Source organism: Abramis brama (assembly GCF_963993115.1).
Source record: "Abramis brama genome assembly, chromosome: 17".
NCBI classification, from domain to species: domain Eukaryota; kingdom Metazoa; phylum Chordata; class Actinopteri; order Cypriniformes; family Leuciscidae; genus Abramis; species Abramis brama.
Window position 1 is genome coordinate 34,654,372 of NC_139979.1, and position 72,089 is coordinate 34,726,460.

A 72,089-nucleotide genomic window follows, 5' to 3' on the forward strand; every position below is an offset into this window, starting at 1 on the left:
CAGACACCATAGTCACATGTTTGCCGGGAGCCAGAGTGCCTGACATCAAAGCAAATTTAAAAGTGCTGGCTAATGCTAATTGTAAATTCTCTAAGATCATTATTCACGTCGGCACTAATGATGTTCGACTCCGCCAGTCGGAGATCACCAAAATTTATATTAAAGAGGTGTGTGAACTCGCAAGTACGATGTCAAACACTGTAATTTGCTCTGGCCCCCTTCCTGTTCGCAGGAGTGATGAGATAGTTAGTAGATTGTGTTCACTCAATGGCTGGCTGGTGGTGTCCGCTTAATAATATAGAATTCATAGACAATGGAAAAGTTTTTGGGGCAAACCTGACCTGTTGAAAAGAGATGGTATTCATCCGTCCTGGGATGGTGCTGCTCTTCTCTCTAGTAATTTGGCACATACTCTTAGAGATAAAAAATTACAAATTGGGCACCAGGTCAGGAAGCAGACAGACTGGCTTAACCGACTGTCTGCTAGCGGCCTCGCGTCACCAAGGTCAGATAAATCTCATCACATAGAGCCTCTTTCACCTAGCTATCATCATATAGAGACTGTCTGTTCCCCGAATTTGGAAATCCAAAAAACGTCCAAACCCATCTAAGGTTAAAAATTTAATTGATGATCAACAAATAAAAAACAGCTATAATACAGATGAGCAAATGCTAAAGCTTGGGTTGCTGAATATGCGATCCCTTACTCCAAAAGCACTCATTGTTAATAAGTAACCCTAACCCTAACCCTAACCTATAACCTAGATGTGCTGTCTTTGACAGAAACCTGGCTAAAACCAAACGATTACATTACTTTAAATGAGTCAACCCCACAAGATTACTGTTATAAACATGAACCTCGTCTTAAACGCAAAGGGGGAGGTGTTGCTGTAATTTATATTAATATTTTCAAAACCACTAAAAAATCAAGTTTTAAATATACTTCTTTTGAAGTGTTGGTGCTTAATGTAAATATATATAGTATAAACGATAAATCACGTTTGAGATTTGTGCTGGCTACTGTATACAGGCCACCAGGGCACCATAAAGATTTTATCAAAGAATTTGCGGACTTTCTATCAGAATTAATATTGACTGCAGATAAAGTTCTAATTGTTGGTGATTTTAATATACACATAGATAATGAAAAAGATGCATTGGGATTGGCATTTAAAGACATTGTAAACTCAATTGGAGTTAGGCAACACATGTCAGGGCCTACTCATTGTCGTAATCATACTCTAGATCTAATATTATCACACAAAATAGATGTTGATGCCGTTGAAATTCTGCAGCAGGGCGATGACATCTCAGATCATTATCTAGTCTTGTGTAAATTACACTTAGCCAAGGCTGCAAAGCCGACTCCGTGTTATAAATATGTTAGACCTATCACTTCTGCCACTAAAGATTGCTTTATCAATAATCTTCCTAATCAGTTTCATCATCTCAGCATCCCGGATAGCTTAGAAGAACTTGATATTGTAACAGAAACTTTTAACTCTCTCTTTCCCAGCACTTTAGACACAGTTGCTCCATTGCGCTTAAAGAAGATTAAAGAAAATAGTCTAACGCCGTGGTACAACAAGCACACTCAGGCCCTTAAGAGAGCAGCCAGAAAAATGGAGCGCAACTGGAAGATAACAAAACTAGAGATATTTCGGATTTCATGGAAGGAGAGCTCGATTGCATACAGAGAGGCTTTAAAAGCTGCTAGATCTGCTTATTTTTCAACCCTATTAGAAGAAAATAAACATAATCCTAGGTATTTATTTGAAACAGTGGCTAAACTAACGGAAAAAAAAGCTTCAAGCCCAGAAGTTTCCAAGCAACACAGCAGTAATGACTTTATGAACTTCTTCACTTATAAGATTGATAATATCAGGGACAAAATTATAACTATGCAACCGTCTACTACAGTATTGCATCAGGGAGAGCATTGTAGTCAACCTGAGGAAAAATTTGATTAATTTATTGCTATAGGGGAGGAATAATTTTGCAAACTCATTCATTCATCTAAATCGACAACATGTATGTTAGACCCTATTCCGACTAAGCTACTGAAAGAGATGCTCCCAGAGGTCATAGATCCTCTTCTTAATATCATTAATTCATCTTTGTCACTAGGATACATACCAAAAACTTTTAAGCTGGCTATGATTAAACCGCTTGTTAAAAAAACGCAACTTGACCCTACAGAATTAGTCAATTACAGGCCGATCTCGAATCTACCTTTTCTGTCAAAGATATTAGAAAAACCAGTATCCTCACAACTCTGTTCCTTTCTTGAAAGAAATGATATCTGCGAGGGTTTTCAGTCCGAGCAAATGATTTGCTCTTATGATCCGATTGTGGTTGTATCTCTCTATTAGTGTTACTTGATCTTAGTGCTTCATTTGACACCTATGTTGGCATTAGTGGAATTGCACTAGCATGGTTTAAATCATACTTATCTGACCGTTATCAGTTTGTAGCAGTAAATGAAGAGATGTCTTATCGATCACAAGTTCACTCTGTACATGCTACCATTAGGAGAGATCATTAGGAAACATGGAATTAGCTTTCACTGTTATGCTGACGATACTCAGCTGTATATTTCTTCAAAACCTAACGAAACTTACCAATTCACAAAATTAACGGAATGCATAGCTGATATAAAAAATTTAATGACTAGTAATTTCCTACTTCTAAATTCTGAAAAAACAGAGATTCTAATTATTGGACAAAAAACTCCCACACGTAATAACCTAGAATACTGTCTAACACTTGATGGCTGCTCTGTTAAGTCTTCGTCGTCGGTTAGGAACCTCGGTGTGCTCTTTGATACCAATCTTTCATTTGAAAGTCACGTGTCTAGTATATGTAAAACCGCATATTTTTTTTAAATATATCTAAATTACGCCATATGCTTTCATTGACAAATGCGGAACAATTAGTTCATGCGTTCATGACCTCAAGTCTATATTATTGTAATGCTCTACTGGGTGGTTGCCCTGCACGCTTAATAAACAAACTACAGCTAGTTCAAAATGCAGCAGCTTGAGTTCTTACCAGAACCAGGAAGTATGACCATATTAGCCTGGTTCTGTCAACACTGCATTGGCTGCCTATTAAACATTGCATACATTTTAAAATATTGATTACTTACAAAGCACTAAATGGTTTAGCTCCGCAGTACTTGAGCGAGCTCTTAACACATTATAGTCCTTCACGTCTATTGCGATCTCAAAATTCCGGCCAGTTAATAATACCTAGAATATCAAAATCGACTGCTGGCGGTAGATCCTTCTCCTATTTAGCACCAAAACTTTGGAACAGTCTTCCTACCATTGTCCGGGAAGCAGACACACTCTGTCAGTTCAAAGCTAGATTAAAGACACATCTCTTTGACCTAGCATTCACATAATACATTATAGACTTCTATAATTCAATGTTAGGCTGCATAGATTAGGTCAGCTGGAACCGGGAACACTTCCCATAAATCCTGATGTACTCGTTACATCATAAGAAGAATGGCATCTACGCTAATTTTAGTGTCGTTGTTTATCCTGAGGTTTTCCCGCAGCCTGCCGGATCCAGGCCGTATCCAGATCTGACGAAGGACCTTCGCCTGGACCCGATGACAACGCAGTGCTGAAGTGCCAACTAGTCTCTCCCTATGGAGGATCCCTTTACCACTCTACAGATAAAGCGTCATCGGGAAAATTGGTTTTGCGTACCTACCCCGAAGTAACAAAATAAAATAAAATTCTGTATCAAAATTTATAAGGAAAGACCAGTACTTTGTTTAGGCTTGGTTTGTAGGGAATTACAAACCTGCGCACATATATTCAAACGCACATAACTATAGAACCCATTCTTAATGCGCATGTGAACGCCATCAGCGTTTATCACAGGTTCGCGTTTAAAGTCTGTGTAGAGAGAATGGTGTCGTCTTAGCGGCCCCTAATTTAATAACAAATGATCGTTGCGACGGAAGCGAATGAATCAAAACTAACTTTAGCTGGAAAATAACTTTATTAAAGAACCGCTATAAAGCCAAAACAATCTCTGTTACCTTAAATTATACGTTTATCTCTGTAAAGCTGCTTTGAAACAATCTACATTGTTAAAAGCGCTATATAAATGAAGATGACTTGACTTGACTTAAGTGCTGTTTATTTACAGTGCTCGAGAGGTGAAACAGTCCCAGAAAGAAAAAAAAATGACCAAAGCTATATACAAAAGTAACAAAGAAAAGAAAAATGGCAAACAAAACTGCACAAAAAGAACTAAATAAATAAATATCTATATACACACAAACTTCGTCAAGGGTGAGGATTTGCTCACGGCACTACAGCTGCACGCTCGATCGCCAGGTTCACTGACACCATACATTAGTTTGGGGCCTCTTTAGTTAAAACCATTACAAACATTGCTGAGTAAGTATATAGTTAAGTATGTAAATTTTTCCAATATCCCATATATATACACACATAAAATAATGAAATCAGAAACAAAATGCACACAAAATATTTTTGAAATATTAAATTAGCTCTTTTAGAGATCGCCGGAAAGATCAGTCAGTCTTGATCCGCTGCGAGGCTCTTCAACAAAACCAGTCGTCAGAAGTATTTCTTCTGTCTCAGAGTCCATGACGATTATCTTCGTCACTGAAGGAGAATTAATCTGAGATCCTATGGTGATGTGCACTCTTATATAGACGGGTGCCCCCCCATTTCGGCAGGCTTCATCTCCATAGGTTCCTGCAGTTTCAGGTTAGGTTAGGTAGACTTTATTAATCCCACACCGGGGAAATTCACTTATTACAGCAGCTCAAAAACAAATATATGGAAAAAGACGTTGAATAAAAATACTAGATAGAAGTAATAGATATAATAAGTGCTACATAGTGTTGTTACTGCGATTAAAGAGTCATTGATCATGATTGTCGTCCCCTTAATGAAACAGTTCGAGCTCTTGTGAGTACTCACAGCTCAGGATTAATTCATCCCCGCTGTTATAAAGAGCGTTTTAGGAAGTCTTTTTTTTTGTATTAAAGTTTAAAGTTTTCTATTTAGTCAGAGGACAATCCAGGATAGAGCTGGCCCTCTTTACCAGTTTATTAAAGGGGTCATATAATGGTACATGCACTTTTACAAGTTGATTGTACTAAAAAGTGTGTTGGCAGTGCCTGTACACAACCATCATATAATGATAAAAATCCATCCAGTGGTCTTTTTTTTAATCTTCTTATATGTTTTCCCCTGTCTCAAATCGAGCCGTCTGACCGTGTGACGTCACATGGTCGGACGCCCCTCCCACGATTTTTAATTGACAGCAGCGTTTCAACACAGACCCGCCCTAAGCGAGCTGTCATCATAGTCCGCCATTGTTGATGCCCTGGAGCAGAATGGCGTCTAAGCGATTGTGGTGTTCTTTTCTTGGGTGTAATAAGGAACACAGCAGTCATTTTGATGTCCCTAAATCCGAACCGCTGAAGATGCAGTGGCTGAGTTTTGTTTTCGAAGGGAATATTCCCCACGATCAACGTCAATGCTTTCATGTTTGCGCAAATCATTTCACACACCAGACTGCTTTACAAATGAGAACATTGAAAAAGGTATTAGCTCCTGTCTGAGTATGTGTTGTTTATGTGCCTAATGACTGTCATAGTCTCACAGACTGGTTATTTTTTAAACAGATCAGTAAAATGTTAGTGCTTCAGCCCTGACAGTTGTACCTAACACTGCATAGATAACGTTACGCATCACTGACAAGCCTACATTTACCGAAAAAAAGTTTTTCATGACCATTAGCTGTAACATCAATCTATCAATAAACTAACGTATCAGTAAACACATAGCATTCGTATCTCGGCACATGACCGACCTTCAACGTTGAAAAATGGTTGAAATAATGTCAGTTGTTGTTTTAACGTTGAAATAACGTTTAATGCTAAATGGTTGAAAAAGGTTAACAAAACGCTTCTAAATCAACGTTGAAATATGGTTGAATAATGTCAGTTGTTATTTCAACGTTGAAACAACGTTGAAATAACGTTTAATGCTAAATGGTTGAAAAAGGTTAACAAAAACACTTATAAATCAACGTTTAAATTTTTACAAGATCTGTATGTTGAAACAACGTAATGTTTTCGACAACATACTACAAAAATATCTGCCTTTTAACATATTATTATGATAATTAATTAGCATTTAATTACTTTTTATCATAACAGCTCTTCAATGTATATGTTAAAATACAATTATTATCATTATTAACAATAGTTTCACCCTCAAGAGAGCAGTGCAGCAGAAACCTTTTGCCTTATGTGATTTTGTGTGAATTTACCATTTTGTCTGCTTGCCTAACAGTTTACATTGAATTATTACATTTGTATTCACACTGTCATGTCATTTGACCAATTAATTAAATATTAATACAGACTGCACTCAATAGCCTACAACACTATGTTAACTCTGTAAAAATACTGGCGATATCAGGTAAGAAAACATTTTTCAGTCCTTAACAAGTCTAACGTTTAGGGACACGGTTAAGTTAACGGTCATAGGTTTACTGCAACCTCATAAAATAAATAAGTTATCTCTGTCTGTGTGTGTGTGTGTGTGTGTGTGTGTGTGTGTGTGTGTGTGTGTGTTTGTACTGCTTCACCATTAGCGTAGCGATATTAGCATGTATTTCAATGTAAGTTTTAGTACCATCTGACATTGCTGTGTTTTGCTGTTGGTAACGTACTTATGTGTTTAATATTGTCAGCTAACATTAGTTTAAAAACGCATGAGAGGTGAAAAAAAAGTGTGGGAATGAGTAAAGTGGTAAAACCGTCATTTATTCAGTTTACATAACCTCTTCAAACACTGATAACGATATTGAAAATATATTTGTTTACATTTTTTTTTAGATCAAGCAGCATTGGAATAAAATTATTTATCGGGAGAGAACACCCAACAGAAAGATCCATTCACCAACTACAGTAAGTCAATGTTACCCACTGTTCGAAAACCTACACTGGGATTAATAGTATTAAGTATGATTTTCATCTTTAAAGTAAGACATTTAACGTTACTGATAGAAAGTCTGAGTAACTTTTTGTCCTTTTGTCTTCTGCTGAAGTGGCTTACTGAAAGTGGATTCATGTCACCTTCATCAGTCCTTTCTTTAATCACTGGAAACCATCAAGGGAAAGACCCTCAAAAATAGGATAAATGCAGCTGCAGGTAAAATTATTTGATGGTTTGATTTTGGTGTACCATTTGGCTTTTTTGTGTGTGCTTCCCTTGCTATGATACACATTTCTGATGGGATTGCCATGCTTTAAGTGTATGTTTACATTTTTAATTATGTAGGCTAATACTAACAGTCTCAAAGATGACAACTCAGTTCATGTTGTGTGAATGTTATAATGGCAAACGTTTTTACATTTTAAATCAATTTTTAAGATTGTTTAAAGGAATGGTAAAAAACATAAACAAAAAAACCCCTGCTTTTTATGGACTTTTCATTGAATAATTTCTTCTTTCCCCCCTTCAGATTCGCAAAGGATCCAGATGATTACTGGCAATTTGGTGGAGGATTATTCTTTAGCTGCTACATTGCACTATCACTTCTGGTACAGATTCATTGGCCTTTTGTGTTTTTTTTTTTATTTTACTTGATTTAATAAATTACTTTTAATTAGTACAATGTATGGTTAGGATTCTGAATTAAAACAGTGTAATGTTCTCCACAAATATTATCAGAAATATATAATTGTTGAAACAATATAAACCTGCATTGAAAGATATAAAGAACAGCAGACCTCAACCCTCTCAGCTCAACACCACAATTTGTTGATTTCTTCATCTGGTTTAAGGATGAAATCATGACCTTATGATTATAGTAACCGTAACTGACACATGGAGTAATAGTAATTTTTTTACAATTCCACCTTGGGGCTCTGAAGAATTTCTTGTGTAAATGTACATCTGAATACATTAAAATAAGTGTTTTAGAATGGATAGTGTTGTATACTTTGTTTTCTACCCGACAAATTGAACTGTAAAGTGAAAATCTTATACATGATTTATTTTGTATTCAGTGTTTTTGCTTTTATTTATAGGATAGTAGCAGACAGCGGGCACGAAGTGAAGAGGAAGTGATGGCATCGGAATGGACCTCGAGCTGGGACTCTGTCGGAGCACTGCACAAGGCTGTCACATTTTATTGAGAATTTAAAAACTTTTTTTTTTACACTTTAAATATTAAATGTTTAATTTAAGGGTTACTGTAATTGAACAAAAACTGTCTTTAAATATTCCATTTAGATGTTTACTTCTACAGGTTTTTAACATTACTTTGAAAACGCTGCAATTTAAAGTTTGAGATGTTTTTCTTTTTTTTCTTTTTTGTATTTTTAGACTTGTTTTTTCATAATGAAACTTTTTACAATCTTGAGCATGTGTTAACTCATTATTTAATGTGTTTAATTAAGCCATTGCCGCCAGTCATTTAACAGTTAACATTTTTTATTGTACAGTATGGACAGTTAATCACAAATTCAGTCAGCATTGTCATGACTCATGTTCCAACTGCAAACTAGTTTGTAATTGAATGTACAATTTTCCCATTAGATACTGTGTCTAGGGTAGTACTGCAAATTATGCATAGCAAGTTACATAATTACAGTTGCTTTGATTTTCTGTACAAATGTAATGTCTTCAGAGAGTACAGTGAACAGGAAACTCAATCTATAGTTTATTCAATGTTGAAAAATAAGATATAAGGTATTATTTTTCAACGTTGTTTCGTTTTGCAAAATCAATTCAACCTCAACGTTGCTGCAAGACGGTGAAACAACGTCACGGAATCAACGGTGAAACAACGTCACGAAATCAACGGTGAAACAAGGTCACGATTTCAACGTTGAATCGTTTTGCAAAATCGAATCATAATCCAACGTTGATTCAACGTTGAATCAACGTTGAAATGCCGGCTGGGTTAATTGTCGAACTTCTTCGGTGCCGTCATCTTGTTTCGGGTCCGACTCCGGTTCAAATTGATACGGTTGCACAGTGTCCTCAGAGACTCCCGCTGCCATTCTTTCTCCAAAATATACCCTTCAACTGTTGTCAAGGCAACACTCCACGTGTGTTGTGTCAAAATGCCCCACAGAACAGAGGGGCGGGGTGAGCAAAGCTCATTATCATTTAAAGACACATGCACTTAAACGGCGTGCTGAAAACAGAGCTGTTTTTGACCAGGTAAAATTAGTGTTTTCTTACAATACTAATGAGAATTTTTAATTAAAGTATATTACAAACTTTTCATTTAGACCCTAAAGAATCATATTAACTTGTACAAAAATGGCATTATATGACCCCTTTAAGTCTCTTTCTGTCCCTCTCAGTGCTTCCATCTCCCCAACACACTACCCCATAAAAGAGCGCAGAAGCCACCACAGTGTCATAGAAAGACTTCAGCAATGACCTGCACACACACCAAAGCACTTCCGTCTCCTCAACAAGTGAAGAACACTTTGGCTCTTCTTGTACAGAACCTCTGTATTGTTAGACCAGTCCAGTTTATTGTTGAGGTGAACACCCAAGAAATTGTATGTTGTCACCATCTCAAAGTCCAAACCCTGGATTTTCACCAGAGTAATCTGGGGCGCCTTCCTTGAAAAGAAAAGGAGCGAGCACTGAGCCCTGTGGGACCCCCGTGCTGCAAACCAACACATCACACACACAGTTCTGGAGCCTCACACACTGTGGTCTGTCAGTGAGAGAGTTGATGGCAGTCGACTCCGGCTCCTAATAGCTGATCCCTGAGCAGTGACGGCTGTACTGAAAAAAATAAAATAAAATTCTGTATTATGAATTTTTAAGGCCAGACAGGTAGTTTGCAGTTTGTTGAGGTCAATTTGTAGAGAACGACTACACGCCTGCGCACATATATATTCAAATACGCATACCTATAGACTAAACACATAATACATATGCGCTGAGATAACGTTTTTTTTTTTCTTCTGCACTTTGGAACCTGTTTCAAGGTTTGCGTTCTCTGGCCTCTATACATTGTTGTCGTGTGGATGAGCGGCCGGAGCGCATTAAGGGTTTTCTGTTGGAATGGTGTCGTGTTAGCGGCCCCTAAGTTAATAACTAATGATCTTTGCAATTTGTAGTAAATCAATCAAAACTAACTTTAGCTGGACAAAAACTTTATTCTAGAGATGCTGTAAAACCCCAAAAATCTGTTACTTTAATTTCCTATTATCACTGTAAAGCTGCTTTGAAACAATCTATATTGTTAAAAGCGCTGTATAAATGAAGGTGACTTGACTTGACTATTGTGTTGAAAGCTGGAGAAATCAAAGAGCATTTTTTTTTTCACTGGTGATTCTATAAGGCTTCAGTAATCAGAGGAAACAGGAGTTTTCCCATTGCTTCTAGTGAGGCAGTACGAGTGAACCGTATCGATATAGGGAACAGAAGAGATCACTTTACAACATCAGGAACCGTTCTGCAGAAAGATGAAAGACAAAACCGAACAAATGAAGGCAAGGATGAACAAATAAAATAATGAACGAGTGAAACAACAAAAGAATAAACAAAACAGAAATAATGAAGAAAAACTGATGAACAAACAAAAACTAACGTTAGTTAAAGAAAGCAGAAATTAACAAACTAAATAGAAGAGAGAGAAAAATAATATAAAATTAACCAAAGAATATAAAAAAATAATAATAAAGTAACACAAATAAAAACAAACTGAAAAGACGCGGGTGCTTTTGCGAAAACAACCCCACATAATTTACCACCTAAATATTAATCTCCAACACGAGTTCAACAACGTCTGCGTCGTGGTGCTCTCGTGAACGCGCGTCTCCCCCCATAGAAAGTGAAAGTAGGTTTTCCTGTCGCCATTTTAAGCAGGAAAAATGCGAAATACGCCACGGAAAAAAACTGAGCATCAAAGTGTTTATCAACGTTTAAGAATGAATTTACGTGTAGTTTTATGATGTTAAAGTTGGAGGATTTGAGATCCTGATCTTGTAAAAATTTGATCAAGGTGAGTGTTCATGTGTGACTTTCTTATATTAATATGAATCTCTGGAGGACATTTTACGTGATTGTTTGATATGAAATCTTTAATAAAGGGTTTCTTTCACTTCAATGTTTCTTTTGTGTTTGGTGATGTTTGTGATTCTCCAGAAGTTTAACATTTTATGTGTAAACATAATGCCAATTCACGCCTCGCAGACAAACGTCAACACACACGTTGTTTTATTTATTTATCGGATCAGTGTGTGTCAAGGTTTGTTTTCTTTTTCACCTGAACATGTTCAATCAGCATTTCTTGGTGTCAGTTATTTTTCATCAAATTCTAAATCCAACTGTCGACTTGTGTGTGAAAAGGCCCAATGAGCTTGAGTTAACGCAGTCACATGATCCTTTTCTCCCACACTCCAGATATGTTCAGCTAAATTATGAATGTTGTTTAATTCAATCATTTAATTTAGTGTCTGAATGTTTCTTCATTCAGAGTCAGTGGAGGAGATCAAACTCATCATATTCTCCTGCAGCTTCATCATGGGTAATTCACAAGGATCCAGAGATGGAGATTGTTCTCCAGGATGGTACTTTCAACAAACATTGTATATTGTGTTACATCACAGAACCTAGAGAAAGTTTACACAAAAAAATATATATTTTTGCCTGTTTTTATTTTGAAACTAACATAAATGTTAGATAAAAAGATTATAAAGTGTTTATGTTAATATGGTTCCTCTCATAATGAATGAACACAGTAATCTAAAGGATTAAACTGAATCTGTTCTCTGTTCCAGTTCAGTCCAGAAGAGCTCAAACCCAGAGTCCAGCTGTGTGTCTATGAAGAGTAACTGCTCTATGGAGCCGCCAATTAAGTTTAAGAGTGGAGACAAACGGCCTCCTGATCTCAGGTATATCACGTCTATAAAAGTTATTCTTAAAGTATTTGATTTTTATGAAATTGTTATTAACCCATTTAATCCCAAATTTTTCCCAGACACAAAAATATCCAAATCATGTGTCATTAGTATCCCTTTGAAACAATCAGTCATCATTTTTTGAAATTTTTATGGAAAAGTGTGTGAAAAAGTGTGTTTTATGATCGGTCACAATTGTGACCGGTGGGATACTGTGTTGTATCAACCATTGTATTGATTTAATATAGGTCTGTTTGACCTATGCAGTGTGTTTGTGTGTGTTTTTGTGCGTGTGTGTGTGTTTTTTTTTCTGTGTTTTTTTTGTGTCTGTGTGTGTGCGAGTGTGTGTGTGTGGGGAGATCAGACATCAGAGGAGACGTGACCATGTCTGAGTGTGTGTCTGTGTGTGTTTGTGTATGTGTGTTTGTGTATGTGTGTTTGTGTGTGTGTGTGTTTCTGTGTGTGTTTCTCTGTGTGTGTCTGTGTGTGTGTGGAGATCAGACATCAGAGAAGACGTGACCATGTGTGTGTGTGTGTGTGTGTGTGTTTGTGTGTGTGTGTGTGTGTGTGGGTGGGTGTGTGTGTTTCTGTGTATGTGTGTGTGTGTGTGTGTGTGTGTCTGTGTGTGTGTGGAGATCAGACATCAGAGGAGACGTGACCGTGTGTGTGTGTGTGTGTGTGTGTCTGTGTGTGTGTGTGTGTGTGTGTGTGTCTGTGTGTGTCTGTGTGTGTGTGTGTGTGTGTCTGTGTCTGTGTGTGTGTGTGTGTGGAGATCAGACGTGACCGTGTGTGTGTGTGTGTGTGTGTGTGTGTGTGTAAAATTAGGTAGAAAGTAAGGTAGAACAGTTAGCCTATGTGTATTAGTATGTAGATACAATGGGTTATCCCACCGGTCACTATTGTTGCCGTTGACATGTTTGTGAGTGCTATGACCACATTAAACAAAGTTGAGTAATTGCAAATGCATATATCAATACTAGACACCTTAAACATGATATGTACCAAAAATCTATGTCCTATCTTTATGTTAACATACTTTACCACCCTTTTCTTTGGGAGCTTTCTTGCTGCCATCCTTTTCTCTTGGCGCAAACAGGAAATAAACAGCTCTGGTCATGTGACAATTTACAGTAAACATGCGACACTGCACATATTTCATTGAGACCCTTTATTATTTCAATATCTGCTGGAAATGCATTGATAGATCATTCAGTAACATTTTTATAGCCTTAGAAATGAAACATTTTTTTACGGTCACTATTGTGACCGGTGGGATTAAATGGGTATACAGCAGTTAATGATCTAGATTGGAACCGAATAATTCTAAGTTCAAATCCTGTAAGTTTCAGTCTATTAATGATTATCATTGTGCTCTTGCCAATCAGAATCCATTCTAATTAAAAGGGCTTGCGCATTTAAAAAGGACAGACGACATTGTGGAGAAGTTAATCGCAGAGGTACAGAAAAATCCACCACTGTTTGACAAGTCAAGCTCCTTTCCGAGGATACGTTAAAAAATGGATATATGGAAAGCAATCAGTCATACCCTTGGAATAAATGGCGAGAAGTATTAACGATGAGATCATTATGCAGGCTAGCAGCAAATAGTGTAACAAAATTACCTCAGGTATTGAGTTTCGACAACATTGTATTGCTTCCTTTTAAAGTTTCAGTGAAAAAGGCATTGTGTGTGTGTGTATATATATAAGGTGTTGACTAGGTGTTGTTTTTATTCCACTATTGACTTTGTCAGCTAAATTCACTGTTAGATTAGTCCTCACTAGACTAGCTAGATTCAATGTTTAGATGCGCTCGGGACGTAGCATGCTGAGGACATCTGCTGGTAAAAGACGTGTAAATGCAACAAACTGATATTGATTCATTCCAAAGTATGAATAAAATTTGTCTTCAAAAGACGACAAACTCCTCTCGTCTTTTAAAGGTATAGTGGAGGATTTTCTTTTTCCGGGTGGATCATCAAGACTATTGGTCCTCCTAGTTGTCAATCATTCTGGTGATATGTTTACGTAAGGCCGTCGTATGTGCTCATCCCTAGGTAGTTTTCGCTTTCTGTGCATGCGCACTTTCAGGTGTATATGTGTGGTGAGCTATGGTTTCAGCCAGGCACGTGCACACATAGACATCAAAGGGGGCTTGAGCACCTGCCCTTTTTATTCCTGGAGAGAAAGTGCCCTTTTTTCTGGGGTGCTTTTTATTTTATTTTTGAAAAATAATATATATTCCTGTTTGCGCACAGCTTCCCTGTCAAACAAATATATTTATTGAAGAATAGTATATCTAAATATCAGGTCAGGAGTTCTGAAGCGCTCCCTCTCTCTCTCTCTCTCTCCCCCCCTGCGTCTGTCTCTGCGCAGCGGCGCACATCGGCACACACACACACACACACACCTGCAGGCAGCAGTAGCCCCTCCCAGCAGTGTTTTTCTTGGCTTGTGCTGAGGTGAGTGGCGCTGGCGATGAAAAAAAGATTAAACTACCAGTGCCTCGAAATTCCAGGCACTGGTCGAGGCTCGAATTTACTGCTGATTAGCCAAAGACAAATATAGTTAACCTGTGTTTTGCTAGCATGCATGCCTCATGAGCTACTAGACTAGCTAATGTGTAAGGGATAATCGCTATACATTATCCCGCTTATTACATGGCTACCTACCAAATAAATAATTAATTTGACACAAAATATTGATTTAAAAAGGAGTTTATTGATTTAAACCCGAGTGTATTGCTTCCGCTAAAGAAAATAGTACGCTCCGTCTCTATGGTTAGAATCCTGTGAGTCCATAGCAACGGTCTGTTATACTCTGCACAGCGGAGTTAGTTAGTTTATTTTGAAGTAGAAGACCTTTTTTTGTAATAATTTTATTAAGTTGCTGTATTTTTGTATTTTGTCAATCATTTTTGCAGTGATTTTTTCAGTAAAGTTAACAAAATAGCAGCAACAGCCCTCTTCAGTTTAGAGTGAATATTTGTGTTGATTTTAAAGTGTTATGTATTCTGATAACACCAAAATAATTAAAATAATGTAGTGCCTTGTGCAAAAATAAACAAATTATTAGTAAAACACGCCCCTCTGCTTGATGCAGTTATTTAGGTTATTCTAAATATATACTTGAAACTAGTAGCATAGAAAATGTTTTCAAAACATGCACATTGTGGAATGGTTTCCTTTGCTGCTCTATAAACCTAGTGAATACTAAGGAGACCATGGTTTCTGTGTGAACTGATTATTTTGTAGACATCTTTTGAAAATGAAACAATTGCGTGAGTTTGAGGAAGATGAAATTAATTAACTTTTTAAATTATTTTTTTTTAAAGGAAGTCAGAGTTGCGTTAATATATATACTTTTTTGTTTAAAAAAAAAAAAAAAACGTAATTATGAGAAGTGCCCTTTATTTCACTTGAGCCCCTGCCCCTCAAAATGTCTGTGCACGTCCCTGGTTTCAGCCATTCATTGAAGCTTGCCGTTCTCACCGGGTTTTTTCAAAATGTCCGAGGGTCGCAAGAGAAAAAGTGTCTACGAATTGTATGACAAGAAGAGAAAGGCCTCTGAAGAAAGAAACAAGACCAGAGTGTTTTTGTGAGAATATTTCACACGCTGGCGCGAAGTTTCTACTCGACAGGTAAAGTTTGGCATGCTATTTGGAGAAATCCATTTAAAATCACTGCTAGTAAAAGTTAATGTAAGCTATGATTAGCGATGCTAGCCCTGGCACAAGTCACGCACCGCACAGACACGGTAAACATCTCAATTTGTCTAAAGTAGCCTTATGACCAAATTGTAAAAGGTATCACGCTGAAATGTTCTAAAACCTTGTGCGTTCATTTTTGATAATTCCAATGTTCACCATAGTATTTATTACACAAATACAAGTGCAAATATTCTTTTGGAAAGTAGGCTTGTATGAGCTATGCCGACAGCAACTTGTAAACAGAGCGTGCATGAGGAGAACTAGGCTCGTGCATGCTCTCTCGTGCACACGTTTAATAGGCATTCCCTCTCGGGAGCAGGTAGAGTGTTGCGCATGTACATTTTTTCAAAAAGTGGAGAGGGCGGTTCTTTTCTAAAATTCGGGAAAATCCTCCACTATACCTTTAAGGATATATTGTACCCAAAAGTGCCTGTTTTTCTTTTTCAGTTTATGTGTGACGTAAATCAGAAGCTGGTCATCCATTTTCGCTACTTTGAAACTGCAGCGCGAGTGCTTAGAGTGAAAAGACCGTTATCGTTCGTTGGTGTGGACGCGAATATAGTTATCGTTATAGTTATCTTTATAGTTATTGTTCTTGTTGTGAACGGGCCTTAATACTAACAGTGACATCAAGTAAGTGTAAGCTGAGATTATTTCCACCTTTATATAGTGGAGTAGGAGTAAAATTTAGTGGATTTTTCTAACCGCTGGTTCAGATTTGTTGAAAGCTTCACAGTGTCTGGTCAGAACAGTGATGTTTCACAGCAAGAGTACCTTTACTAGAGTACAGTAAGGGGGTTTATCTTTAAAGGTCAGCTAAACATTGGTCTCTTTAGTCGGTTGAGCCTTTGTCCTCCATTGTGCCTTTGAGAAGAGTCATGTGACTCTGTCAATGAGTTGAATCATTCTATAATTCTATAGTTGTTTTCAATTTGTTTGTTTTGAATTCATAATTCCTAATATTATCGGTCACTTTAATAAAAAAAAATATGCGTAGCATTTTAAAAACCAGTGAGTTAATTTCTCAAAATAATTGTAATCAAAGTTTGAAACACAGTGCAAAACCCCACTGAGTTACAGACATTAAAGCAAAAGTGTTACAGCACTCCCTGGTCTTTCCTAAGACAGAAGATTCCAGTAAAAGTGCACAACATTTATAAATCTGAATGCTTTTTATTTTACTTAGTTTTGAATCCAGTTCAGTCCAGCAGAAGAGATCAAAACCAGAGTCCAGCTGTGTGTCTATGAAGAGTAACTGCTCTATGGATCCGCCAGACATGTTTAAGAGTGGAGACAAACGGCCTGATCTCAGGTATATCATTTCTATAAAAGTTAATCTAGTATTTGATTTTTTATGAAATTGTTATTAATATACAACAGTTTAATGAGTTACAATCTTTCTGGTTTCAGTCTATTAGTGATTATCATTGTGCTCTTGTGTAAAGCTCTATGTATTGTATTGTTAATACATTCACACACTGTAAAAGCTGTTGGTCTGTTACTCAGTTAATCCACCTTTATTTATAAAGCACCTTAAAAACAACACTATTGACCAAAGTGCTGAACACAGTCTAAAAAATAAACAATAACATACAACAGAGGCGCCACAAAAAATAATAAAACAATAAATAACAATAAGAATAAATGCAACAGTAATACAAAACTAAAAGTCAACCCTCAAACTGAGTTAAAAGCCAAAGAAAATAAATGAGTTTTAAGACGGGATTTAAAAACAGGAAGAGACTCAGTCAGTCTGATGTGCAAAGGCAGCTCATTCCAGAGTCTCAGAGCTGCCACGGCAAACGCACGGTCACCTCTGGATTTACGTTTGGTCTTGGGGACGACCAGCAATGCCTGGTCAGCCGACCGGAGCGAACGAAAAGGGGTGTAGGGCACGAGCAGATCAGACAGGTACTGGGGGGCCAGGCCATGCAGACATTTAAAAACAAATAAAAGAATTTTAAAATCAGTGCGAAAGTGCACAGGGAGCCAGTGGAGGTATTGGAGGATGGGTGAGATATGGTCAAATTTTCGAGTTCCAGTTAACCCTCTGGGGTCTGAGCTGTTTTCTGGCCCTGGAGGTGTTCTGACATGCTCTGACATTTGTGCTTATTTCTGTTACTTGTGACATTTTCATGGCTAAAGTCTGATTACACTGTATTCAGCACAAACTCTGTTACAATAATATATCAGCAGCATGTATGTAAAAGTTTGTAGTTTTGAGATAATGACATTTATGCGTGGTTTGTGAAAATACAAAAATAAATTGTCATTGAAATAAGGTCATGAAACCCATACTGATTATTTCTTCACAAGACTTTTGAAAATTGTATCACGTAGCCTAGAATATTTGCTCCAAAACTATGTGAAAATCACCCTGACTGCTCATTCAGATAAGACAATATATTGATTTAAAATTTGTAAAACGTGTTTTGTGTAAGAAAGCTTTTTTCGAGGAGGCGTGATCACATCATTAATATGTATTGTTTTCACACCTGAGAAAGACAAAGACACTCCCCTAATGGCCCTATTAGGAGCTATCAGGCCCTGTCATTCTGAGCAACCTTGCACAAAGAATGAGGAGATTTAAAAAAAGAATGGCTGTTTGATTGTTTGGATTTATTTACAACACAACATAATCCAAAGATACACAACAAATGACAAAAAGCACATTTTTGAAAAAATGACCCAAAGACAGAGACCTTTGTGCCATTCCTAAAAACATTGTACATACCTTTCATTTCCAAGGTGTTTGATTTTCACTTTACCATGTTCATATACAGAGACTCATGTGAATGTTGAAGTCAGCAGGACTCAGTGGTATCTGGTCACTGAAAAAAAAACAAAAAACATTTCATACAAAACATACTGATATCAAGAGAAACTATAGGCCTGAACGATTTTGGGAATAATTTTTAGATTTTTCTGGTTAAAATTGCTTTTTAAAATTCACAGAATACACACACACACACACACAAATGTTTCCAACAATATATAATATAATGAACACCAGGTTTGTTGTGCCTTGTAGGCATAGGCTACGCGCAGTGCTGCATAAAATAATAATAACAATAACCTATAGCAGCCTATAAATCTTCCAAAAGATTTCAGTAACAACTACGCTAGAGAAAAATATATTGATTATCATATGTTACTTCAAATGTTTCCATTCGTTATGATGATATGAAATGAGATAATAGTAAAAACATGAAGCCTAATGTTTGGTGCGTTTTGCTTTTCAAACGCGATCGCGCTCCAAAATATGATACATTCAAACGCACAGCATGCTCCAAAATATGATACATTCAAACGCGATCGCGCTCCAAAATATGATACATTCAAATGCGATCGCGCTCCAAAATATGAAACATTCAAACGCACAGCATGCTCCAAAATATGATACATTCAAACGCGATCGCGCTCCAAAATATGATGCATTCAAACGCGATCGCGCTCCAAAATATGAAACATTCAAACGCGATCGCGCTCCAAAATATGATACATTCTAACGCACAGGACACTCCAAAATATGAAACATTATGGTTACCATATTATACATATCTACTTTTGAGCAGATATCCAGAAACACAGTAACAGTAAACATGGGTCTAAATATTATAATATTCACCATATATCTAGCAACAGTTCAACTGCAATGTGAAGTTTATGCAACAATAACATAAACTAATAAGTAAGAATTTCTTACCTTACATCTTTCTTGTCTTCAAATCGCGTTCTTCTTCTTCTGAGGTAAATCCAATGTAAGCTCACGGCGCGTCTTTCAAACTCAACGAAAAGCAGAGACTTGTGTAGTGTTTTGGTGCTTTGTGTTTGAAAGTAATGAGCGCGATCGCGTTCCATGTGGAGATTTGCATGTCAATCTCTTTTGCGCGTGTGGGCGTGGTCAAATTAAAAATATTGAGCAAGCGTTTGAGATACTGGACATCTTGTTGGTTTTATACAAATTACTTAAACAGAGAATATTTGTTTTCAGTTTGAATCCGATCATTTAAAAGTACACACTTAAATGTTTATAAAGCTATATGGCTCATAAATGTGTGACAAGTATTCGCTGAGTTTTGTTTCAGTTTACAGACGTGCTCAAGAAAAAAAAGTTCACCGCGACGGAGAGGCATAAAGCACACCCTGTTTATTTTCTTTATTTTACAAAAGCACAATGTTTTGATTTGATTGTAAGTGGACACATACAAAAGTAGAAATATCACAGATTGTTTTTTCATATTTCTTTTTTCTGTATGACCATAAATGACTGAGTAATTTAAGTTTATTGTGCTACAATGTGAAGAAAATCCAGCAAAGCGCGCTGGCGCGTTTGCCGACCTCAGAGGGTTAAAAGACGAGCAGCTGCATTTTGGACTAGTTGTAATCGTGCCATAAGTGATTTGCTAAGACCAGTGTAAAGTGCATTGCAATATTCTAAACGAGTGGTGACAAAAGCATGGATTAACCCCCAGAGGTCGGCGGTATCGTCGCTTTTTTTTAATCAGTGTAAAAGAAACTCATAAATACTCTGTTGACTTTGATTTTCCATAGGAGTTTCATACATCAATCGATTCTGTTAAATGTGTATTATTTTTGTGTATACTCACAATAAAAACAAAGTGTTGTGCTTTTTGCCAAATAAAGAAAAATAAACACGAAGCGAGTTCTGCCTTCTCTGTCAGTGTAGTCCATTCTGAAACGCGTCCGAAAATGAACTGTAACTCAGCGAATACTCAGTCAAACAGACATACAGACACACAGGCATGAAGCTTGAATTCTCTTCTTTTAAATGAAGTAATTTATATAAAAAACAAATATTCTCAGTTCATGTAATCTGTAAGAAAAGAGCGAGATGTCAGTCGTTCTCATCTCATCTAATTACTTGTAATGTGACTCCGCCCTCAGAGCGCGCGCTATTCAAACGCAAATGACTGAGCAATCCGTGCAAACTGTGAACGCCCCCATATCAGCTTGAGAAAACAAGTTGAATCATATCATTGTAGCCTACTTCTTTACACCGTCTCGCAGCGCTGTGAGGAATAATAATAATGGAAAATGTACCTCAGAAGTGCGGGTATATCGAGGAGCGAGCTGAGGAATGCTGTAGTAAGTTTTTTTCCTTCTCACGTGAATCGGGTTTCTGTTTATGAATGAATGAACGGCAGAGATGCGCGCTGTTTACCACAGCTCGCAAAAAGACAGTTTAAATTTAAATCGCGTGTGTGAATGAATGATGATGTTTTAGCAAACTGTATTGCTATACTGAGATGAGTAAAAATCGACTGAAATATGTTGAAATAAAGTGTCTAGGTTTTGACATAAATGCAAATATAAATGTAATTTTACAAAATATTACCGATTTTCAAATACTGCTGTATTGAATGAACAGCTTTTAGCAAACTCTATTGCTATACTGAGATGAGGAAAAATATAAAAAATTATCAAAAATAAAGTCATCAAATAATACGTTTTGTATACTTTAGTTTTTAAAAAGAAAGATTACACTTGAATTGTTGTTGTAATTGTAACCTTTTTAATAAAAAAATATATATTTATAAGGTAGATGTAAACAAGTAAATATAATTTTTTTCTTTAAATAATTTGTATTGTGTTTTATTAGTGACAAATTTGGGGAGAGGATAAATATTCCAAAACTGAAAATACAGTATGAGAATTAACTGCACAATTACTAGACATGTTTACCTTGGATATTATACAATTTGCAAGCACAATTTGTGAAAAAAAAAAAAAAAAATTGCGATGCCTCCAACTGTGAACCAATTTGGTAGTGTGTATATATATATATATATATATATATATATATATATATATATATATATATATATATATATATATGTGTGTATATATATGAAGAGTTCAGATGCAAAAGCCTCTAAATGCCATCTGAAATTTTCTTCTAGAATGATCATTTTTATGAAGCTTGTATATTCAAGTTAGCTATAGGTGACACACCTGAATGAATGGCTCATTAAGTATGCAGGGGCATTGTTTCATCAGGTGTGAACTACTAAATATGCATGATCGTTTACGCCCCATTCGCATATTGGCTTTCCAAACTAAAAGTGTTTCGCAAAACTTAAATCAATGTATCGTTTTATGTGAATGATTAGGCAGGATGATTTTCACATCATTTTGAAGAAAAAATGATGTGAAAATCATCCTTTTGCTCTAGGCGACGACATCCGATGATATATTTAGTATGTGTTTTGTGGCCTTATTTCAGAAACTTTCATTTTTAGTTTTTTCAATAACCATGCATAAACATTATTCTCTCAAAAATGAAAACATGTACATACATGTGGCTCAAATATTATGGTAGTCCTGTTTGTGCTAAATAGAGTGTAATTTTTTTTTTGCCATTGATATGTTTATAAGCAACTGAAAAAAGCACAAATGTCAGGGCATGTCAGAACATCTCAAGGACCCCCAAAACACCCCAGACCCCAGAGGGTTAAAATTTCAAAATCATGTCGAGATAAAACCGGTTTTACTTTGGCTAGTTGCCTCAGCTGGAAGAAGCTGGTCTTCACCACTGCACTAATCTGGGCATCAAGTTTTAAACGACCGTCCAACTTGACACCCAGGTTTGTAACCACAGGGCTAATGTCTCGGGTTAGACAACCCAGGTCAACAGGAACCGCAGCAGCTGAGTCACTAGGAGCAAATAACACAAACTCAGTTTTGCTCTCATTTAAATACAAAACATTCATAGCCATCCATGCTTTCACTTCATTCAGACACGCTAAAAGGGTTTTTGACTGACTTAGCGGCACAATATATTTGGCAGTCATCAGCATAAAAATGGAACGAAACATTGTGACTTCTGAGGACTGACCCAAGAGGCAGCAGGTACATTGAAAAAAGTAGCGGCCCAAGGACAGACCCTTGAGGAACTCCGCATGACAGAGGAGCCGAAGAGGACACAGCATCACTGACCTGAACTGAAAAACTTCTGCCTTCCAAATAGGACATAATCCATGCTAAGGCCAACACAGTTAAGGCCAACACAGACTGGAGAACTTAATGCCCACACAGTTCTCCAGTCGAGACAATAAAATTTGGTGGTCGACTGTATCGAACGCAGCCGTAAGGTCCAATAGCAGCAGAGCAACAGTATCACCAGAGTCTGAAGCCAGAAGAATGTCGTTGAAAAATCACAGCAGAGCTGTCTCAGTGCTGTGGGCTGACTTAAACCCAGACTGGAAAATTTCAGTTATACAATTGTCATTCAAAAATGTGCTCAGCCTCAGGTAAACAACTTTCTCCATAATTTTGGAAAGCAAAGGGAGCTTAGAGACACAATTACATCAATATCAGTGTGTCTGATTCTTTACCCTCTTCATTCTGATTTAAGGTCAAACCTTCTATCCAGACCAGTTCAAAACAAAACTGTGTACAAGCCTGTGATTCAACCACAAGACTTTAATGAAAGCATGTATCCTGGTTTCAGGTAAAATGCAGGACTTTTTTGTTGTTGTTGTTTAATTTTAGGTGCTGCAATTCACATCTCACATCACACTCAAACACACTTAATGATTAATGATTTACACATTTCAGAAACCTAATGATGTTCTGTGTCCCAAAAATAGTTTTGTAATGTATGGCTATTTACTCCTCTGACTTGTGTAATAATGTGGTATTTTAATCTTACAGCAATGACTCTAAACCTGCTGAAGTCCTCTACACATTGAGATCAAATCTGAGACAGAAGTTTGAGTGTTTGTGTGAGGGAATATCAAAGCAGGGAATCCCAACACTCCTGAATGAGATCTACACAGAGCTCTACATCACAGAGAGTGGAAGTGGAGAGATCAATAATGAGCATGAGGTGAGACAGATTGAGACACAGTCCAGGAGAGCAGAAACAGAGGACACACCGATCAAATGCAGTGACATCTTTAGACCTTTACCTGGACAAGACAAACCCATCAGAACTGTGCTGACAAAGGGAGTAGCTGGCATTGGGAAAACAGTCTCTGTGCAGAAGCTCATCCTGGACTGGGCTGAAGGGAAAGAGAATCAGGACGTCCAGCTCATATTTCCACTCGCTTTCAGAGAGCTCAACTTGATGAAGGACAAAACACTCAGTCTTTCAGATCTTCTTCATGTCTTTTTCCCTGAAACAAAAGAAATGGAAATATCCAGTGATGAGTATAAAGTGTTGTTCATCTTCGATGGTCTGGATGAGTGTCGTCTGTCTCTGGATTTTCAGAGCGATGTGAGGTTGTGTGATGTGACTGAATCAGCCTCAGTGGACGAGCTGCTGATGAACCTCATTGTGGGGAATCTGCTTCCCTCTGCTCTCATCTGGATCACTTCCAGACCAGCAGCAGCGGATCTCGTCCCCTCTGAGTGTGTCCATCGAGTGACAGAGGTACGAGGCTTCAGTGACACACAGAAGCAGGAATACTTCAGGAAGAGAATCAGTGATCAGAGTCTGGCCCACAGGATCATCTCACACCTGAAGTCCTCAAGGAGCCTCTTTATAATGTGCCACATCCCAGTGTTCTGCTGGATCTCAGCCACTGTTCTAGAGAAGATGTTGAGGAAATCACGGAAAGGAAAGTTTCCCAAGACTCTCACTCAGATGTACACACACTTCCTGCTCATTCAGACCAACATCAAACATGAGAAGGACTATGAGAAGAAAGTGACAGATGAAGACATGATTGTCAAACTGGGGAAACTGGCTTATCGGCAGCTTGTGAAAGGCAACCTGATCTTCTATGAGGAAGACCTGAGCGAGTGTGGCATTGATGAGACAGAAGCATCAGTTTACTCAGGATTGTGCACTCAGATCTTCAGAGAGGAGTTGGGCTTGTGTCAGGGGAAAGTCTTCAGCTTTGTTCATCTGAGCATTCAGGAACATCTAGCAGCTCTATATGTGCATCTCTCCCTTATCAACAATAACATCAATGTGTTTGACCAGATTACCAAACCAACTAATGGAGACAAAGTTTCTCTATCTGACCTCCATCAGAGCGCTGTGGATGAGGCTTTACACAGTAAAAATGGACATCTGGACCTTTTCCTTCGTTTCCTTCTGGGTCTGTCAGTGGAGTCTAATCAGAGTCTCTTACAAGAACTAAAGACTCAGACAGCAAACAGCTCTCACAACAATGAGAGAACAGTTGACTATATTAAAGAAAAGATCAGTGAGAATCCCTCTCCAGATAAATACATCAATCTGTTTCACTGTCTGAATGAACTGGGTGATCTTTCTCTAGTGAACGAAGCTGAACCTCATATGAGTTCTGGAGGATTACGTGCTGTGAAACTCTCCTCGTCTCAGTGGTCAGCTTTAGTGTTTGTGTTGTTGTCCTCAGAGGAGACACTGCAGAAGTTTGACCTGAAGAGATTTATTGGAGACAGAAATGATCAGTAAGTATTAACACTGAGGGCAATCGTTACAGTCTAAAACATTATGAACAAAGAGAAACTAAGAGATCAGAAGTGTTTAAATCACGGGGCACAGATTGATTTCTGGGATATTGTACATAATTTGCGGGTATTTCTCAAACCGTGGCTGTGTCCTAGTAAGACTGCATATCTCGACTGCCACGTCATCAAGCGCGTCTGAAGGCCGTCTCAGTTTGAAGGATGTTTTGAAGACAGACTTCATTTTGTGTCTTTAATTCAGCTCATTTTGAAGGATGCATCAAGTATATCCTTTGTGTTCTTCAATCTCCCACAATTCTTTGCACACATTCTAATTCATGTAAAAGAACTGATGGAAAACGAGTCTGCACTGAGTTTATCTGAGTTCATTATGAAATGTAAGACACAGATAATGTATTCGGAGATGAAGGCATACATGTTATCTTTTGTTTCTGTGTAAATTAATCACTGAACACTAAACTGACAATAATGTAAGACACTGGGAGACACAGACGGCTGTCATTCACTGTATTGCATTAATAAAAAAGCCAGTTAATATAAAGATATTTAATAGGAAGTATTTCTACTAAATAAAGTTTTAATAGTATTTTTGCGCCATCACTAAAATTGGGCTGCAAGCGGATCCTCCTGATGATGAGAATCACGTCACGCGGACGCCAAAGTAAACTTGATAAAACAGTTAATGGCCTTGATGCCGTTCCTGGTGGCGTTTAGCTCTTCACAGTGGCGTAGCGGACGGGCACGCAGCGCATATTACATTACTGTTGTTATTGTTATTAGGCTACTTTTATCATTAATATTACAGTTTATTTGCCCCGCAATAATTTCTTAGTGCATCGCTGAATAACTGACGCGCTGTAAGGATAAAATATTAGATTAGCTTACTTCTCATTTCAAAGACAACTTGTTGAACACAGAACACTTCTTTATTCATGAAAATATGCATTTTTTCACTAGGGGCCACAAGAGAAGTATTAAGAAAATAAACTAGATTAATGTCTCATCATCATTTTTCTTTATCACCAGTTGCTTGCAAAATGAAGGACAATGATTCACATTTTGTGCGCATCATTTCCTGAGACAATAAAACGAAGTAAATTATTAAATAAACAAGTAAGTAAATAAACAAGTAACAAGCCAACAAACTCGTGTGCTTAATTTCTATGAATAATTTGCTGATGCAGGTACAAAAATACTTTTTTATGATTAAGGTATAATCATAATGTATTATTTACTTATGATATTAATTATTATTAATATTATTATTATTATTTTTAGCATGAATAATTAACTTTTTTATTTTTTATTTTCAATTAGTGTACAAAACACTGCAGATGAAGTTCTCCAGAAGCTGATGCCTGTTTTTACAGCAACTAGATCAGCTGGGCAAGTAACACTGAGAACAAACATCACTGTTAAAACATAATAGCAGTTCTTACTTAAACATTATAAATGAATGGTTTAACAAAAATATGAGTCACACTTCAGCTTTTAAACCATCCACCTATCTGACCTGATTTGTAATCTACTCAACTCTACTTATATTTGTGTGAGAAATGTATATTAAAATATATGCATTTGTAATTTATGTATATAAACATTTATATTTAATGTATGTAATATATTCAATGTATTCCATTTGATCAGTTTCATATAATCTTTCTCCCTCACATAGAGAAATAATCTCTTAGAATAACAGTTAAATTTACTGATATATTGACTTCATTGTTTAAAAAAGAGATATTGTGCAAATTATAAACACAATTTAAAAAAGCAAAGATTTCTGTTTTGATCTGAGAGAGTGAAGAGTGTGTCATTGTTCTCTACAGGTTGGTTGATTGTGGTGTGACAGATGAAGGTTGTGCTGCTCTGGCTTCAGCTCTGAGATCAAACCCCTCACACCTGAGAGAACTGAGTCTGTCTGTGAATAAACTAGGAGACTCAGGAGTGAAGCTGTTCTCTCTTGTACTGGAGAATCCTCACTGTAAACTGGAGAAACTGTGGTAAGATCATACGTTACTCTCACATGAAACTGTCACTAGGCGCGTTTCTATTACAGATTTGCACAAAACTTTTGCGATTTATTTATTTTTTTTTCTAAATGTCGACAAAAAGCTATTGCGAAATAGATAAAAATTGTGGCGATGGACGTTGGTAGGTTTATTTATATCCCAGCCACTGCACTAGCCATTATTATTAATCGAAGGAGATGTATGTGTGTTTTCCAAGCATTAATGGTAAGGAACGACCCTTATTATATTTGTGAGCGGCACATATGAGGTGTTTCTGGGTGTTTCTCCCTCATTTCTGCTTCGAGGTCTTGATTGTGGCATTTATTTGAGGTTTAGAATCCATTATTCCTGTAATTCTTTTGCCTTATATGAATTTAATAAAGAACTCTGTCTCGTATTCTGTCCAGACATACTGCGTCGTCTACGTCAGGTGACCTGAAAATGCGCAAAAACTGTTTCCATTGCAGTTTTGCAAAATATTTATTTCTTTGAATTGTCTGAAAAACCACCTCATGCGAGCGTAAATACTTTTTTCCGATAAATGGAAGTTTTTGCGAAATTGACGCGTTTCCATTGGGCGTATTTTCAATTCGCAATTTCAATTTGCGCAATTTGAAGTGTAATGGAAACGCGGCTACTGTGAATTCATTGTTAGGTTAACAGTTTAGGACCCAAGGACCAGATGTTTGAAAGAAGACCCGGAGTCAGAGTTATAATATATTGAAGAAAAGTTTTACTGAAGATAGTTTGCAGTTTCAGCAGCAGAAGTTCAGCTTCAAGACTCACACAGGAGTTCGTAGGCCACCCCGCTTATAGTTACAAAGATCACAGCAGTTATACCATTTCTAAGGTCTAAGCTACGTCATTGCTTACAGGTTCCTTAACCTGTAACCAAGATGACTAACACACACAGGAAGTGATTTGAATGACTTCTCTGGAGATTTTACTTTGTTATAGAAGTTCAGCTTCAAGACTCACACAGGAGTTCGTAGGCCGCCCCGCTTACAGTTACAAAGATCACAGCAGTTATACCATTTCTAAGGTCTAAGCTACGTCATTGCTTACAGGTTCCTTAACCTGTAACCAAGATGACTAACACACACACCGACACTGGATATGGCCAGGCTCTATCTATAAACAGGAGGCTTGTCTCAAAACATCAAGATAATGCGTTCTTTCTCTCAAGGATAGGAAACTTTAGTCTAAATGGAAAGCAAGGCTGTAACTGAGAAATGGTCTCATAATTTATAGACTTCAATGACCCCTATATGTTTTAACACGTTGAAGACCTTTCTCTTTGTGTTTGAGAAAGGTCTTCAACGTGTTAAAACATATAGGGGTCATTGAAGTCTATAAATTATGAGACCATTTCTCAGTTAAAGCCTTGCTTTCCATTTAGACTAAAGTTTCCTATCCTTGAGAGAAAGAACGCATTATCTTGATGTTTTGAGACAAGCCTCCTGTTTATAGATAGAGCCTGGCCATATCCAACCTTGGAAAAGTTGTGTGTCGGTGTGTGTGTTAGTCATCTTGGTTACAGGTTAAGGAACCTGTAAGCAATGACGTAGCTTAGACCTTAGAAATGGTATAACTGCTGTGATCTTTGTAACTGTAAGCGGGGCGGCCTATGAACTCCTGTGTGAGTCTTGAAGCTGAACTTCTATAACAAAGTAAAATCTCCAGAGAAGTCATTCAAATCATTTGATATTTAGAAGGAAAAATATTGATTAATACCTTGATTATAATCACTTATTTCAAATACATTGAAGCAGCAGTGGATTCCAATCCACCCCCTTCATCATAAAGTATAATCAAAATGGAATAAAATGCAGGGAAATAACTATTATTTCATTCATTACAAGCAAAGCTATTAAAACAACATGATCAAATTCATCAAATTATTTTTACGTCTGTTCATATGAAGTGAGAGAATTAATATTTTTAAAGCGTTTGCTGTATTTCTCCTGCTGCTGTGAGTTCATGTGTTTGATCTGTAAATGATTGAACACATGAGCTGCTCCTCATTAAGGTGATTCTGCAGTGCTGATACTCACACTCACACTTTGCAGAGATGGCAAAAGCACTCACTTCCCGTACTCAAGTAGAAGTACAGACACTTGTGTAAAAAAATACTCTTGTAAAAGTAGAAGTACTGTTTTAACTTCTTTACTCAAGTAAAAGTAACTAAGTACAGGCACATTTTGGAAATTTACTTAAAGTATAAAAGTAAAAGTAGCCTTGTGAATGACAACCATTTAGGGACCGTTCGGTATTTATGGAATGGACCACCGGAGGAAAATAGGGGATGGTCTTATTCTATGTTGAGGGGAGGGTCATCCAAATTTGTTTAGTCTGGGGGGGAGGGTCACCCAACTTTTGTATTCATGAAAACTGCAAAATTTCAAAGTGTCTTGTTTGGTGCATATTTTTCTATGTATCTCCATGTAGCTCTCTCAGTCTTGCCCCTCCATCGCTAGCAGATGGGTCTGACCCAACAAAAGTCAGATGCAAAAGATAAAGTCCAGTTTGGTGCTGTTTGACAGTGCCTGCGCGCTTCGGGCGTACACGCTCAGTGCATCATGTCAGAACAGAACGCCAATTAAATGTTTACCCGGCAAAGCTTTAAAGCACGAGCAAATAATGAACTTTTGTGATTGTGAATAAGTGCAGAGTCCTGTGAGTGTAACTCTACCGCTGCGTTAACATGTGATGTGAATGTACGTCGAGTTTTACAGTATTGGGACTGAGGCGCCAGAACTTCAGCTGATAGAATGTGCGCTGTAGCGCGATACTACCATATTTCTTCAAAAGCAGATCGTGGGCTGTTTACACCTGGCCTCTTCATGCGTTGTCTCAGATCGGATTGCTATCTGATTTATTGAAACGATTCCATTTACACCTGGTCACATTAATGTGTTTTTGCCAAATGGATTTAAATCCGATCTTCAATTCCTGCGCTATATGCAGATTTAATGGAGTGCACGTCACCGAAAGCAACAGATATGAGCTGCATTTTATTGATCATCAGCTAAAATTTCTAAATCAAAGACCGCAATAAGAGAGAGCGGCAACAGCCCTGGTAAGATCATTTCATTTCTTTACTTTTAATGATGATGATTGTGTATTAAGCATCTGCGACTTACTTTCACTTTGATTTGCGATAGTTTGAACGTTGGCTTGATGAATAGATGCTCAGCTGCTCGTCTGCGGTGATGCCTGTTGCAGTAGCGTCGTCATATCTGGCTATAACATGACATATAGCCTATAACATGCTCTCACACGTTTATTTTTGTTAGCATTTTTGGGAGAAGTAAAATTCCCATATGTGGTTTCAACAACCAGATGCATTTACACTTGTCCAGTTTCGTCTGAAATGTGGCCCAGACCTCCTCCTGAAGTGATTTGAGCGATCGGATTCAAATCCGTCTCGAATGTGTTTCGGAGGGCATTTACACCTGGTCTTTTCACAGAAAACGCATGAAGTGGCCAGGTGTAAACAGCCCCTAAATCATCCACGATCAAAAATCGTAATATCGCATAAGCACAAGTATGAAACAATTGTTATCATGTCTGAAAACAAACACAAGTAACAGAGTTTACAAAACTGTATCGCACACATGCTACAGTGGTACATTTATTTATCGCACAGACCAGAATTCACAGATCCAGTTTATCTTTTTTAATCTTCCCCTTAACATTTAAAGGAATCTACAAGTATGTGTGTGTGTGCTCAAATATGGCTTTTGGAAAGCAAATAAAGGATCAAATATAGCTGAGAGCAGCGATGACGGGCCCAAGCCGGTGGCACCGCCACCCCGGTGCCTTTAGTTACCCTAAAGGCACCGAGGTGGCGGTGCCACCGGCTTGGGCCCGTCATCGCTGCTCACAGCTATATATATATATGTGTATATATATATATAAATTTTAAGGGACAAGACACAGAGAATTTTACTTGCTTGACCTAATTAGAACAATGAAAAAAATAAAATAAAAAGATAACTAGGGAATCACTAAAACAAAATAATTATTCTGATTTTATGATACACTCAAAATATTCCACAACAAATTCTTTAAATTTAATGATATTCAGAACGTAACAAGAATAAAAAAATAACTACAAACAAGCCAAAACGAAATAAAATAAAAATGAAAACAAAAGTAAGCAGTGTTGGGCTCACGTAACTCTCTCATTAGAATCAAAATGTTTCAACATTTGCAATGTATTTGGATGCTAAACTATTCTTTATCATAGGCTTTGTACTTCACTCACGTTCCAATATCGACAGAAAAAATCATCCTCTTCACACGCGCAAAAATGTACTTGGAAACATCACAGTGGAACGGTGCTTATCGTTAATGTTACGAATTGTACTACTGACTATTTAAACAGAGCAGTGTAATTTTTATATGTTAGGTTGACTATTTCATTATTATATTTTATTAAGGCTATAATGAACAGGCTGCGATGTCAAGATTACAATGCTGGAATGTGTGTGTGTTTGTGTGGCGCGGGCGCGATTGAACAGTGGACACATAAAAACATACTCTGTCATTTTGTTCATACAGGACATAATTCAAACTGCAAAGTATTTACTTATATTTGTGTACATTCGCAATAAAACACAACATTGTGCTTTTGTAAAATAAATTCAAGCAATCCGCCCCCCAAAATGGCACTAATTTTTAAATTAAACTGAAATGCTCATGGCTGCACAGGCATTCATAACTGTGCGTGCCCACGGCGAGGAACGAACAGGACAGAGTGAACGTTTTTTTTAGTTCATTCCTACTTCCATAGGAATTGAAAACGCTCGCTCTACTCCGCACCATTATCAATGTCTGGACGTCCGTATTTTACTATCGCTTTAAAGTTAGCGATTTAAAAGCCCCCAGCAGTGTCACACGTTGATTAACCGGTGGGGAAATATTCCCACAGTCACATCCCTAATATATTTATATATAAATACAATAGGCCTACCCGATTTTGAACACAAGAGGGCAGTATAGCACTATGTATGACTTGATTTATTTATTTTTTGGACTAAACAACCATTCTGTCTGTTTTTAAACTTAAACTTAATTCTTTAATTGAAAAAAAAAAAGAATAAAATGGGTTTAGTTCTGATATTTGTATACTTTTATATAGAAATAAATGGTGTATAATTACATTTTTAGAAGACATGAGGCTTTTAGTGTTTCCTTTTTTGACATTACTTTAATCCCTCGCCATAGCAAAACCGTTTGACATATTTATTATCCGTTCACAATTTAGCATCTTTAATGTATTTTCATCATGTTTAAAAAGTTTGGTGTGAATAAAATAAACCACTTAAGAGGAGTGGGTAAAAATGATTTTGATTTTGCAAATAAATTCACATTTAAACCAAAATATCTGACTTCCTTTTGGTCGGGGCTAATGACTGTAAATTAGAAAGTTGTCCGGCTCGATGAGTCCAATATAACTAGAGATTTTTGTAAGTGTAGGTAAAACTAACCCCCCCACTTCTGTCAAAAGCACCCTGGTGCCTTTAGTTACCCTAAACTATGGTATACTAGCTTGCAGCTATATATATACACTCACCTAAAGGATTATTAGGAACACCTGTTCAATTTCTCATTAATGCAATTATCTAATCAACCAATCACATGGCAGTTGCTTCAATGCATTTAGGGGTGTGGTCCTGGTCAAGACAATCTCCTGAACTCCAAACTGAATGTCAGAATGGGAAAGAAAGGTGATTTAAGCAATTTGGAGCGTGGCATGGTTGTTGGTGCCAGACGGGCCGGTCTGAGTATTTCACAATCTGCTCAGTTACTGGGATTTTCACGCACAACCATTTCTAGGGTTTACAAAGAATGGTGTGAAAAGGGAAAAACATCCAGTATGCGGCAGTCCTGTGGGCGAAAATGCCTTGTTGATGCTAGAGGTCAGAGGAGAATGGGCCGACTGATTCAAGCTGATAGAAGAGCAACTTTGACTGAAATAATCACTCGTTACAACCAAGGTATGCAGCAAAGCATTTGTGAAGCCACAACACGCACAACCTTGAGGCGGATGGGCTACAACAGCAGAAGACCCCACCGGGTACCACTCATCTCCACTACAAATAGGAAAAAGAGGCTACAATTTGCACGAGCTCACCAAAATTGGACAGTTGAAGACTGGAAAAATGTTGCCTGGTCTGCTGAGTCTCGATTTCTGTTGAGACATTCAGATGGTAGAGTCAGAATTTGGCGTAAACAGAATGAGAACATGGATCCATCATGCCTTGTTACCACTGTGCAGGCTGGTGGTGGTGGTGTAATGGTGTGGGGGATGTTTTCTTGGCACACTTTAGGCCCCTTAGTGCCAGTTGGGCATTGTTTAAATGCCACGGCCTACCTGAGCATTGTTTCTGACCATGTCCATGCCTTTATGACCACCATGTACCCATCCTCTGATGGCTACTTCCAGCAGGATAATGCACCATGTCACAAAGCTCGAATCATTTCAAATTGGTTTCTTGAACATGACAATGAGTTCACTGTACTAAAATGGCCCCCACAGTCACCAGATCTCAACCCAATAGAGCATCTTTGGGATGTGGTGGAACGGGAGCTTCGTGCCCTGGATGTGCATCCCACAAATCTCCATCAACTGCAAGATGCTATCCTATCAATATGGGCCAACATTTCTAAAGAATGCTTTCAGCACCTTGTTGAATCAATGCCACGTAGAATTAAGGCAGTTCTGAAGGCGAAAGGGGGTCAAACACAGTATTAGTATGGTGTTCCTAATAATCCTTTAGGTGAGTGTGTGTATATATATATATATATATATATATATATATATATATATATATATATTAGGGCTGTCAATCGATTAAAATTTTTTATCGATTAATCGCATGATTGTCATGAGTTAACTCGTGATTAATCGCACATTTTTTTATTTGTTCTAAATGTACCTTAAATTAATACTTTTCAAGTTTGTAATACTCTAATCAACGTGGGCATGGATAAATATGGATGCTTTATGAAAATGTATGTTTATTATTGAAACCATAGTCAACATAGAGCATGAAGACGAGACATGTTTCAAAGGTCATAGATGTTTTTCAAAGAACTTGTTCATGTCTATTAGACACATGTAGAAAGAACAAAGAAATACCAGGTTCCCATTACTTCTCTTTCTTTGCACTGAGCAATTAACACAAACATGTTTAGATTTTTGCATGACAGGGCAGCTCTTCTGAAAATGCTAAATGTACATTTATTATTTATTATTAGGCTACATTATAGTTTGTCTCTCTCTGTGCCCATTTTGATGAAGCTAAATTCTCAATAAAACTGTTTTCATTGGTATATTTTACTGTTTCTGTTGTCAAACAACGGAATGAATATGAAATGGTGACTGAAACGCGACCCATTAAGACATAACCAGCTCTCCCTTCCAAGATGTTAATCTGCACAAAAATCCTGATAATCGAGCCGTCGTCTGATGAAATCAAATACACATAAGATAAACACAATATCTGTTTTGCGATTTCGGCTATACTTGCATGTAAAATTAGAGAAGCAACATCATATCTGTGTTTAACTGAATTAAAGCGCTGCTCCTCTCTCCAGCGCGAGACGCAGAGAGAGAGCGAGAGAGAGAGAGGCGCGCGCGCACGCGTGCTGGGAGAGCAGTACCAGCGGTACCGGTAGATTCTCAGAAACTAAATAAGGTTTGGGCGCTTTGTTGAAGGGAAAAAATCGCTAAATGGGTCTGCAATGTCGCTAAGTTGGCAACACTGTGTATCTCCATTTCTCCAACTAGGTTTTGGGCCACGGGTCAAACAGAAAATACGCGCTGCGTTGATCGAGCGTTAAAAAAAATAGTGCCGTTAATATGATTTTGCGTTAACGCGTTATTAACGCGCTAACTTTGACAGCCCTAATATATATATATATTTATTTATTTTATTTTTTCATAGAAATGATTTTTATACTGTCAAACTGTATATTGAATCCCCTAATCATAACTGATGTATTTTCACAATGTGAACTAATGAGTATTTGTATATATTTCATATTGACAGCATTATGTTATTTATTTTTTAAGTGTCATGTTAATCTCTGGATATAGGCTTAATGTGTGTCATTGTTCTCTACAGGTTGAGTGAGTGTGGCGTGACAGATGAAGGTTGTGCTGCTCTGGCTTCAGCTCTGAGATCAAACCCCTCACACCTGCGAACACTGGATCTGTCTGAGAATAAACTAGGAGACTCAGGAGTGAAGTTGTTCTCTGCTGTACTGGCGAATCCTCACTGTAAACTGGAGATACTGTGGTAAGATCATACATTACTCTCACATGAAACTGTCACTGTGAATTCATAAAGTATAATCAAAATGGAATAAAATGCAGGAAAATAAATATTTCATTAATTACAAGCAAAGCTTTTAAAACAACATGATCAAATTCATTAAATTATTTTACGTCTGTTCATATGAAGTAAGAGAATTAATATTTTAAAGCTTTTGCTCTATTTCTCTTGCTGCTGTGAGCTCGTGTTTGATCTGTAAATGATTGAACACATGAGCTGCTCCTCATTAAGGTGATTTTGCAGGACTGATAGTCACACTGAAAAACACACTTTGACATCATGATATACATTTAACACCCTTTACTTTAAACACCCTCAATCTCAGCACAGTCAGGATTAACACAGTCCATTCATTTTAGGGGGAAACTGGATACTGTAGAGATTTTTCTCCAGGTTTAAAGTCTACACCATGTCAATGTCACAGATTATGACATGGAGAAACACTATAATACATCGATGACACGTCAGTGTCTGTATTATTAATGAGACTGCGTGTTCTTATCCTATGAGAAGACATTTCTCTTATTCATGACAGCACATGGTGTTTTTCTATGACAGACGCTTCAAACTGTAAAATCAGGCAGTAGTTTAGAGAGGCGTTAAAAGTTAAAAGCAAGAGTTGAGTGTGTTGCAGGCTTCCCCCGTGATGCTGTCAGGCTGAGACTCGCTGCGGGCATTAGGTTGGCCAGAAACTACCAACACAACCAAACTGTGTGTGTGTGTAACAAGCGTTTTTCTGAGGAGAGCTACGAGAATTTCTATCTTCTCTGTCACTATCCATCTTTATTGTCAGTGTCCTGAAGGTACGTAGATTTGTGATCTACTCCACCGTTTTTTATGACATTTTTATGAGAAAAGTCTTATCATATATATGTAAGGGATAATGTAGAGCGAGGCGGTTGTTATAGCGAATACAACCCCGACAGGCTGATCTGGACCCCGACGCGAAGCAGAGGGGTCTTGAATCAGCCTGAAGGGGTTGTATCCTCATCCGCCACAGGTCTTCTGCCTCCTGTTCCTCCATCAGCCTCCGCTGCTCTCCGCTATATTGCGGCTCGTAAAAAAACACCAACATCTGATTCGAGCATCAGACTTTCGAAATCCTCTTCTTCCATATCATATTGAGGAGCTTCCGCTATTGTCATACCTTCACATCTGGCTCCACAGTGCCTGTTAGCTTAGCTTCCAAACAAGATGGAGGATATTGCTTTTAGTTTCAGAAAGTGAAGTCCCACCCACTGATCTGTGATAGGTCTGTAGCGTGAGTGGGTCCCTCCCCCTGGGAAAGATGAGGAACGAGTGTTTAATGTCTCAACCCCTATACAAAGATATGGGAATTCCTGCTTAGAATGATGCAAAATGACGATTTTTACATCATTATAAGCAGGAACTGCAACACTGAAAATCTTATTCTCCCGTCTCAGGAGAAAATGAGGGAATAATGCACGACCATTCAAAAATAAGGGAATAATGCACGACCATTCAAAAATAAGACTGAGTTTCTAACAATACAAAGCTTAATGTAAATGGGTGAAGGGTCCCATTAAGCACACTCACACACACACGTTCCTTAAAATGTTTACAAATACATTAAGCACACTCACACACACACACACACACACACACATTCCTTAAAATGTTTACAAATACATTAAGCACACTCTCACACACATGCAGAATGTTCCTTAAAATGCTTACAAATACATTAAGCACACACACACACACACACAATGTTCCTTAAAATGTTTACAAATACATTAAGCACACTCACACACACACACACACACACACACCACACATTCCTTAAAATGTTTACAAATACAATAAGCACACACACAAACACACACACGTTGGGTTTCCATGTTTTATGGGGACTTTCCATAGAAATAATGATTTTATACTGTACAAACTCTATAATCAATCCCCTAATCCTAACTGATGTATTTTCACAATGTGAACTAATGAGTATTTGTATATATTTCATTTTGACAGCATTATATTCATTATGGATATAATTTATCTCTGGATATAGGCTTAATGTGTGTCATTGTTCTCTACAGTTTGAGTAAGTGTGGTGTCACAGATGAAGGTTGTGCTGCTCTGGCTTCAGCTCTGAGATCAAATCCCTCACACCTGAGAACACTGAATCTGTCTGATAATAAACTAGGAGATTCAGGAGTGAAGCTGTTGAAGGATCTGAGGGATGATCCACATTATAAACTGAAGACACTACGGTAAGAATAATTTTGAACTATTTTCATCATCATATTTTCATTTAAAAATCAAATGGCTGATTTACTCACTAGAAGTAAATTGTACCAGTTTCAGTAACACCACGTGTGTGTGTGTGTGAATATTTTGTCTGAGATCATCAGATAATGAGTCTTAAATTCAGCTTTAGTTTCTGTAGGTCTCTGAGCTTTAAACTGTGTTTAATATGAGTTTAATTCTGCTCATACTGATGTGACTGTTTGTGAAAATAATATTAATGTTATTTTCAGCTTTTCCCCTTTAACTGTCTCTATAGGCATCTTTACACAGCCGAGTTAAGGCTGCTCTAAAGCGGCTCTGTGTCTGCTCAAAGTTCTGTGTAAAGACACAATGCCGCATAAAAGCAGACTTAAAATATGACGGGTCTGACCCACCTCAGCCCCTAGTATCAAAGATGACTCTGATATTGTTTTGGTTCAGTGTAAATGAACGCGATCTTGTGCTGCTCTAAACTACGTCATTGTCATGACAACCAAACGCGCGTCGCGAGAATCAAGAATCGGAAGACTAAACATATCGGCCTAGCTCTATATTGTTTTAGCCAAATTAAAAAATGTCAGCCAACAAGGGACAATAAAGTAAAAGTGTCCTGTACTCACATCGTGAAGCAAATCACCAAAATAAGAGTCGTCGATGTGTGTAATCAAATGGCTTTCGCCGTTTGTAATCTTCCGTTGAAGAGACTGGCAGATCAACGCGCCGCTACATTTCTCTCAGATACGCTAAATGCTTATTCAGCGTCACTGTGTTATATTATATTCCAGAAATCATCTTCTTGAGGACGATATTTCACCCACACACGTCCTGCCTGAAACACTGACGACAGCAGAATTGTTCTTTCTGGCTTTTTTATTTTTTATTTTTTTTTAATCCTGCAGTGATCGACCCGGTGTAATAATTCATAATATATTTGTAGCATTTGTTCCATCTGGAACAATTTTATTAAGAAATAGAAAATCTTATATCACTCTAAAATTCTGTATTTTTATTTATCTCGAGTTTTATTTCTTTGTTTACTATTTAATTACTTTTAAATTCATTTTATAACACTTTGTTAAAACTGTAGTTTTAAAATAGTAATGCTCAAAGTATTATTTCCCGCAATTTTAATAATTAATTGTTCTCCGCGTCAGAGAAGCAATAAACATTCTGTGTAAATGCACATTTTGTGATTTTATGCCGCTTCAGATTTGGTTTCTGTGTAAAGACGCCTTATGTGTGTGATAATCTGAGATTTGGGTTGTTATTAACTGATATTAAATGTGTAGTGAGTGTAATGATCATTTCTGCTGGTTCTGTATCAGCTGTCCGTTGTGTGAAAATGACCTTTCATGTGCTTTTGATTTTGTAAAGTGACTTTGAGCATCAGATAGAAGCTATATGATCATGTTTGAGAATGAATTAATATAGATTATCTAGTTAGTTTTCTTATGAAAAGATGTGACAGATGTAATATCTCATACTGCATATGTGACTGTTTGTGTGTTTTATTTTAGGTATTAGATGACAGTCTGATCTTCTGATGATCATCTGATGGTGAATAAGGATCCACTACAGAGACTCACAGTCAACAGAATCAACAGAGACTGAAGATACATTGACTTCACTGTTACAAATTAAAGGGGTCATATAATGGTACATGCACTTTTACAAGTTGATTGTACTGAAATGTGTGTTGGCAGTGCCTGTACACAACCATCATAAAATGATAAAAATCCACCCAGTGTTTTTTTTTTATCTCATATGTTTTCCCCCCCATCTCAAATCAAGCCGTTCGATTTTGTGACGTCACACGGTCAGATGCCCCTCCCACGATTGTTGATTGACAGCAGCGTTTCAACACAGACCCGTCCTCGCTCGTGAGCGAGCTGTCAATCATAGTCCACGCGGACCGGTGCGGTCATTGTTGATGCGCTGCTGGAGCACTGTCTATGAGCAGAATGGCGTCTAAGCGATTGTGGTGTTCTGTTCTTGGGTGTAATAAGGAACACAGCAGTCATTTTGATGTTCCTAAATCCGAACCGCTGAAGACAGTTGTGAACTTTTTATTCCTTCATCGAAGCAAAAACCAGGAGACTTGAGATGGATCTTATAAGCAGAAGAGATTTATTCTTCCAAGTCTGTAGTCTGTAGTTCATCATCAAGACTAACCATAATACAGTATTCAGTGTAATTATACTTCTCAACGAGGGGAGGGATTACATAGAGGTGGAGACTCTGAACAAAGCATGCAAATTAAGTATACAGGTAGACTCCAGCGTGTTACCAGTCTCAATCCAATCAGCATAACCATTCATACGCATATGTGCTAATCTAATCAGCCTAACGATACAACGTCTGGAGCTCGGACTTTGGCTCCAAGAGCCATTTGCAGAACAAAAGGTGAGATTCTCAGTGAATCATTCGTGTGCTAATCCCATCAGTCTGAGTGAAACTGGGACTCCAAGAACCCTTAAAGAATTGCAACTTTGCTGAGCAGAATCATTATCTCAACCTTAAACGCTAAATACAATATTCTTTACCGTGATGTTATGTATGGAAGCATATTTGAAATAGATTTAAAATTTGTAACCCTTCAGTCCCCCGTTTGAGAGTTCTTAAAAACTCTCACAAAAATACAAATTTAGACACTTAAAAGTTCATTCTTGTAACTTGAAAAAGTTACAGGCACATAGCAAGTTCGTTCTTGTAACGTGTGATAGTTACAGGCACATAGCATGTTAATTATTGTAACTTGTGTAAGTTACAGGCACATAGCATGTTCTGTGTTGTTCATCTGTAATTGCATGCTGACACAGAAACATAACATGCAATTAGGGTCTGTGAAGTCCTTACGGGTAATAGTCTTTTCTGGTTGGAACTGTTATTTCCTTGTGAGAGGCAGGAGTCATTTGTTGGTTGACACACTCCATACTAACAGGTTTCCGAACCATGAAGAATTATCTTCAGTCACCTGGTGAAATTCTGTTGAAAGATCAAGAATGTCTTGTTGGATTTTGTTCAAGTTCTCTGATGGATGACTGAAGTTCCCGTAGGTCTCTGCGTTGTGTATTTTATTTTTTTTTATTTTGGGATAGTTCGTTCAGCAATGGGTCTAGTTGTCTTCTTGAGGTTGTGGCTTCATATGCAGGTGAGACGTCGTTGCATATGGATTTTTGGAACAGCCATCAAGTGTTTATCTGCACAGAGTAAGAAAGAAAACAAAAGACGACAGAGCAGTATTTGTTCAAACACTAGGGTTGTATCGTTTTCAGAGTCTGCTGTTGTTGTTTCATTCTTTCCCTATTTCTTAATTGATTCGACACCTATGGACCAGTGAGGTGGGGATAAGAGGGGGGATGAGGAAATCTTCACCACAAGGTTTTGCCCCCGAGGCCTGTTGCACTTCGGTTCTTCCCTGGGCTCCGCACTGGTCTGTGTGTCCTATTCTGTCCCTGTTGTGTGCACACTGTACAGTGTGAGAAAAATTGGCACATTTCCATTCTCCAGTGAAACATCAGTCATAGTAGACATTAGTGATCGACCGATATATCGGCCGGCCGATATATTGGGCCGATATTTGCGTTTTTTACGTGTATCGGCATCGGCCGATACACGGCTGCTGCGCTCGCCGATAGTTTTTTCCCGGCATTATTTACAGACAGGCGTCCACAGGCAGCTGCACTGCACTGAAGACGCTGCACTGCCCCTCCCCCACTAACAGAGTGCTGGAATCTGCTCTTCAAGACAACGATAAGTTTTAAACTTCCAAAGCATCTTCTAACTGTTTGACTTAGCTGAAATATTGCCATACACTTTGAAAGTGGAAACGGGTAGCTCTATATGTACTAGCAACTATAGCTAAGCAAGTGTGTGGGTCCAAATGGAAAACGCGAATGCTTCTATAAAACTGCTTGTCATTGTATTTAGGGAGCTGCAAATAGCTAAGTTGTAGGCTATTCGTATGCATACGGTAGCTGTTACGAACACTGGTCATAGGATTAAGTAATGCCGACGTTGTTCCGTGGTGTTTGTGGGAGTTTTATTCAGCGACCACCTGGCAGAGGTTTGGACGCGTGTGGTGTGTGTGTCTCTCCAGTGTTTCCCACACATACGGTGGAAGTGCGCCACAGAATCAACACCGCCACATATTGCGTTTTTTGCGGTCAAATTCTCAAGCAGAATTTTTATCCCGCCAAAGCCTTATTTGATCGCTGAGTGATGTTGATGACTGAAAACTGCGCTGTGACAGGTCGCATGTTGCTGAAAGAACGAGCAGAGAGAGAGAGCGCGCGCGCACACTCTCACCGTCTTCAAACTGTCTTGCTCTCCCTCCCTCGCGCATATTAATCAAAATCAATTGAGAATTGACATGATGGTAAAAGTTTGGAAGAGCGAAGTTTCATGTGGAGGATTGGGATTTTTTTTTCCTGAATTACCCCTGGATGTGATTTGTGCTAAAAAAAAAAAAATTCCTTATCTTCTCTGAAAAGCGTACGTTCCGCACATTCAGCTGACACAAACCACACTTTCAATAAACCCAAAAACCTATCCAGTGATGAAATGTTTTCTGTGTTGACACAAATCTTGTGCGATGTCCTAAACTGCCAGGATAATCACACAAACACGTACACGTCCGCTAATGACACCTCTGATTCACGCACTAATGACTCCTTTGAACCGATTCTATTTAATGTATGGCAATACATTATAACAACTGATCTATCCAACACTGAACTCACCAGACGTCTGAATTGGTGTATAACAAATCAGTAACACTTTATAATAAAGTTCAGTTTATTAAACTCTAGTTAACTTCATTAGTTAACATTAACTATTAATAAACTGCACTTCTACAGCATTTGTTAATCTTTGATAATGTTAATTTAACCATTTATAGTAGCCTTATTGAAATCAAAAGTTGTATTTGTTAACATTAGTTAGCCTAATGCACTGTGAATAACATGAACAAATGAACAGCTGAATGAACAGCTGTATTTTTATTAACTAAGATTAACAAAGATTAATAAATACAGTAACAAATGTACCTTTTGCTCATTTTTAATTATGCTTAAATAATTATTTTCAGTATTTTCAGCACTGAACTCTTTTTTTTTTTTTTACTTGTTCTACCTCACCTGTTTTTACTATTTGTTAAATATATATATTTTTAAGTTCAATAAATGATTTGAGACTTGCAACATTTGTTATCATCATGATCACTGTGTCATTTTTATGATGTAAATTGAGGGAGCAAAAGCAGTATCGGCTCCAAATATCGGCTCAAGAAAATCGGCAGCCCGTATCGGTCATCGGCTAAGGCTGATGAAAAAAAATCGGTACCGGCATCGGCACTAAAAAATCCATATCGGTCGATCCCTAGTAGACATCATAATAGAGCATGGGGGTCTGACTGGAATATTCTGTGGTATAAAATTTAAGGCTGTGAGTCTTACTTAATATCTCCCAAAGAAAGGCTGAGACAGTCACTTTCCTTTTGTTCTATTAAACAAAAATAAGTTTCATCTTTGTTGTTGTTTCTGGGGAAATTAAGCACTCACAGCCTAAATGGTTAACACATTATCAGGTTGCCCCACGAGTTTAATGAGGAGGGGAGGGGCTGCTTCAGAGTAGCAAGCAGGCTGAGCAGAAGCTGAGTAACCTTGTTAACTTCTTTCAAATTCTTTGTTTTTCCTACACTCATTCATCCAATGGCCATGTTTACCACAGTAATTACAGCTGCCCTCTCTCTTAGGACGTTTGCGTTTCTGTTCATTCTCTGTGTTGCCCTTAAAGGATGCTGCTGCAATTTTTACTCTTGCCTTGACATCAGAGTCTCTTTCCCAAGTAGCTAACCTGTCCAAGTTGTTTTGCAGGGTTCTACTGGACCATGTTAATTCTAAGTAAGGCAATGCATTTTTATGTTCTGACAGAAGACCCTGAAACCATGCGCGAACTAGGGGACCATTATCATCTAGAACCTTCTCTGAAGTGTCAGCAATTCCGCTGTAAGCTGCAGTGGTCTGGCAAAATCTTTCTGTGTACTCACATACATTTTCACCCTTCTTCTGTACCAAACTAGTGATCTTTGACCAGTCCACGTTCGGTCCAACAATGTCCGTTAACACTCTCAGAACTCCCTCTCTCAATTCATCTTTTCTGGCATTTTGAAACTCAGAATTGTTTACAGCACTTTCAAAATCATTGAATTCTGACTCAGTCAAGATCTGTGATATTAGCTGGGTGACTTCAGCTAGAGACATATCGTAGAGCCGCATCTTTTTGGACAACTCTCTCCTAAACTCAGAAAAATTTCTTTGCACTGATGGCAAACTTTCAGCAATTCTCTCAATATCTTTAGGACCTAAAGCTGTGTTGACTGCTTGTATGGGGGTTGCAGATGGAACTGGATTAACCCCTTTTCTCCTATTCTGAGCCTTTTGTCTTGCTCCACACACTTCAACTGCATTTCCATCTTTCATCATTGCATTGACATTGTCCTCTATTCTATCAAAAGACTGTAAATCAGGATAGCTTTCATCTGACTGTTGGTTTTCTGAGTCACATTTGGTTGAGGCTTTGTTACAGCCCACCTTTTTAAGACAGGACACTTGAGTCTGCAATTGTTTGTTCTTTTAACTTATCAATACACTGAGCTTGTTCTTGTGCAATGGATAAGCTAAATTCTCTGTGACAGAAGATGATACCTTTCACATTTTTCTTCCTGATACATGCACCCAATAATTTCTTATAATCTTCAATTGAGCATACTTTGTCTGCATCAATGCCAAATTTCTTTGTCAAATTCAATCTGACTTCCTCAGTCACGACTGAGTCCATGTGCTCTCATAACAAAGACTTAAACTCATTGTCTGTCCATAACGGGCTAGCTAATCCACCTTTCTCTGTCGTGGGAATCAGCCTAGCATTCCTTCTAACCATTTTGTGACTTCTTTGTTACCACACAAACAAAAACAAAAACTTCTCTCTTCAACAGAGGGTACACTTGTAAACTTTCCAATTTACCAACACTTCACACTTACAGTAACTTCCCTGCCGACAAGAACAGAGGATAAACAAAATATTAGCAATTTACGCTAATCCTTCTTTGCCTAAAGCAAAGGATACAAAATATTAGCACATGCTGCTAACCGTCCCTGATAAAGCAGAGGATAAAATCTTCACTAACTTTACAGAGGATAACACTTCTCTAGCAAGAGGATAAAACAATATTAACATGTAATGCTAATCTTCCCTGCCTGGCAGAGGATATCTTTAGTTAACCCTCTGAGGTCGACAAACGCGCCGGCGCGTTTTGCTGGATTTTCTTCACATAGTAGTACAATAAACTTAAATTTCTCCGTCATTTATGGTCATACAGAAAAAAGAAATATGAAAAAAGAATTTGTGATATTTCTACTTTTGTATGTGTCCACTTACAATCGAATCAAAACATTGTGCTTTTGTAAAATAAAGAAAATAAACAGGGTGTGTTTTCTGCTTCCCGTCGCGGTGAACTTTTTTTTCTTGAGCACGTCTATAAACTGAAACAAAACTCAGCGAATACTTGTCACACATTTATGAGCCATATATCTTTATAATCATTTAAGTGTGTACTTTTAGATGATCGGATTCAAACTGAAAACAAATATTCTCTGTTTAAGTAATTTGTATAAAACCAACAAGATGTCCAGCTTCTCACGCGCTTGCTAATTATTTTTAATTTGACCACGCCCACACGCGCAAAAGAGATTCACATGCAAATCTCCACATGGAACGCGAACGCGCTCATTAGCCTACCTCAAAATCAAAGCACGAAAAAACTTCAAGTCTCTGCTTTTCGTCGAGTTTGAAAGACATGCCGTGAGCTTACATTGGCTTTACCTCAGAAGAAGAAGAACGCGATTTGAAGACAAGAAAGATGTAAGGTAAGAAATTCTTACTTATTAGATTATGTTATTGTTGCATAAACTTCACATTGCAGTTGAACTGTTGCTAGATATATGGTGAATATTATAATATTTGGACCCGTGTTTACTGTTACTGTGTTTGTGGATATCTATTCAAACGTAGATATGTATAATATGGTAACCATAATGTTTCATATTTTGGAGCGAGCTCTGGTTTTGAATGTATCATATTTGGAGCGCGATCGCGTTTGAATGTATCATATTTGGAGCGCGATCGCATTTGAATGTATCATATTTGGAGCGCGATCGCGCTTGAAAAGCAAAACGCACCAAACAAAGGCTTCATGTTTTTACTATTATCTCATTTCATATCATCATAACGAATGGAAACATTTGAAGTAACATATGATAATCAATATATTTTTCTCTAGCGTAGTTGTTACTGAAATCTTTTGGAAGATTTATATGCTGCTATAGGTTGTTGTTATTATTATTTTATGCAGCACTGTGCATAGCCTACTGCTTACAAGGCACAACAAACCTGGTGTTCATTATATTATATATTGTTGGAAACATTTGTGTGTGTGTGTATTCTGTGAATTTTAAAAAGCAATTTTAACCAGAAAAATCTAAAATTTATTCCCAATAAATTTTAGAACTATATTCCCTATTTCTCTTGATATCAGTATGTTCACTTTTTTTTTCTTTCAGGGACCAGATGCCACTGACATGAGTCTCTGTACATGAACATGGTAAAGTGAAAATCAAACACCTTGGAAATGAAAGGTATGTACAATGTTTTTAGGAATGGCAGAAATGTCTCTGTCTTTGGATCATTGTTTTCAATAAGTGCTTTTTTGTCATTTGTTGTGTATATTTGGATTATGTTGTGTTGTAAATAAATCCAAACAATCAAAAAGCCATTCTTTTTTAAATCTCCTCATTCTTTGTGCAAGGTTGCTCAGAATGATAGGGCCTGATAGCTCCTAAAATAGGGCCATTAGGGAGTGTCTTTGTCTTTCTCAGGTGTGAAAAGCTTGCATATTAATGAGGTGATCCGCCCCTTCGCATATTGCTTTCTCACACAAAACACGTCTTAGACATTTTAAATCAATATATTGTCTTCTCTGAATGAGCAGTCAGGATGATTTTCACATAGTTTTGGAGCAAATATTCTAGGCTACGTGATACAATTTTCAAAAGTCTTGTGAATAAATAATCAGTAGGGGTTTCATGGCCTTATTTCAGTGACAATTTTTTTTGTATTTTCACAAACCATACATAAATGTCATTATCTCAAAACTACAAACTTTTACATACATGCTGCTGATATATTATTGTAGCAGAGTTTGTGCTGAATACAGTGTAATCAGACTTTAGCCATGAAAATGTCACAAGTAACAGAAATAAGCACAAATGTCAGAGCATGTCAGAACACCTCCAGGCCTAGAAAACAGCTCAGACCCCAGAGGGTTAACCAAACTCTACAGCTGTTTGTTAACTACTTCTCTGAACGGCGCAGAGGATATCAAACTTGTACTGGTTTGCAGCGGTTCTTTGAATGGAGTGAAACTCACCAAATCGTTGGTTGTACAGAAAACATTCGTCTGGAACTCAGTCAGCTTTGTTGAGATCTTTGAGCTTGAAGTTTCAATCTTCAGATCTGGAAAAGTTCGTTCTTTGTTTCTTGAAGTTTCAAGGTTCCGTCTGGAAAGTTCATTCTTTGTTGAGTTTCAGTTTCTCCATCCGGGTCACAGGACACCAAAACTGTTGTGAACTTTTTATTTCTTCATCGAAGCAAAAACCAGGAGACTTGAGATGGATCTTATAAGCAGAAGAGATTTATTCTTCCAAGTCTGTAGTCTGTAGTTCATCATCATCATCAAGACTAACCATAATACAGTATTCAGTGTAATTATACTTCTCAATGAGGGGAGGGATTACATAGAGGTGGAGACTCTGAACAAAGCATGCAAATTAAGTATACAGGTAGACTCCAGCATGTTACCAGTCTCAATCCAATCAGCATAACCATTCAAACGCATATGTGCTAATCTAATCAGCCTAATGATACAACGTCTGGAGCTGGGACTTTGGCTCCAAGAGCCATTTGCAGAACAAAAGGTGAGATTCTCAGTGAATCATTCGTGTGCTAATCCCATCAGTCTGAGTGAAACTGGGACTCCAAGAGCCCTTAAAGAATTGCAACTTTGCTGAGCAGAATCATTATCTCAACCTTAAATGCTAAATACAATATTCTTTACCGTGATGTTATGTATGGAAGCATATTTGAAATAGATTTAAAATTTGTAACCCTTCAAGACGCAGTGGCTGAGTTTGTTTTCGAAGGGAATATTCCCCACAATCAACAGCAATGCTTTCATGTGTGCAAATCATTTCACACACCAGACTGCTTTACAAACGAGGGTCAATATAAAGCTGGTTTTGCTAAGAAGATGCTCCTGAAAAAAGGATCGGTACCAACTATTCGTGTTCCTGCTGCACCTCCAGAAGAAGAAGTGAGTGTACCGTTTTATTAACCTTTATATTAATATTTATATTAATCTTTGCAAATCGTTAGCACGCTTCACGATGAATGCGGCTGTTTCAGGGTACTCAGGGTACATTACAGCATGTTTTCTATATATGACGTTCTCAATATAATTCATAATCCCATGTTTATAATGAACAACGCGTTATGGTTATTTCGTTATTAAAACTGTGTACGCAGTACGCACAGAACAGAGGGGCGGGGTGAGGAAAGCTCATTATCATTTAAAGACACATGCACTTAAACGGCGTGCTGAAAACAGAGCTGTTTTTGACCAGGTAAAATGAGTGTTTTCTTACAATACTAATGAGAATTTTTGATTAAAGTATATTACAAACTTTTAATTTAGACCCTAAAGAATCATATTAGCTTGTACAAAAATGGCATTATATGACCCCTTTAAGCGATCCTCTGACAGACCTGATGAGGCGGCAGTGAAACACCTTATATTTCACAGCAAATTACAGTTTCTCATTCATAGATTAATCATTTTATTTGTATAAACGCACAGTAACTCAAAAAGCTCGGAGTTTTGTTATAGAGTAAAGAAAGAGCCTGAATATCTCTGTGTTTGTGTTGTACCAGCAGAGGGAGACAAAGACTGATGAAATTTTTTCATTTTTCATAATTATGAGAAGCAGTGATGGGAAGTTCGGTTCTTTTCCGTGAACCGGTTCTTTCGGACAGTTCGTTTCAATGAACCGGTTCAAAAAACCGGTTCACCAGTTCTTTTACGTCATCACGTAATGACGTCAATTCTATCATCCCGGCGGATAAATATACATTCAAATAAAGGCATTTGTAATCATAACTTCAGTTAAATAATAGTACTCATCGTCATAATCATCTTGGATAAGTTTCTTACATTTACGTTTTGAAAATGAACCCTGTAGTAGGTCTAAAGCGATGCGCAAACGTGGATGTTTTAGATGTCTTAAAGATCTAAAGTGAATAAACTGGTCTTCATCAATTTTATTTTATTTGTAATTAAATAAACTTACATTTCGCTGAATTCCACCCCTCATTGAAGACTTTGGTTCACCCGTGCTCATGTATCAGCACAGCATCAGTTGGCCAAAAGAAAGTTCGGTTCAGAGACGGTGCTATCACGCATGCGCAGTCTCTCCAGCTCATCGGTTCTCCGTATCGAACGTGTCAGAAAGAAACAGTTCTCGGTTCTGTACTGGTGATCCAGATCCTGCAACAACCAGTTCTTGACTCGAGAACCGTAGCATAGGCCTGTGTGTGCTGAGCTGAGAACTGCTGAAACCTTACTATAGCCTACAGTCGACAAAACTAAAAAGTCGATGCATGTCTCCAGTATGTTTAATACGTTATGTTTTGATTAACACATTATAAACATTTACTTTGCACAATTAAAACCTTGGCAAGAGTTTACATCAAAAATGTATATCAACTTACTTAGAAATTAAATTATCTGTTCCTGAAAATAATGTTTTAGTATAATAATGAATGTTTAGTTTTACAATCCATTCATTGTGTTTCCAATCTTTAAAATAATACAGTGAAAAGACAGTATGTGATAAACATGTTTCTAACATGTTTTATTTTGTTACACTTATTGATGTTCAACAAAATACTTAAGAAACATGCATTTCGTCCCTCTGAAAAAATTGCACGCATGCTCAGCTCATCAGCTCATCGGTTCTCCGTATCGAACGTGTCCGAAAGAAACAGTTCTCAGTTCTGTACTGGTGATCCGAGAACCGCTGAGCCTGTACGTTCGGTAGTGCGCTCATGCTCAGTATCAAGTTCTCGTGCTCATCACTTCTCTCAGCACAACATGTCTCAGTTCAGTGAACTGTTGGATTTACTGGAGTAACATATAGGCCTACTCCGGGATATTGGTTTATTTCGAGTCGAAAGGACTGTCAGGACTCAGGCATGTCTGAAAGTGAGTAACTTTAGTAACTTGTGGATCAGTGCTGATGCTAGACGCGAACTGTTTCGAACGATTCAGTCCGATTTAGTGTACTGGTTCAACCAGTTCACTAAAAAGAACCGGTTCAAAAGAACAATTCGTTCACGAACCGGACATCACTAATGAGAAGAAGAAAAAAACAGTTCAAGCTCACTTTTAGAAAACAATGGAAGCTTGAGTTTATACGTCATGTTTTTAATAATAGTTGCATTGCATTTGTATTAATGTATTAAAGGGGTCATATGATGCGTTTTCATGTTTTGTTTTTCTTTAGTGTGTTATGTTGCTGTTTTTGCATGTATAAGATCTACAAACTTACAAAGCTCAAAGTCTCCTACAAAAAGATTTTGGTGCTCGAGCCCCTTTTTCAAAATAAGTCAAAACTCAAACAAATATCAATGATAATATTGTGGTCAATAAAACAAAATGCATTTGATTATAGTTAACATGATAATGTGAACAAAACTAAAGGCGGGCGTACACTGTGTGATTTTTGCTGTTTTACGAGCTCGCAGAGGATCGTGTGGTCGTGGCTCGCAGCGTGTGAGAGGAATTACGAGCCGAGCACGTCAATGGTACCTACTCACACTGAACGAGTAGACTGCATGCAATGTAAAGCCAAAGCTCAGGATTTATGTGCTCACACTATACGGTCCGAACGTCGAGCTGCGACTTCACTGCTCACACTATACGTGTTGAAGGATTCCAAATTTAAGAATCTATTTCAAATATGCTTCCTTACATAACATCACGGTAAAGAATATTGTATTTAGCGTTTAAGGGTAAGATAATGATTCTGTTTTCTCCTTATTGTCTTTAATGAGTCTTTAATGGCTCAAGCCAGTAGCCCCAAGACGCCTGTTTTGTCTTTAATGGCTCTGTGATGGCCCTTGGAACCAGAGTTCCTGGCCAGTATTAGCATTTGAATAGGTATGCTGATTAAATTGAGACTGGTAACACGCTGGGGTCTGGGGCGGGTTTCTTAACCTGTATACCCATTTACATGCTTTGTTTGAATTTGTCTCCACCCCCAAAAGTCCCTCCTCCTAAAATGCCTATAAGATACCATGTAAAGTTATGTTAGATTAGACGATTTTGGTGACTGCAGCCACATCAACGCGAGTCCTCAATAAAGAATTACTTCTTGAACGTGATCCCAAACGTCTCCTGGTTTTCTGCTTCGACGAAGAATAACTTTCCAACAGTGTGAAATATGTGCGAATCAGCGCAATAAACCCTTGTGCCGGGTTGCGCCTATAGATGATATCATGTATCCAGAGATATTGTCAAAACAAGCATCAGCTATCAATATCAAGATGATTTAGCATTTCCAATTTATGTTTTCAATTATTATTAGTATTATTGTATTAGGGGAGAGGTGGGACGATTGAAACGCGGGACGGATGAAACACTGAGATTTCCTTGAAAACCACTCACGTCAAATTTCGTCAGCACGTACAGCACGCAATGCCTACCAGACCCGCGAAAACATTTCTTCTTTACGTCGTGCCGTTTTGGAGTTAAAGGCGCAAAGCTGTTTTTGAGTGCGGTGAGTTAATAATTTCGTGCGGTACTTTTTTTTGACTGACAAGTTGGATTTATTGTTTCATGTGCCATTGTATTGATAATACGGCAGGTGTATTAGTACTGCAACACACCCTTAAGTGTGCATTATCAGAGTTTTTTAGTTTAAGGGCAAAAGAGGTTTAAATAACAGGATGCGCTGTTTTAATGCAAATAAATTTTCAATTACGCAACACATGCTATCTCTGTAATAATCATCAATTGTCCAATCTTCAATCTTCAATAAATTTAATTTATCGTCTTCTGGTTGACCTCGTTTTCTTCATAATAACAGGCTATTCAACTAGCAAACACTCAATATGACTCAAGGAAGAAATGTAAGATAATTAATTGTAAACGGATTTGTCTGTCTTCGTCAAAATAGCCCATTAGAAAGATTACAAAATGCGCATAGGTTTATCGCCTATTGTTTATTGGGCGACAGAACAAAAATGGTTAATATGAACCTTTAAATTAAAATAAATTACAAAATATGTTTGTAACAATATGTACATAAGTTACTTGTCAGGTATTGTTCACAAAAATAAGCATTAGATGAATAGTTGCCATTTAAACTGTTATGTTTCATCCGTCCCACCCCTGTTTCAATCGTCCCGCCTGTGCGTATATATATATATATATATATATATATAAAATGCGATATGGAATTAGACCATATCGCATATATCGATATAGTTCAAATTTGCGCTGTGATCCTTGCTCCAAGCAAGCTGACCCGGAGCTCTCTGCACTGCTCCCCGCGCCCCCGCCCCTCCTTTTCCACTTTGCGTGCGTGTTTAGAGCATGTTATGTTATAACATGAAAAAAAGTCTTTCACCTCAGAAAAACGGACTTTCTTGTCCTGTCAGCCGTTACACTGTAGTTGTAGCGCACAGTCAATTGCACGCGCAAATGCGGCGGCGCGCGCTGTGTATCGCCCCACTGTATATAAAGTGCAAAAGAAACTACTGAAAAACTGTAAATTACACAAAATAAAAGTAATGCAGGTATGATTTTCATTCTATTCACCAGGAGCAGTTTCATTAACAGTTCTTGTTAGTATTGTGTATTCACCATGGTAACTGTCGTTTCCATATTAACCCCAAAATGCCACTTTTTTAAATGACTGTGGTGGCTCATACCAACATTGTATTAACAAAAACTAGTTTGGGACTGCTATTTAATACCTTTAGCATAGGCCTAATGTTTATTAGTACTAGTCTTTACTATTAGTCATATTCTTACAATTTATGTTAAGTAAAGGGGGACAGTACTTGTGTGTGTAACAAATTTTGAAAAAAATAAAACATGAAAAATAAAAAATATCGGGATATATATATCGTATATCGAAATTCAGCCTAAATATATCGGGATATGACTTTTGGTCCATATCACCCAGCCCTAGTTGAGATGAAAACTCTTGTTCATTACATTTTACTTCATAATTGCAACCGCATGTGTTGTATTCATTGTTGCAAAACTTGTTCTGTAGTTCGTTTGTTATCGTGATCAAAACCATTGATCTGAAGCTCAATGCTGATGCTGTCATGTAAATAGTTTTCTAATCAGCTATAAATATAACAATTTCTGATCAACCCATATCAATTACATGCTTAAAATAACATACCGGTTAAAGCCCCGCCCATTTCAAGACAACCCGACCCACTTCCGGGTTAAATCCCGCCCACTTCCGGGTTAGGCCCCGCCCAGTCCGAGTACAGATACAGATACAGATAATTCATATGGTTAACAGATACAGATACAGATAATGTTGTACTCGCTCATCCCTAATAGGCTGTCCCATATTGCCAAATCACACACAACCACGTCACAGGCTAGATCGATGGGGCTATCTCAGACGCCTCCTAGGAATATACTGGCCCATCATCATCTCTAACGCCAACCTGTGGGAACTCACCAAACAAGACCCAATAGAAATGCAAATCCGGAGGAGGAAATGGAAGTGGATAGGGCACACACTCGGGAGAAAGAAATCAATCATTAAACAGGCGCTGACATGGAACCCACAGGGCAGGAGGAAGAGAGGCAGACCGAGAACCACTTGGAGAAGAACCACAGAACAGGAGATGAAGAAAGAATGGCTGACGTGGCAACATTTGGAGCGGAGGGCCCAAGACCGGAGAGGATGGAAGAGCTTCGTCGATGGCCTATGTTCCTATGGGAATCTAAGCTGCTAATCATTTATGAATGTTCTGTAAATGTTCTGTAAATTAACTAACCACTTATAAATGACTTACAACTGAATGTTATTATAAAGTGTTACCATCTATTTTACATGTTATCTTGTTTTTACAGAGTTGTTACAGAGAAGCGCTCTCCCGTGGCGTCTGTTGTTGCTATGCAACCATGAAGACAGGCGCGCGCCGCTTCTATTATGAGCGCGCTTGCCGTGCGCCTGCCGGTACATTTGAAATAACCTAAAAAACGCGCTGTGAACAGCCCCTTATGACAACGTGACATTAGCCTAATCGAAAATATTTCCATATGTGGATCTTTCCTCCTTTCTTGTCAACAAGTGTTTTTAGGTGTGTAAGTGAATGAAGTGAATGTAGTGATATTACTGATCAGGGCCGTGCAGAGACCTCTGGAGTTGTCCCAACCTGATGGCTTTTCCTTCTCTGTTATACAGAATAATAAAGAACAGCTGTTATAGTAAACTGTGTAGGACAAAATCAACGTGACCCATGTTTCGTACAGTATAGTATAGTTTTAATTAATGCCATGTCAGCATCTGTGGCTATTTTCATGGCATAAACTGATTTACAAAAATACAAGAGTTACATTTATACAATGAAAATAAAAACAAAGCAAACAGAAAAAAATACAGCAATTAATACTTTACAATATTTTTAACATTAATGTGATACCTGTTCTGGTAATGTCTTACTGAGTTTGCTGCCTTTGCTGTTGTTGTTGTTACTACTGCTGATACTGCTGGAGCTGATCTGAGACTGTAGACATTAAAACAAACATATAGGAGATATATTAGTTGATTAAACAATTTTTATGTGACCATGACAAGATGTAAAGATTGCTGACAGTGTTTGGAACTGGCTCACTAGCTCACTGACCTGCTGTAAAGCTGCAGATTCTGCCCAGGCTGCTAGGGGAGATGTTCACAGAGGCTGCTGCACACAAAACATAAGATACTGGTAAGCCTTACCAGTGTTGTGATCATTTTTAAGGCACTTAAAAAAAATATATATATATATATATTAATAATAATAATAATAATAGTTTAAAGTATAAATAATAGTTTTTAGTCAAATAACATAAAAAGACCAGACCCCTCGACGCCCGTGAAACTTTTCTCCCTCAAACAGCAAGCTAAAGTTACTTCTACAGCCTACACACAGCAATATAAACAACATTTCTGCATGCTCTCTTCACGTCGTTCTTGTAAAATAATAATAATAAGTAAACAAACATCAAAAGCACTTCGCTGAGAATGAAACACCACTTACCAGCAGCCCAGAGTTAAAGATATCCTCTGGTAGTGGGCGTAACCGTGCGAAATTAAAAAATGCGCGTGCAGCATGAGGAATCGTCCCGGTTGAGTTCGTCAGGTGAAAGGTCATCATGTGGGTCATTTTATTTACGGCTTAATTATTATTCATTAATTTTACTAATAGTTAGATTGGGCAGGCATCCACAAAAGGGCCTTTAATTACAAAAAAAGGAGAGAAAATTTTGCCTTGACAAAAGGGCACTTTGGGCACCAAGGGGCAAAAGGGCAGGTGCTCGAGCACCCAACGCCCCAACGCCCCCCTCTGCACGTGCCTGTTACTGATCATGTGAAGATTTTGCAGCGGCTCTAAATACATTGTAGGGGAAACACTAAGGCCCCGTCCACACTACTGCGTTTTCGTTTAGAAACGGAGAATTAAAACGAATACGATCTCCGTCCACACCAGCGTTTTAGCTGCGTATCAGAACTGATCTCCGTCCACATTAAAACGACTGAAAATGCGGATCACGTGACCATTCACCAACACTGGCCTGTGCATGTGCCGGTGTAAACACAACTTCATTGATAAAATTATCCCACCATGCGCTGGTTCTTCCCGGGTTATCCCAAAACCGACGCTCCATGTACGGTCGATAACGCCGCTGCACACGGGAATTGTCACAGATCGCTCGAATAATAGCTTGCCTCCGGCGCATGTAGGCAGTTATAACATTGTAAAATGCAGAATTTACTTGGACAACAGCTGATAGCAAAGATATACGTCATGACTGATGACACCCAATCATAGAGCCGAGCGTGAGCCTCTACTACGTCATCGTTTCTAAAGTCCTCCGTTTTGACCCGTCCAGACTAAAACGCCCTCCGGAGATTCAAAACGAAAAACGGGTCGGCAGCGTTTCTAAACTTCTCCGTTTTGGGTCGCCGCTTTTGCCGTTTTAGTGTGGACGGGAGGTGCAAACGTAGCAAAAGGTCTCAGTTTTTAAACGAAAACGCAGTAGTGTGGACGGGGCCTAAGTTTGCCACTTCTTTATTTGTGATTTTTCCATTTATGGCTTGAAATCCAAACACATCGCTTCTCAAATTGTCAGGAGTGGTGATCTCCATTTCCGTGGAGACATTGCTCTCCGCCATTTCTGACAGTATTGCAGCATGGATAACGTGCACAATTGTGTTACGATTCAAACACTTTATTGTTCATCAGACGAAACATAAAAGCATGAATTTTTCACGTGTGTAAGCCAAGGCGGCGAGAAAGGTAAGATTGCATATAATATTTTTTTTTATGTACATAAAAAAGCCATTTTCGAATAGTAACTTCAGCATTCGAATAGTATTGATTTTTTTAATATTCGAATTATATTCGAATTTCGGAATTCGTTCCAACAGCCCTACTGAGGGCACATGGGCAGGCACAGGACCTTAGCCCTGAGATGAGGGATGCCCAAATTAAAATGCACCTTATTGATGTTGCTTTGAATGTGGTGATGAGTGTGATTTCAGCTAACTGGCTTGACTTCCAGAATATTTGTGTTTTTCCTTTGGTAGATGGAGGTAATTTGTGCCGTGTCTGCCTGCGACCATTTTGATGACAAGAAGAAGAACGCAAGAAAGAAGTGGCGTTCATGGTCACAGTGCACAGTGTGCCAATCATGATCACACACTGCATGTGGTCTTAAAATGAACGTGTCTTCACTGCCAGTGTCAAAACACCATGCAAACACCCTGAACCAGGGCCGTCGCTAGTGGGGTGAAAGGTGGTGACAATTATAGGGGCCCCGCTGCCCAGGGGGCCCCACAAAATCCAGCAGTTATACTATATAGGCCCCTGTTGTATGAACAATTCAAATATTTATATTAGTTGTATGCCTGAGATTTAAATGAAAACCACCAAAACATACAATTTGGTTAAATATTTTTTCCAAATATCTGCTTCTCTTACCTCCCTAAAAATGGTTTAGTCCGATCTAAAGTATTTATTAATTATTCAGTCAGTGACAAACATCAGATGGACCCAATACAATTGTAAGTCCCGCCCCAGCTCGTGAACAGAACCAATCAGAGTTGAGGCGGCAGCTGCCTGAAGTTAACGATGAACTTGGTGGAAGAGCAGGCGACTGACTGACTGAAAATTTCGGGGAAAAGAAAACATAAATCAGGGTACCAGAAACGCCATGAAAAGGAGAGGGAGGCCAGGAGAGTTGTTGTATCCCAGTCGATAAAGACGTTAAAGACAGGTTGTTTTGTTATTTCGCTGGGAATAAGAAAACTACCGTTTTAGATGCTTCACATAACTTTAACATGTTCACAGTCCTGCTGTCACTGGGAGATGTTTGGCTAAATGGATATTGATGAGATGGATATGTCAGAGCAGTGATACTTGTGGAAATCACATTCACCGTGTTATGCTTTTCTTTTAATGATTAACATTTAAGAGAAAATGTGAAGGGTATCCTTTTATCTGTGTTAAGGATATCAATTGTTTCTCCTTGGATTCTGAGACATAAAGTTTATTATCAGTTTATGCGAAGGAGGACCAGGTGTGCTCCACTACTGTGTGGAGTTGTCTGCCGTGGATACACTACACTTCAGTTCAAAGTGCTGCCGGTCACTATTATATTTTAGTAACAAATATCAATTATTTGAACAAATAATCAACCATTTCTTAAAAAAAAAAAAAAAACACTTTCTTGAGGTGAATACAAAGAAATGAATTGACATGCTTTTAAAAAATGCTTTTTAAATGGCACATGAGTTTTGGTAACATGGACTGAGGAAACATGCATCCATCTTCTGCTTAGAAACTTTGTAATAACTTAAAGTTGCCTGAGATTGACCAATACACATTTTGAATTGTTAAATATGTGTAGTATTAGATTCAGTGTTGAAAAAAGATGCTTCATTTTGAAGAGAAACAACAAGCAAATGTCACCCATTGGGTGGAAGGGCCCATGTATAATGTACTCTTGGTTTTCACTACCAATAGGCCTAAAATAGTCCACAAGTAGCCTAAGGCCCCGTTCACACCGCAAGTCTTAATGCTCAATTCTGATTTTTTGCTCAGATCCGATTTTTTGATTGGCTGTTCACATTACCTTTTAAAATGTGACCTATATCTGATTGCAGTGTGAACTGTTTGAGGTTTCAAACTAACCCGCATGCGCAAAAGAACAATAACAATGACATCAGACACAGCACGCGGTTGCACTAAAGTTCGGGAGGTTATGGAGGAAGTAAGCATATTCACATCACATTTATTTAAAAATGTTTGTGTAATGGAAGCCGTAACATTAATGAGCAGGTGCTGAGGAGGAGAAGAACGAAGAGAAAGATTGGCTATTTTTGCCTTTTGTGGGTTTATGGCTGCAAATTCACTACAGAGGTCTGTATGGATGCGTAGTTTGACACTGCAGCCATGTTCTCCTGTGTCCCCGTTCTTCCATTTCGTGTGCAATTCTTTCAAAAACGGAGCGGTTACGGTAGGATCCTTCTAGTTTAGCTTGAATTAAATTATCTTCCCATATACTAATTAGGTCTAACACCTCACTCTCAAGTTTTTAATGTTAGACTACTGTCTATGTCTGTTGTGTCTAGGGCTTCATCGCCGATGCATAATTGTGACAAATGTCGACGTAGATTGACATAAAAGTCGCATCAAATCTGCCTTGGCTGTTCACACTGCGGCCGCATTGAAAAAAATCAGATCTGGATCTGATTCAGTACCACATATGTATGTGGTCTAAATCTGATGTGAAAAAATCAGATCTGGGCTAGATTTGAGTGTTCACACTACCTCTGAAGAAGTCTGACCTGGACACTTGACCACAAAAAAATCAGATTTGGGCCACTTTTGCCTGCAGTGTGAACGGGGCCTAAGAGGAGACGACTACCCATCATGTAGACCAGGGGTGCCCAACCCTGCTCCTGCCGATCCACGGTCCTGCACAGTTCATCTCCAACCCTAATCAAACACAGCTGAAGCAACCAATTAACGTCTTCAGGATCGCTTGAAAATTAAAGGCAGGTGTGTTTGATTAGGGTTGGAGATGAACTGTGCAGGACAGTCGATCGGCAGGAGCAGGGTTGGGCATCCCTGATGTAGACGATGGTCTTATTCATTAATGATATTTTAACCATCATAACAGCATTAACATAAATAGATGGCCTATGTATATAAGCCATGTGTGTCCCAAACAGAAATGCAGTGTGTGTGTGTGTGTGTGTGTGTGTGTGTGTGTACCAGGTATTCCTCATGTTGTGGGGTTGTAAATCTGTTTACAGAGTCAGGAAACAAGCACACAAACACAAAGCTTCATTATATATAGGCTACGTCTATTGAGCCTTCAAAGTGCTGAAACCATACCCAGGATTGTGTATGTGAAATGAGAAAATTAAAACTTTGTTGTAGAGCTAAACCAAATACATTGTTAGAAAGGTCTTGACCTGGAGAGTAACATTTGTAAGTATTAAGATTCTACATGGCTCCTGTTACGAACCGCTCTGAGACACGAGGGTAGAGGATCCAAATGCAGCTTTTAATAAAGGGGTTATCCAGAATCATAATCCAACAAGCAGAGGGTCAAGCACAGGAAGACAGTCCAAACAAATCAACAAACAAACAAAACAAAACAGGCAGGGGTCAGAGGCACAAGAGTAATCCAAAAAACTAAGAGACAAGAAAACCAGGAAAACGCTCAGAAGTGCAGTGCAACAACATACAAAACTTTGCAGTGAGTAAAGGGGTGAACCAGGCTATATGGGGTGAACTAAACAAGAAGATGAGCTACAGGTGAATGTGATAATGAGTCCAGGCAGAGAATGATGGGAGATGTAGTCTGATGAGTGAACGTGAGAGTCTGGTGTGGAGTGCCCTCTGGTGGTTCTCAAGGGCACTCCAGCTGGTGACCGTTACAGCTCCTGTTTTGAAATACGGACCTTTGAAACATCACCTTGGCGCATGTTTGAAGGCTTATAATTAAGCAATAAAGGGGCGACAGACATGGGACCAACTGTTATAGAGAGCTCTTGTCCTTAGTTATCATGTGAATATAGTCAACAATTTGGGACTAGACATTAATAAGCAGTTTATAAATACATCTATAAATGCCTTATTCTTGATTTATAAGCATATCTATAATGTGTTTAATAATTGTATTTTCATACTTTGTTAATGATCAGGGCCGTCCATAAGGGGGGATAAAGGGGAATGTTTTCTGGGGCCCAGCCGCTAGAGGGGGCCCATGCAGTCCAGCTATAATTATGTTCATCCAAAATATAAGCAAAAGTTACCATATTTTATTTTGAACCAAAATAGCACCATTAATTGTTGAAAGTGAGAAAAAAATGCATTTTATTTAATGTTGCTTGAGTAAAATGTAGCCTGTGTCATAATGAAACACCCCTTTCCTGAAAATGGTCTGAGCTATTTTTTGTTGTAGGCTACTTAATATCGCGAGCGGGCGCGGGCGCCGTGAGTGCTGAGCGAGCAGCAGGTACGAGTAGTGAGTTGTCGTCGAAAAAGATGGATAAAGCAAAAAAGCTGGCGGGGGCTAAACATAGAAAAAGAAAGAGGGAAAAGGAGATGGCATGTCAATTGATGAGACAGCAGCTAAATAAGTGGATGAAAGGAAACAGGTAGGATTTAAAGTGTGACGTCCAGGCATGTAGATCCATCTGGCCATCGGGACTACCGGGAGATTCCCAGTGGGCCGACGTGTTTTTTGGGCCGATGCATCCCATACTTTTTTTCTTTTTTTGTCTTAACGGCCCATGAAACTACATTCGTTTTGTTTTGTTTTGCTTAATCGGCGGCGCTGGGTTAGTGCCAGTGTAATGCATTGGTCAAAAAAAGTCAGCGTTAGTTTTTTTTCTGAAACACCGCCCCATGAAACAAGTAGATCAGCGGCAGATTAGTTCTTTGGAACTATACGGTTATCCGGACCAGTGACGGGTAGGTTAAGGGGCGGGGTTAAGGGTAGGCTATCGTATGGTCCAGATAACCATATAGTACCGGTTCTTTTCTTGATGGTCACTGGGCTGGCCCAATCACATCTTTAATGTGAAGTATAGAAATATACTCTTTCAAGTATAGAAATTAGTACAAAACTAATTATGAAAGTTTCCTTTATTTTTCAGTGCATTTGTTTTACAATATATGGCTATTATATCATGGGATTAATATTATAACTTTTATCATAGTGTAATGTAGACAGACACTGTAACTAAAAGAGGTTTTAATTTTTAATTTGCACACTGAATATGGGTTGGAGTTTTTAATTTTGAACTCTCAAAGTGCACCAGATTGATGAATTTAACATTAAAAAGCACAAAATTTTCTTACGGGGGGTGCCCCCCAACCCCCCTACCCCCCTAGAGGTACAGAGGTCCACTCACCACAGCTTTACCAAAAATCCTGTAAGAAACACTGGTATTGCTATGGCAATGCAGTTTATATTTATTTATTTATTTGATTCATCACTGTGGAGTATAGTTCAAATGTATTAATAAATGATTTTTTTTTACTTATTTCATCTATTAACTCTCACTCGTTCCTACTCACTCATTACATGGCACACTTATTTATTTATTTATTTGTTGTTGTTTTTTGTTTGTTTGTTTTTGTCACTTAGTGACAGCAAAATTGTTGCTGTTTACCCTTCTGACACTGGGTAGTTGCGCCTCTCAGTTAAATGTATGTGTTAATGTAGGAGAGAGAGAGAGCGAGCACACGCATGATATGAGTAGCCTATAGCAGATTTGGGGAGGAGGGCCCATTCACTGGACCTTTTCAGGGGCCCAGTCATTTCTGTGGGAGGGCCTGTTAATGATCAGTATATAACTTTTAAATGAAGTATAGCATTATTTACAAACCAGTTATTTAGGAGTTGTCAGTGATTAATAAGATCACTTAGAAAGTGTAAGTAAATGTAGTAGATTCAGGTAGTTATAAAGCATTTAGTAGTGGTCAGTTCACTATGTGTGTGAGCTCATCTAAAGTGAGGACTAGTTATGCTTTGTAAAGCATTTATAAAGGAGATTTAAAGACTCAGTTATCTTCTAAACAGAAATCTTTAAATCTCCTTTATAAATGCTTTACAAGGCATAACTAGTCCTCACTTCAGATGAGCTCACAAAAATAGTGAACTGACCACTACTAAATGCTTTATAACTACCTGAATTAACCATTAATTACAGTAGAAATACATGTTAATAAACCATTTTTACACTAAGACACTAACTATTACTATATGTCTGAATAATAAGATGTATGAATGTACATTTAAATAATTTATTAATCATTTATTTATACTTTCTACGTGATCTTATCACTGACAACTCCTAAATAACTGGTTTGTAAATAATGCAATACTTCATTTAGAAATGATAAATTGAATAAAGCATTTATAGCTGTATTTATAAACTGCTTATTAATGTATATTAATGCTTTATAAATTATGAATTAACTGTTTACTAATGCTTAACTAATGATTAATAGCGTGCAGTTATTATAAAGTGTTACCGATTTATCTACTGAATATCAAATATCTAGTACAGCCAAACTATTAATTACACTGTTTCTAGATGATCTACGTTAAGAAAATGTAAATATGTTGGTTTATTTAAGATGTGTTAGCAGAAACAGGAGAACCCGTAAACCCCGCCCACAACACAATGCACTTCCGTATTTCTTAGAATCGAAGGAGAAAGTGTTAAAAGTGTTTCAGCGATAGCAGCGTCCGACAATAGCAACCACTATAGCAACTGAACGCATGATAGCATGCATGTAGTTAATGCAGATAAATGCAGCCAACTGGAGGAAGAAGAGAAAAAAGGTGTTCATCTACATAGGACTGGATCTGGAGCATTTCAAGCCAATAACGGTTATGTAAGAAGAACCTACTGTATGTGGCACACTGTCTGGCGGATTATGACTGTACAATCACTGTATGTCATTTATTAAGTAAATTACTTTTTATTGACTTTACGTGTGCTGTGAATAAGTGCTGTGACAATGGCTGGAAACATGCCTATAACTCATTATGGGAAAGCTGAATTGTAGAGTCAATACACCTGTATGTTCCCTTTTAGTTTTGCAAACTTATAGTTGCTTCAGAGGATTCAAGATTCAATACTTTATTCTTGTTTCAACTCAGTCGAAGGGGATTTGGTTTGGTGAGCTCACAAAAAAGAAAAACACCTCTCACACATTGACCACATTTGTACATTACAATAAATAATATCACAATATGGTTAGCACACAATTGTGTTCTCACACAGACTAGTGGCGATATGTGCTTAAATACAGTACATAAGCTTTGAAATAGATCAGACCTATTAAAACAACACGTCTGCACAAGTACGGCAGTAAAGTAATTATATTAGACTATATTTCTACTTTGAGAAGCTTTGTAAATACAGGCCCTGTCCTGTCATACCAGTGCTCACAGTCCTAGTTATCAGTGTCATCCTCAGTGTCATCATCATCACCATCATCACTGTATACTAGTGTCTGTATGCTTGACATGGGGAGGGCCTGACACAAGTAGGGCTTGTCTACAGGAACAATGTCTGGCGCATGTGGGTGAAACATCACAGTGGCTTGATGTGGTTTTCTCTCCAGCTGTTGGAGACGTTGGATGAGAGCAGCTTTTGCCCCAGGCTGATCTGTGTGTTTGATGGCAGAGCACAGAAAGGCTCGCTGCTGATGGAGGTGTTCAGGTACAGGTCTCCTTTCCTGGTAAAGCATGTGCTCTTCCTCAGCTGCCCGAGTCTTCATATGCAATCAATCCCTCGCCTTTTAGACTCCTCGAAACATTATCTTCTTCAGTCTGGAAGACAAAATAAATAAAAAGTGCAATGTCATGTTACAAGGTGGTTTCTAAAATGATGGGCAGGTAGTTGTGGTTGGTAAGCGATTGTCAGATTTCTAGAGCGACTACTGTGTGGTTACTAGGGTTAGGGAACTATACTTACAGTGTCATCAAAGCAGAAGTAGACATGCCGAGAAGGATCGCACGCTTCCTGAAGATCAGTTGTTGCAGGGAAGATGCTCATCTGCGGTGGCCACTGAATGCTGTTGTATTCTTGTATTGCCTGTCTCAGTCTCTTGTTGGAGCTGGCTAATGCTTGGACAGTCTAATGGCAATGCCCTGCCCATCTGTAGCAAAGTTGGGAAACACACATGCAGAGAAATGAATTTATTAGTTTGTATTATGGTCCTTTTCAAAGTTGATCTTAATATCTTAATGCATCTACTTATCCACATCACTTTACCTGGGTATCTTCTTCTCAGATGGAGGAGGACTGCTCTCTCCCTTGATTCAGTTCTAGCCTTGCAGATTAGTTGTCCTCTGAGCTCACGCTCAACATCTTTACGGGGAGACTGGAAGTCTGAATCAGATTCTTGCCATCTTCTCCCAATCCGGTGTTTTTCCTCCATGTTCAGCAGAAAGTCCTCAATTCTACAATGGTCAGCAAATAAATCGTATTAATTGTTATTTACACACTTGCTCAGAGAACAGTGACAGATTACTGCTTACTTACTCTGTTTCACACTCCATGTACGACTCGCGAGTCCCAGATCTATACATAAAATAAAAAAACACACACCACAAAAATTCAGTAGCTAGCAAGCAGAAAGCATTACTGTGGTACACATGACCAAACAGAGTGTACGTTATAAGGGAGGCCTTGGTGATAATTGATTACTAATCACACCATATTAAATTACTGCAGTATTATAGCAACTCTTCATTTATAACCGTTGTAACAGTTTCCTTCAAAGCTATGCTGTTACTGTAATCACACCTAGGCCTCCATGTTGAAGCACATCAGCAGGACACTGAAAGACGGCTGTGATTACCATATAGTCTTACATAAACACATTGAACTCTTACTTTACTTGTAGAACTGAATCAGCTTGATGATGTAGTCCCTTTTCCATTTACAGACAGTGTCTGGAGAACAGATGAAGACAATACTACTAGTCTAATAAACTGGTTCATTTCATGTAACTTTTTCACATAGCTTACAGGATTGTATTTCATTACACAGAACACGGAAAAGTAAATTTAATGTATTTGCAATATTCTTTGCTAATAATATTCAAGACATTCACGCATTCACTTCAGTTGCTTACTTATTGGTTAGGGTTAGACATTTCTCCATGTCTCCCTCAGAAACCAACACTAGACAACAGAAATAACAGAAATCAAGACAACATCAATACTACACACTCCATGCACAATGCGTGTAATGGTTCAGTAGTTTAATTTGTTTGTCTTCCCTTAAGCGCCCTCTTGTGGCGAGGATCGTGTTTGGAAACTTCCGTTTTACTTGCGTGAGTTGAGTTCATTGTAAAGTGTCATGGCTGAAGAGCGGCTCGCATGGTGAAGTCGTGGCCCGCATAAGGCTGTAAGTTACTATTATTTGTCATGTTAATATGATGATTAGTAGGTTTAACATGTTTGACAGTCGATTCATTAATCTAAATATGCAAATGTGCTATAAACGAAACGTAAAGTGCTTGTGTAATCCGTGATGAAAAGTGATTGTGCAATACATTGGCAGTAGTTAGCGCCGTATGCTAGCGATCTTTTGTTATGTTAATTAGGTTAATTTGGATTCCGTGATTTCAAGCAATTATCTAAAACAAAGAATATAATTATCAAATGCACATGAAAATATAACTTGTAATGCTCAATATGTTGATTTAATGTTTCAATTAAGTGCTTTATTTAGGCAGTAAATACTGTTCAGTCAGATATGCACTTTCAATAATATGTACAATTCTAATTGCTGTATTTTCTTTGTGTTTACAGTTTTACAATGTTAAAGATTAACGAGAAAAGATTCATGAGATTAAAAGCCATGAACCAACATCTCGCCTGTTCACTGTCTGTCTAGCTGGATAGAAAGTGATACGTCTAGTGAGGACAGAACAGTAAAAAGCCTTTTTATCAGCAGACATCGCCTTTAACGTTAACTTCAGTCATCATGTGGCAGCCATTGGACCCGCATCGTCAACAACAGCCGGGGAGCCAAATGCTGAAAGTTCAAGAGGAGGTACTGGAAACGAGATCCCGGTGCTCTGCTTCTTCAACGCGGTCGACCAGGTCATCTGCAAGCGTAGCAGCTCTCAAAGCGCGAGCCAAAGCTGAGGCTGTACAAGCGCAGGTGATCTATGCAGAAGAGGAAGCTGAAGTAATGAAACATCAAGCTGAAATGCAGGCTAAGCTACATATTTTAAAGATAAAGAAAGAAGCAGCAGCTGCAGCAGCAGAAGCAGTGATACTAGAAGCAGCCGCACAGTTTGAAGAACAACAGCCTTACAGTCAAGAACCTCTGTGCGTCAACCCTGTGGACTCCAAGGAAAAGGTTCAAAACTTCATTGATAGTCAAGTATTCTTGCAAAACAACCAAGTGCCGTCACAGCCTCAAATCTCAATCACGAACCCCTTCTACCAACATGATAACACAGGTGCTGAACCATCACCAATCACCTACAATACTCCTGTAACCAAGCTAGAAACCCTGGAGCACAGACTACAACAGCCGTCCATATTCATGTCAACACCGCATCCTAACATGTCACGTCCAGTGCTGAACCACCATCACCAGTCATTCAGGTCAGTGCCCCAAAATCTTCAACAGACGTCTACAGTAAATGAAATGGCTAAATATCTAATGAGACGTGAACTGGTGTCAGCTACTTTGCAAACCTTTGATGATGATCCACAAAATTATCGAAGCTGGAAATCCTCATTTCGAAATGTTACTAAAGACTTGTCTTTGTCCCCTAAAGAAGAATTAGATCTACTTGTAAAATGGCTTGGACCAAAGTCAAACCAACAAGCGAAAAGAATCAGTGCAGCTCAAATCAATGACGCCTCTGAAGCCCTAAATATGATCTGGCAACGCTTGGAAGAAACCTATGGAGCACCTGAGGTAATTGAACATGCCCTCTTTCAAAAGGTTGAAAACTTCCCTAAGATTACAGCTAGAGACTCAAGTAAACTAAGAGAGCTAGGAGACCTCTTACTGGAACTACAACTAGCTAAAGCAGAGGGTTATTCACCTGGGTTAGCCTTTCTGGATACAGCTCGTGGGGTTAATCCCATAGTGGAAAAGCTTCCTTACTCCCTACAGGAAAGATGGATCTCACATGCATCCAAATACAAGGTAGATTACAATGCCACATTTCCACCATTTTCTACCTTCTCTAACTTTGTACGGGAGCAAGCACGCATAAGAAATGATCCTAGTTTCTCGTTTCTGTCAGCAGCTCAGTCCAAGTTTGACAAACCTGTTAAAAACAGTACTCGCCCTATGATTTCAGTGAAAAAGACAGAAATAGCACAGAGTAATGAAACAGCAGATGTTAGTGAGGATCCTGACAAACAATGTCCTTTGCATAAGAAGCCGCATCCCCTCAGAAAATGTCGCAGTTTCCGTAGTAAGTCCCTAGAAGAGAGAAAAACTTATCTGAAGGATAACAACATATGCTTCAAGTGTTGTGCATCAACCAAACATCAAGCCAGAAGCTGTCAGATCAAAGTCATCTGCAAAGAATGTGGGAGTGAAAGACACAACACAGTGCTACATCCAGGTCCACCTCCTCCTAACAGCATCACACCGCCGACAGAAGTGAAACAGCATGGCGGGGAGCCTGAGCTCAGCACACCATCAGTCTCAGCTACAGCAATGTGCACAGAGGTATGTGGCGAACAGCGCGGCTCAAGATCTTGTGCTAAAATATGCCTAGCCAAAGTGTATCCATTAGGTCAGAGGAACAAGGCAATAAACCTGTATGCTGTTATGGATGAGCAAAGTAATCAGTCTCTTGCCCGCTCTGACTTTTTTGACCTCTTCAGTGTTAAAGGAGACACAGAGGTGTATACTTTAAAGACATGTTCAGGTATCATGGAACTGAGAGGAAGAAAAGCTAAAGACTTTATTGTCGAGTCTATGGATGGGCACATAAAGGTGCCACTGCCTGCGATGCTAGAATGTGACATGATCCCAGAGGATCGCTCAGAGATCCCCTCGCCTGAAGTTGCCCAACTCCACCCACACTTAAAGGCAATCGCACACAAGATACATCCCATAGACTCAAAAGCACAAATCCTGTTGCTTTTAGGTAGAGACATCCTGAGTTTGCACAAAGTGAGACAGCAGTGCAACGGTCCCCATAATGCACCATTCGCCCAGCGCTTAGACCTCGGATGGGTTATTGTGGGAGATGTCTGTTTGAGTGGCGCACACAAACCAAGGTCTGTCGCAACGTACAAAACTAACACATTGCTCAACGGCCGTCCATCGTACTTCAGTCCATGTACCAATGTCCTGCAAATAAAAGACAAATCTGTAAGTCAAACAAAAGACATTCAAATCTGCACAGACACTTACCAAGCAACACAAACAGACAGTCTCGGGGACACTGTCTTCATCAGGAGGGAGGATGATGAAAAGTTGGCACCTTCAAAACAGGATAGGCAATTTCTTACAATAATGCAGAGCGAAATGTATCAGGATGAGACAAACAGCTGGGTTTCACCTCTTCCCTTTGTTACACCCAGACAACGTCTACCAAATAACCGACACCAGGCTTTAAATAGGCTCAACACACTAAAACGAAGCCTCGACAGAAAAACTGAGATGAGAGAGCACTTTGTACAGTTCATGCAGAGAGTCATAGACAACAGGCAGGCAGAAGTCGCACCCCCTTTACAGCTGAATGAGGAGTGTTGGTATCTCCCCATGTTTGGGGTGTACCATCCGCAGAAACCCAAGCAAATCCGTGTAGTTTTTGACTCGAGCGCCAAACATGAGGGCGTAGCGCTCAACGATGTCCTCTTAAGCGGCCCAGATCTAAACAACGCTTTGCTTGGGGTTCTAATCAGATTCCGCCGAGAGCCCATCGCAATAACAGCAGATGTAGAACAAATGTTCTACTGTTTCACAGTAAGGGAGGACCATCGCAATTTCCTACGATTTCTCTGGTTTAAAGACAACGACATCAGAAAAGAGATTATCGAGTATCGCATGAAAGTCCATGTTTTTGGAAACCGTCCGTCTCCCTCTGTTGCTATCTATGGGCTCCGCAAGGCAGCTGAAGCTGGTTCGAAAGAATATGGCAAGGACGCAGAGCATTTTGTCACCAGGAACTTTTACGTTGACGACGGTCTCACTTCACTCCCAACTGAATGTGAAGCAATCGCTCTCCTGCAAAAAACACAGAAAATGTTAGCGGAGTCGAATCTGCGCTTACACAAAATTGCCTCAAACAGCAGCAAGGTCATGGAGGCATTCCCAGCAAATGACTTGGCAAAAGACATCAAAAGCCTTGACTTAGATGCTGACCCATTACCTGTGCAAAGAAGTTTAGGCATCAGCTGGAGTCTCGAATCGGATACCTTCACATTTCAAGTCTCTAAAGAACAACAACCATTCACCAAAAGAGGCGTGCTATCCACTGTTAATAGTTTGTACGACCCCTTAGGCTTTGTTGCGCCTATAACTGTACAGGGAAAAGCACTCATAAGAGAACTAACCTCAGAACCATGCGACTGGGATGACCCCCTATCGCCAGCCAAAGAAAGATTATGGTCTGTATGGAGAGACTCTCTTCTCGAGTTGGAGCAACTACACATTCCCAGACCATACGTACCGTTGTCTCTTTCCTCAACGCAACACAGAGAGCTTTGTGTCTTCAGTGATGCCTCCTCCACAGCAATAGCAACTGTTGCCTACTTGCGAGTTGTCAATGAGCAGGGACAGCACCTCACCGGATTTGTCATGGGCAAAGCTAAATTAGCACCAAAACCAGCTCACACAATTCCACGAATGGAGCTATGCGCCGCTGTCCTTGCTACAGAAATGGCAGAGCTTATATGCCAAGAAATCGACCTGGAGCTTCATGCTGTAAAGTACTACACTGATAGTAAGATTGTACTAGGTTACATCTACAATACCTCAAGAAGATTTTATGTCTATGAACAGAGTTTCTAGAATCAGAAAATCTTCAGTACCAACACAGTGGCATCATGTCTCATCAGAAAACAACTCCGCAGACGTTGCTACTCGCCCAATAGCAACACTTCTATTGCCGCAAACATACTGGTTCACTGCACCCCCATTCTTGTCGAAGGAACTGCCCCAGTGTTCATCTACAGCTGATGCAAATGAGTTTGAGCTAATAGAACCAGAGCATGATTCAGAGATTCGACCAGAAGTGAATGTCTACGCAACTAAAGCCAGCGTCGAACCCCTCAGACCACATCGGTTCGAACGATTCTCAACGTGGAAACATCTCATACGAGGTATGGCAAAACTCATTACTCTAGCTAGAAACAAGTCCAAAGCCTCAGATCAAAACTCAACAAATCCCCAAACTCAAGCTAAGCTTACAGTCATCTCAAGCGTCCAACAATGTGCATTCAAAGAGGACATCAAGAAACTGCATAACGGGGAACGAATCCCAAAAACAAGTCCCTTGTGGACTCTAAACCCCTTCATAGACGCAGATGGGCTGTTAAGGTTGGGGGGTCGGACGTCTCTAGCCAACCTTCCATATGACGAAAAGCACCCGCTGGTACTCCCTAAAAAACATCATGTGTCAACCCTGCTTGTGAGACATTATCACCAAGGCGTCGCTCACCAAGGTCGTCACCTCACTGAGGGAGCATTACGATCCGCTGGTGTTTGGATAATCGGAGGCAGGAAACTAGTCTCAAGTGTAATCTATCAGTGTGTCACTTGTCGCAGGCTTAGAGGAAAACCTGTTGAACAAAAAATGGCCAACCTCCCAGAAGATCGACTCACCATGGAGCCCCCATTCACTAGGATCGGCTTAGATGTTTTTGGGCCCTGGAGTGTAGTCACTCGCAAGACTAGGGGTGGGGCCGCAGAAAGCAAACGCTGGGCAGTTTTATTTAGTTGCTTAGGGACTCGTGCAGTTCACATAGAAGTAATTGAATCTATGTCCACCTCATGCTTTATTAATGCACTGAGAAGGTTTTTCGCAGTTAGAGGACCTTCCAAAGTTCTTAGATCCGATCGCGGCACCAACTTTATTGGAGCCTGTAAGGAGCTAAAAATCAGTACCGATCATCCGGAGATCCAAGACTACCTCAGCAACGAAGGCTGCACATGGACATTCAACACGCCTCACTCATCACATATGGGCGGCTCATGGGAAAGAATGATTGGCATAACTCGCCGCATTCTAGACGCCATGTTACTGCAGTCAGGTCCAACTCGCCTTACCCATGAGGTCCTCACAACACTAATGGCAGAAGTCATGGCAATCATTAATGCTCGTCCACTGGTTCCTATAAGTACTGATTCAGATTCACCAACTATTTTGACTCCTTCTATGCTTCTAACTCCAAAGGCAGGAGCTGCTCCTGCTCCTGAAGGGTCATTTGACATAAAAGACATGTACAAAAAACAATGGCAACATGTTCAAGGTCTTGCAGACACCTTTTGGAAGCGCTGGAGACAAGAATATCTGTCAGTACTTCAGCCAAGGAGGAAATGGACTCATGACAAAGATAACATTCAAGTGGGGGACGTAGTCTTGTTGAAAGACGATCTAAGTAAACGTAATGAATGGCCCATAGGACTCATTACTAAATGCATCCCTAGTGAGGACAAGAGGATCAGAAAAGTGGAAGTCAAAGTTGTTAAGCAAGGGACTTCTCGTGTTTACTTGCGCCCAGTGACTCAACTTATTCTCCTGCTCCCCCAAAGTAGTGATACAAAGACTGATAAGGGTTAAATAGGCCTAGTGGTATAAAAGCATTTATACCAGACGGGGAGTGTAATGGTTCAGTAGTTTAATTTGTTTGTCTTCCCTTAAGCGCCCTCTTGTGGCGAGGATCGTGTTTGGAAACTTCCGTTTTACTTGCGTGAGTTGAGTTCATTGTAAAGTGTCATGGCTGAAGAG

At 38.6% G+C, this 72,089-nt stretch overlaps 2 protein-coding genes and 1 long non-coding RNA gene across 5 annotated transcripts in view; all 3 read left to right on the forward strand.

Moving 5' to 3' along the window:
• The first annotated feature begins 6,462 nt into the window (after nucleotides 1-6,462).
• On the forward strand, nucleotides 6,463-8,895 carry LOC311067904. Of its 2 annotated transcripts, XR_014603298.1 has the most exons (5): nucleotides 6,463-6,485; nucleotides 6,905-6,976; nucleotides 7,117-7,220; nucleotides 7,534-7,612; nucleotides 8,102-8,895. It is a non-coding gene; the product is annotated as an uncharacterized lncRNA (long non-coding RNA). The 2 variants fall into 2 exon arrangements; XR_014603299.1 differs by lacking the exon at nucleotides 6,463-6,485 and having other exon boundaries at nucleotides 6,605-6,976.
• Nucleotides 8,896-10,873: 1,978 nt separating this feature from the next.
• Nucleotides 10,874-46,659, forward strand: LOC311067215 (NLR family CARD domain-containing protein 3-like). 2 transcript variants are annotated; one of them, XR_014603193.1, is made up of 11 exons: nucleotides 10,874-11,049; nucleotides 11,524-11,617; nucleotides 11,828-11,941; nucleotides 16,842-16,967; nucleotides 23,034-23,129; nucleotides 23,333-25,060; nucleotides 26,396-26,464; nucleotides 26,908-27,081; nucleotides 35,229-36,241; nucleotides 37,499-37,672; nucleotides 39,206-46,659. XR_014603193.1 is itself a non-coding variant. In XM_084088939.1 (11 exons), exons 2-11 carry the CDS (start codon nucleotides 11,571-11,573, stop codon nucleotides 39,210-39,212), a joined length of 2,709 nt encoding a protein of 902 aa, XP_083945065.1. In that variant the 5' UTR covers nucleotides 10,874-11,049; nucleotides 11,524-11,570; the 3' UTR covers nucleotides 39,213-46,659. The 2 variants fall into 2 exon arrangements, 1 of the variants encoding a protein (XP_083945065.1); XM_084088939.1 differs by having other exon boundaries at nucleotides 35,229-35,402.
• A 24,044-nt stretch (nucleotides 46,660-70,703) lies between these two features.
• LOC311067216 (uncharacterized protein) overlaps nucleotides 70,704-72,089 on the forward strand; it is a 1,875-nt gene continuing 489 nt past the window's right edge. Inside the window, exon 1 of the mRNA XM_084088940.1 lies at nucleotides 70,704-72,089. This exon is cut by the window's right edge and continues 36 nt beyond it. Coding sequence (XP_083945066.1) covers nucleotides 70,935-71,921 — 987 coding nt within the window. The 5' untranslated portion in view covers nucleotides 70,704-70,934 and the 3' untranslated portion in view covers nucleotides 71,922-72,089.

Coding starts and splice junctions, on each gene's coding strand:
- LOC311067215 (XM_084088939.1), top strand. CDS start 11,571: ATGGGTAATTCACAAGGATCCAGAGATGGAGATTGTTCTCCAGGATG. Junction 25,061..26,395: donor ATTGGAGACAGAAATGATCA/GTAAGTATTAAC, acceptor ATTTTCAATTAG/TGTACAAAACACTGCAGATG. Junction 27,082..35,228: donor TGTAAACTGGAGAAACTGTG/GTAAGATCATAC, acceptor TGTTCTCTACAG/GTTGAGTGAGTGTGGCGTGA.